At 36.4% G+C, this 72,089-nt stretch overlaps 1 protein-coding gene and 1 pseudogene across 1 annotated transcript; both read right to left on the minus strand.

The window, feature by feature from the left end:
- Window positions 1–17,214: 17,214 nt before the first annotated feature.
- LOC120090862 lies at window positions 17,215–18,774 on the minus strand (annotated as a pseudogene).
- A 573-nt stretch (window positions 18,775–19,347) lies between these two features.
- LOC120091561 (exocyst complex component SEC15A-like) lies at window positions 19,348–24,771 on the minus strand. Its single transcript, XM_039049652.1, has 2 exons — window positions 24,499–24,771; window positions 19,348–21,975 (listed from the first exon to the last, which is right to left on the minus strand). The coding sequence occupies exon 2, from the start codon at window positions 21,958–21,960 to the stop codon at window positions 19,591–19,593; it is 2,370 nt and encodes a 789-aa protein (XP_038905580.1). The 5' UTR covers window positions 21,961–21,975; window positions 24,499–24,771; the 3' UTR covers window positions 19,348–19,590.
- Between the last annotated feature and the right edge of the window lie 47,318 nt (window positions 24,772–72,089).

The raw sequence follows: 72,089 nt of genomic DNA on the forward strand, positions 1-72,089 counted from the left end.
GTAAAATATCAAATAACCATCTTACCAATAATCGACTTTTAACTAGCTCTCTAGTTTCTATTGGTACCTCTCTCCATGATCCATAATGAACTGAAAAAGATTCCCGAATGTTGGTACTAATGGCATTACTAAACCTTATTACATTGTTGCAAATCGGTTTCTCCCATATAGGGTCGATCTCGATAGGAATTCTCCCAAATTGTTGCACATATCTATCTAAATCAACATTTCAATAGTATCCGTGTCCAGCCCTATTACTCGTACAACCAGACTCTGAAGAATTATACGTCGTTAGTTTAATCAAATATTTTGTATTCAAATTACCAATTATGGATCTAAAATAAAATGTGGATCTAAAATAACCTGAATTATCTCCCATGGAGGATGATCTGCCAATTTGCTCGGCCACTAAATACTCCAAGATTGCCTCCTCATCAGTGTGACCTACTGTTGGGATATTTAGGGACGACTTTGTTTTATTTTAATTATTAAGGACGAATGGGTTTGAACATGAAATCATGCGTTAGATATAACTGATGTGTTTGCTCCCATGCATATGAGGTCATGCTTCGAAATGATGATGCGTTAATCTTAGCATGCAATGACCACGCGTTTCTATCACAAGTTTTCTTATGCTTGCACCAAATATAACACAAACGCAAGTTTCTCGGGTAATCCGAGGTCGAACACGGGGACTTGTCACTCAATAATATTTGTGAAGTGATGCGTTTGAGGCGAGGAATAAGAATAAAATTAAAGCGAAGAAAGTTTAAATGACTTATACACTAGTCCTACTCCTAGCTAAACAGATTGAGCAATAGGAGGTTTACAATGAGAATAGGTAGAAACACAACAACCAATAACACATAGTAATATTTACTATCTTAAATCCCCCGAGTAATCCCAGCTCGTTGCATTAACGCATCACACCTCTCGGTGGTCAGCTGCATGACCATATCTCTATAGTGCATGGTTGCGTTGAGCATAAAATTGTGCCTATCTCTAGGAACAATGCGAACCTTGCTTAGTGCGTTCCATCTCTTACCTTCTCAGGCAGTTAGACGCGACTATTTAACTTATAGACAAGTAATGCAACATCCCATAGACAAGCGTTGCTACAGCCTTTCATCAAGCAAAGAGGATTAACTCACTATACTCGCACAACGTACACCTCTCGATGGGTTGCTTCATGTGTCCTATCTCTAGGCTACACGATTAAGCATGCGATTGACTTTGATAAATAAATGCTGAAAATAAAATATGATAGAGATGAAGATGATGAAGAAGACAGTAATGGAGGAATTAATATTTGCATTGATCACAAAATATCTTAATATCTCAAGCTAAAATGTAATACAATACAGAGATTAGAAGGGAGATGAATGAATCTACGTCAAGGCTGTCGGTGGTGCCATGGTTGAATGGTGGAGATGTCTCTCTCGAGCTCTATCTCCAGCGAATGCTTCGATCGTCACTCGGTCTGGGTTGTGGAGATGAAGAATTCTCACTGGAAATCTCTTTCAGGCTCTCATCTGTGATCACAAACTTCTGCCTTGAGGCAAAAGCTTTAATGTCTTAAAATGAAGGTCTCAAAGGCTATTTATAAAGTTTGGACGCCGACAGCTTAATGATGAAGGTATGGCTCACTGCTGCTTTTGTCGCGGTATGGGCATTGTCACATCTCCTTATCTTGTTGATACTCTCAAGGTATGTGTTCGAGCTGAATTCAGCTGAAGTTATCAACGCATTCTACCCATCTTGCGATCTTCTATTATGGTTGTCAATCTGTGGCCGCATGCTCTATTTGTTCACCGCTTTCTCCATGCGTTAGACGCATGTGTTTACCACAACTTCCATGCATTAGACGCATGTGATTGTCGTTTGCATCGTTTTTGCGGTAGACTGGCTTCAACGCATGCGTTTGTCTGTGATTGTTAGCTTCAAACGCTTGTGTGTGATTCCTGCGATAGCTACAAATATAGACACTTTGGCACGGAATAACGCATAATATTGGGTCAATGAGGATTTAGGTGCTAATCGACGCAAAACTCAATTTTTCACAAATTCTAAGTATTATCACTACGTTTTCTACCTGTTAACCCTCATAATTCTAAATAAAAGGCTTATAATAACTGGCATTACCATTATTCCTGTGCAAACAATAATATATATATATATATTATACAATAATATGTAAGTTATGAAACTCAAACTCCTATTAGAAGATGATTCTATATCATCTTCCTCGTCATTTATGAAGTCATCATCAATTTGCTGAATTATCTGTTCTTCTATGACCATAGGATCAGTATCAACTCTACATAAACTAATATCATTCATTGATTCATCGATTGTACAAGTAATACTATTCACAACTTCTAATAACTCTGGTTGGTCATTCTCATGTTCTTCTGCTTCTGGCATGTCCCACACACGCTTATTTGGAATACTTGCACCACTTTCCAATTATTACCATATTTGGGATCGTTGATGTAAAATACTTGTTTGGCTTGACTGGAAAATATAAAATCTCGTTAACAAACCAATGACGAGTTGTATTAATTGATATATACCCAAAATCCATGTGTACTCTATTAGTCTTTTCAGGATCTGTATCGAACCAAGTACACTTAACCATAATTACACGTCTTCTCTTAGCATATTGGAAATCCAATACTTCATTGACAACACCATAGAAATTATGGAGATCTCCTCCACCTTCACATTCTGAAGGCACCATGATCTTGCTACTTTGTGTACTCCGAAAATTATCGAGCTCAATACTATGATAGCATACTCCATTAACAATGCATCCACTGTATGAGTGCACTTTGAACTTGGCCCTATCGCTAGTGAATATATATCATCAGACATATCTTCATTTTCATGCAATGAAAGAACCTGTTAATTCAGTACAATACAATAGATCTTAAAAACTAATGTCGGTAGAAATTAATTCAATTGAATTTTTACTTGTCCTTTAAACCCATACTTACATGAGATTTGAACCAATCAAGAAAGCCTCGTTGGTGTCTTCTGTATAAATCATCATGACTTTGAGCTTCATCTCCAATTAGTCTCAAATATTGTCTATAAGTAAGAGACTTGTCTCAATTTTATATTTCACCCTTTGTATTAAAATCATCAACTACAAAAGAATATTCAAAACATACTTTCGATAAGATTTTATTTCCATGCAATTGTTCAAGATATACCAATGTGCACTGCATTTCTCTTCTCTCGATAATATCCTTACTCTTGGTGCTCCTAATGGTTGCACATTTTGTCTGAACATTGAAAATTCACCACATGTCTCATCCTCTGGAAGTCTATCATCATTTATTTCATCCTAATTGAACATCGTCTCAATTCTAGTTATGTACAAAGAACAAGATACCAACGATTCATACATTATATATGTTTCTACTATAGAACCCTTATGACGTGCTTTGTTTCTTATATATTGTTTCAATGTCCGTAAGCTTCTTTCGATAGGGTACATCCAACTATAACTAACTGGACCTGCAACTTTTGTTTCATAGGGCAAATGGACTGCTAGGTGCACCATTACATCAAAAAATGTTGGTGAAAATATTTTTTTCTAACTTACAAAGTATGATTATAATGTCTCTTTGTAATCGATCCAACTCCCCTATAGATATTGTTTTTGCACATAGATCACAGAAAAATTTGCATAACTCAACGACAACAGTGGACACATCTTTTTTTAAGTATGCACGAATACCAATTGGAAGATGCGAGTTGTGAGTTTTTAGCCCCATAGCTTTCCATCTTTCTCACTCACACATCTTGATATATTTGATACAAACCCATCAGGAAATTTGATTAATTTCATCCACTTACAGAATGTAACCTTGTAATTAATAGTTAATGTGTATGTAGCGTGTGGCTTTACAACTTTATCTCCTACCTTTTGCAGGTATAGTTCTTTTCATATATTTAGATCTTCTAAATCCAAATGAGTAGTTGTACCTTAGTCTTTCCCTCAATATTTAAAAAAGTGCCTATAAAATTATCACAAATATTCTTTTCAATATGCATAACATCCAACTTATATCTCAATAAAAGTTTTGACCAATATGAAAGTTGGAAAAATATACTTTTTTTATTCCAATTTAAACTTCATTTCTATTTTTTATCATGTTTCTCTAGAAAAATTCACCTCTCATAAGATGCCTTCCTTTTCCATAAAAACTAAAGGAGGTCTACGTTCCACTTTTCCATCATATCCTTTGCTCTGCCGCCAACTGTGATCATCTGGAAGATAACGTCAATGCCCCATAAAACATTGTTTTCCTCTTAGCCTCAATGATGATGTATCCCCTTTACAAATAGGGCATGTTTGGTAACCTTCGATACTCCATATAGGTCGTCATACGCAGGGATGTCATTAATAGTTCACAATAAGCACGCATGTAGTTGAAAGTATTCGTGCACCATCATTCCATAACTCCTTTAACTCTTCGATCAATGGTTGTAAGTAAATATCAATTTCTTTTCCAGGAGATTTTGGACCGGGTATAAGAAGAGAGACAATGAAATTTGTAAAGTGGCAAATTGTAAGGAATGAGCATCAGACACAAATTTTTAAGATGAAAGCTCTTAAGATTTTGTCATATAATTATTATTTTACTATTATTACAAAACAATCCCAAACGAGTCCTTAATCAAGATTCAATTTATGATTACTAACATGAATAAATAATCTCAAACTCTAACCATAATGAATTTGAAGAATTATTGAATAAAGTTGATGACCAATTCTAGAACATAGCTTGCTTAGTAAATAAAAACACTAATTGTCATTTTAAAATATAATGTTTGACCTCTCAATAAAATAAATAAATAAATAAAAATAAGCTAATGAATCCAATTTTTGCAATTCAATAGTTATTATGTTAAGCAAATTTATAAACTAGCTATTTTAACATTCATTAATAATGACATAGAAACTAAAATTGAAATATATATGGGAACATATGAACATAGAGACAACATATACATTTATCCTCTTAATAATCATGGTAGGATTTCCCTTCACTTAAATCTCTTAAAAGGCATATGGAAAATTTTGTATGTAGGGAAAAAAAATCAACTAACTCATATTTAACAAACATTTGTATAAGATTTGCCTTGTTGGACAATCAATTAGGATCTCATGGTATCATTTTGAACCAAGGAATTGTGAAGTTCAACAAAATATAATAATAGGACTTAGGGATTTCAAGAATATGCCTAGAAAACATAGTTTCCAAGTTGTGAATCATATTGAATTTCTTATTGTGGACATTTTGAGAAAAATATCAAATATTTAGATAATTATTATATTACATTAATTATTTACAACCAGTTGTATGTGGATTCTCGTATACGTTCAATTCACAATATGAAAATTCATTCAAATTCATTCAGAATAAACAGTGGGAGGGGGAAAAATGTTACCAAAAATTGAAGCAGAGCTGACGGCGACTGGACAGAATGGACGACGAACGGAAGGGAGGACAACCGGATGACGAGCAAGGGAGATAAATCGGGCGAAGATCGAAAGGAGAAAAAGAAAAATAGAGGAAGAAGAGGCTGCACGAGGGTTTTAAACGGACTTATCTTGACGGTCATCTGGTAAACCGTCAGGAGAAATGGAAGTACCCTGACAGTCAATCAAAAATCGTCAAGGGAGTTGCAAACTTCTGACAGTCACATGCAAACCGTCAGGCTAACACCAAGTTCTGTCGACAGTGTTTTGACACAACCGTCGGCATAAATTCACAAATTCCCACCTATTTTTAATGGGTCGATGATCCTTCGCATACCATCAGATATACTCCACACCTCCCGATGGTCTTCTTACATCACCGTCGACATAACTTCCCCATTTTTCATATTTTTTTTATTGTAATAACTATCACCTAACGGTCTCTCCGTGAACCGTCGGGCTAACTCCACAAAGCCTGACAGTCACTCAAATACCACCGGGTAAACTCTACAAAGCCCGACGGTTACTTCCATACCATCAGCTTAAACAATTTCCTATAATCATTTCATTTATAATTCTTATTTTTTTAAAAATCAAACTACTCCCGATGGTTGCTCAACCTTCGAGATAAGAGAAAGATAGCACGACAATCATGATACTAGGGTTGGCAAAATTCTCCGTGGGGTCAGGTCCCCGTGCCGCTCTACCCCGATCGGGGCGAGGATTCCCCAGTTTGACCGGGAAATGAGGTCAAACCGGAGAAGAACTTTTTCTGGGCGCAACGTCTTAGGGACAGGGATGCGTATCCCCGTCCGACCCCAACCTCGATTATCCCGATCTCGATTTGATTATTTGTATTTTTATATTTTATAAATATACATTTATATATAAAAATAATTATTTATATGTATTTATAATGTATTAGACTTATAGTGTTATAGAGCCCAATAATTAAATATCTAAATTCTAAATCTAAGCCTAAAAGTCCAAGCCACAATTTTAATAAATTTTAAATAAAATCAAAATCTTAAATAAAATTTTAATTAAAAAAATGGGGAATCCCCCATTTCCCCGACGAGGAAATCCCCGCTCCCGTCCCGCGGCTTCAAATGATGGGGACGGGACGGGGATGGGGAGAATTTTCCCCCATGGGGCCGAGGACGGGGGACTCGCCCCGCCCCGGCCCGGGCCGGGCCCCCGTTGCCAACCCTACATGATATCGTCGAGATAGCTAAATATACCCGACGGTTGGTTATTAGACCATTGGGATAGATGCATTATCCCAGCGGTAGTAAAGAATCCGTCGGAATAGTATTTTATCTCGACTTCATTGTTGCACCGTCGAGGGAAGTTACATATGCAGACGCTTTTTTTTGCGTCGGGGTAATTTTCGTCGGGAATAATGAAAATTATTGTAGTGTTTGGGACCACTTAAAAGTTGACATGTGCCCTGAATTGAAATTGAAGACATAAATTGACAATTTCCAATAATGCCACTTATTTTCATCATGCCCATTGGACTGGATGAAATTAATTTGGTCCAAATGCCACTTATTTTAAGCTTGGCCCAAATACTAAATTAGACCCAAATCCAATTAAATGGGCCCAAGGTCTCAGTCTATGGACCAACCAAGCCCAAACCCACCTGATAACTCTATAAATAGTGGAGTTATCTTCATTTGTGAGAGAGTAATTCTACACTCTAGAGAGCCTAGAGAGAATTCTCTATAACCAGAAGACTCCTTGACTTCTGAAAACTAAACCACTCTTTGAAGCTCGAGTTCTGGACTTAAACTTCAAGAACATCACATGCTTCAGTTCCCCAAATCAAGCATACATGTTCCAGTGAGAGAGAATCAGTGGATCAAATACTATAAATCGAACCACGTTACATCAAATCTATATCAACACAAGTTCAACTCCACAAAACAAATTTCTCGAAAATCTCGTGTGAACAAATTGGCACACCCAGTGAGACATCTCTACCTCTCATCTCTCTCTCAATGTTCAAACAAATTAATGGCACTAAATAAAGTTGCACCCAAGATAACTGTTGCAAGCAACTTCTACTTCTATCACCCACAGTCGTTTAAAGAGGGAATCATACTCGGATATAATGTTTGTCATGATGGCGGATGTAACAGTCGAGGCGGCCATGATAGAGATGGAAAGAAAGACCAATTTCCTGATGAAAGCTATAGAGGAACAAGATCACGAAATCTCTAAGTCGAGTCAAACTCCTGTTGTCAAAGCCACTGACAAAGGGAAGTCGTGTTATAGGAAAATCTACTGCAGCAATCAAATTTTGTTGCCTCATTGTAGATCAAGCAATTGTAGGATATGATCACCAACTCCATCAGAGCTTAGTATAGAGACTCGTTTCAGACTTCTTTTATGTACTCCAAGTTGTGCACTAAGATAATTGACAACTTGAGGATGTCTTCTGGATACCAACCCCCGAAGTTCTAGCAATTCGATAGAAATGGAAACCCGAAGCAACACATTGCCCATTTTGTTGAAACATGTGAGAATGTGGGAACCAAAGGAGATCTAATAGTCAAGCAGTTTGTTTAAACTCTGAAGGGAAACAATTTTGACTAGTACACTGATCTAAAGCCTAAGGTGATCGACTGTTGAGAGCAACTTGAAAGAGAGTTCTTGAACCGCTTTTACAGCACTAGGTATACTGTTAGTATGATGGAGTTGAAAAATGCCAAACAGAGAAAGAGAGAGCTGATCATCGACTATATCAACCAATGAAGAGCTCTAAGTCTTGACTGCAAAGACAGACTCACCGAATTGTCTATTGTTAAGATACACACCCAATGCATGCACTAGGGACTCCTCTACATTCATCAGGAGAAAAAAAAAAAAAAAACCTTGGACATTTGAAAAGTTGAATCGCGCTCAAGATATGGAGCTAAGCATCGCCAATGAGGGAACTAAGGATTTCCTGGTCTCTGAAGTGAAGAAAGATAAGAAGAAAGTAAAAAGTACCGAAAAGATTACAAAGAATATCACAAAGAAATCAATGGTTGTTAATATGACCCTGCTAAAATTTTCTTCCAAAGGAAGAAAGAACAAAATTGGAAAGAGGGATTACAGAGGCGAAAAGCATTGCTTAATTCTGAAAGAAAGGCTTGAGAAGATTTGTTTGTTTCTTGATTTTAATGTTGCGAATATACTTGAGCATCTGTTGGAAAAGAAACTTATTCAGCTGTCAGAATGAAAATGTCCGGAACAAGTAGGAAAAGTTGTTGATCATAACTACTGCAAGTATCATAGGGTCACCAGCCATCCAATCGAAAAATGCTTTGTGTTGAAGGAGTTTATTCTAAGGTTGGCTCGTGAGAAGAAGATTGAGCTGGATTTGAATGAAGTAGCTCAAGAAAATCAAGTTGCAGTCACAGTAACTTCAAGTATTCCAGCATCAACTACCCTTTATGATGAAAGAGAGAGCTTGGTCCAGTTTGGGACCTCGAACTTGTAATTGTTTGGTTTCAGCAAGCTATCCCAATGACAGATTCTAAAAATAAAGATGAGCATTTTGACGATGGTGATGTCAAGGGATGGGTTCTTGTGACTTGTCAAAAGAAAAGAAAATCAAGCTCTACCCAAAAAGAGTCGCGCTCTTATCGAAGGTATAGAAGAGGGAGCAAGACTCAGAAAAAGAAGGGGAAAAAAAAGGTTGGAAGCCTAAGTTTGTTGAGGAGCAAGATGAGGACTTTTCTCAACTCAAGCGACAGGTGACACTAACAGATTTTCTTCCAAAGAACTTCTACAACGATTGTTCGAAGAAAGTACAAGAAGTCGTTGCCTGTCATGTTGTCATCACGACAGAAAGTGAGGATACTCTGTTGAGTTCATTGGAGACAGTGGAAGAATTAAAAGACTTACCATCATTCAACAAAAATGACTTGTTGTCACTTCCTCCAGCGACTAACACGACTCTCATCGACGTGCTGTTAGACTCAAATGCATCCAGTGCTCCGATGTCTATGACGTGCACATGCACCTTTTACTGTATGTCCATAGGTTTCATAGATGAAGATTTACTATTGGGATCAAAGCTTCATAATAGGCCTTTGTACATCTCAATATACGTTCGTGAATAGAAGGTTGGTCGACTTCTGATTTATAATGGATCAGCTGTCAATATAATGCCTAAGTCAATTATGAAACAATTAGGCATCCTGATGGAAGGGTTGTCAAACAACAAGTTAGTAATTCAGGGATTCAACCAAGGTAGCTAAAGGGCGGTAGGCATGATACTCTTAGAACTTATCGTCGGTAACCTAAAGGCCCACACATTGTTCTATGTCATATATTCGAAGACCGCATATGAGTTGTTATTGGATCATTCTTGGATTCACGGAAATGGAGTTATATATTCAACCCTACACCAATGTTTCAAGTTTTACCAAGATGGCATTAAGAAAGTTGAAGCAAACTCCAATTCATTATCAGAAGCCGAGTCTCACTTTGCAGACATGAAATTTTACTTGAAGAATGATGGCATCAACGAAGCAATGCCTATAGAGATCGCTTTAATAAAGGATGGAGGTAAACCCAAGCTAAGATCACAATCAGGTTCAAGGAAAGAAACAAGTGATAAGGTCTGTCTCTAACTCTAAGGAGAGTGAGGCGTCTACTAGCACTACAAAGATAACAATTTTAAAAGACGAAAAAGCTTTGAGCCCTTCAATCTTGCATTATGTCCCTTTATCTAGACATGAGAAGGATGAGTCGCCATTTGGGAATGCTCAAATGGGTTGAAGATCAATGATATCGAAATCTTAAAGGAGAATTTTGTTATACCATTCATAAAGCTAATAAAACAAGAAATCCAAAGACCAAAGGTAGACCAGAAAAAATTAAGTTTGCCTGAAAAAATGGACGAAAGATGGGTTTGCCCCTAAGGTTTACAAACTGCTAGCAAAAGCAGGTTATGATTTTGCAACTCATACTGAGTTTAAGAGCTTGAAGAACTATGAGCAGCCTGAACTTTCTCTGACCCAAAAGAAGTTTTTGCAGGAAGGACATGTTATACCTACATTGCAAAATGGACTTGGATATTAGTTACTAGAGCCAGTCCGTATAATAAAAAGGTTAAAGGGAAAGGTGGTCGATAGCAACCATATAACTGCAGAAGAGGTCGATGATACAAAAAAAATGGAAAAGGAAAAGGAAAGAAATAATTGAAGAACCTCAACCTTCAACCGCATTAAACCTTTTGTGCATGTGCTTTAGTCTTTGAAAGATTAAGCATGACGATAAAAGAGAAAGAAATTCAGTGCCCAGTGCCTAGCCTTGGTCAACACTCAGCCTTGCGAAGGTTGCCATGCCTTCAAAAGTAGAAGAGGTCATTTGTCAAACGTCAAGGGGAACACGACTATCAACCTTTGAAAGATTAAGCACGACTACAAAGAAAAATGGGAGAACGCCCCGTGTGTCAATTTTCATTTGTCTCAAACGTGAAGGTGTTGAGAGTTGCTCTGGCAAAAAATGGTCCAATAAGATAAAAAGTGAAGGAGAGATCCATAACAATGTTCCTAATGTAGCTATAAAAAAGAAAGATCTGGTATCGCACACGTTAGTTTGGTGCCACCTTAAGCATAAGGACACGAAAAGTTAATCAGGTGAGAAGCCATCTTGTGAAATGAAGGGCGACGGAGAAATTCGTAGTGTTGTTCCTTCGCAAATGAAAAGAAATCTTCCTTTCTCTCAACACAAGCGAAAGTTCGCTAAAGGTGAAAAGACGTGATGTCATCTTCAATAATCCTGAAAATGAAAACTTAGAACAGGAGGAAGGTAAAACTTCATGTCATCACATTTTCATCATCAAAAATTCGAAAAATGAAATGCCCAAAGAGGATGTGGAAGACGTCCCACGACACTTGAAGATGGTGATCAATCCACTATGGATGAACTTACAGAAGTGAACCTTGTTACATTAGAGGAATCGTGCCCAACCTTCATTAGTGTATCCTTCTCTAGTGAGAAGGGATACGAGACATGAGTTTACTCACTAAGTACAAGGACATATTCGCTTGGTCATACAAAGAGATGACGGGGCTTGATCCAAAAGTAGCAGTCCATCATCTCGAGATCAAACAAGGGTATCGACCAGTTAAACAAGTTCAGTGACACTTTCGACCAGAGCTTATTCCCAAAATTGAAGCTGAAGTTAATAAGTTGATTAAAGCAAGATTTATCCACGAAGTCAAATATACAATGTAGATGGTCTACACTCTTCTTGTTAGAAAGAAGAATGGATAGCTTTGCATCTGTGTAGACTTTCGTGATCTAAATAGTGCGTGCCCAAAAGATGATTTTCCATTGTCCATCACAGAAATCGTGGTTGATGCGACTACAGGACACAAGGTCTTATCCTTTATGGATGGGTCATCTAGATATAACCAAATACGAATGGCTCTCATAGATGAGGACATGACAACTTTTCGGACTCCAAAGGGAATATATTATTACAAGGTGATGTTCTTCGGGTTGAAGAACATCGGTGCTACGTACAACGTGCCATGCAAGAAGTGTTTGATGATATGCTACACAAACATGTCAACTGCTATGTTGACGATCTCGTGGTCAAATACAAGAAAAGACAAGATCACTTGAGGGATTTAAGAGTTGTGTTTGATCACCTACGAAAATATCAGTTGAGGTGAACCCTCTCAAGTGTGTGTTTGGCATGACCTCAAGAAAGTTTCTCGGTTTCATTATGAGACATTGAGAGATGGAAATAGACCAAACCAAGATTGATGCCAATTTATAGGGAGCCTTAAATCCTAATTGATTTAGGATTAACAAGTGAAATCTTTTTCAATTAGGAGAATCTAATTAGATCTTGAGTTAAGTTATCTTATCATTTACAAAATTGAGGAGATTTAAGATACATTTAAATAGATTTGGCCTAAAATCAGGTGCAAATGTATTTAGATCTCAAATTAAAATTTGGGACATATCCTAAGTTTTGTCCAAAATTTTATTTTAAGCTCAAATTATTAGCTTTTATCTCTATATCAAATTAAATTTGGGATAAAACTTAAAATTTTTCTTAAATTAAAATTTTGATCATATTCCAAATTTCATACTAAATTCAAAATTTTAAACTTTTATCTCCAAATCAAATTAATCGGGGATAAAACTTGAAATTTCTCTCAAATTAAAATTTTGGTCATATTCCAAATTTTATCCTAAGTTCAAATCATCCAAATTTAAGTTTTTATCCTCAAGTCAAATTAAAATGTAGATCACCCCACGTTTGTCATAAATTAAAATTTGACCATATTCCAAATTTTATCCCAAATTCTAATCAAACTTAGTACTAAATTCATAATGTGACTAACACAGCAAAAGGAATTTAAATCATGAGCATTCTACTTGACTTTTGATTCAAACTTTATCTTTTTCGAGATTCACTCACTTGTAAATGTGCACAAATCTCGAAAAGGAGGCATTTGTTGAAGAATAAATTTTGGCCTGATCACAAACTGTCACATCATTTTCTAAATTAATGACGAAATTACAAATCAACAAATTTGAGACCACTTAACAGCTGACATGTGTCTCAGATTGAAATTGAAGACATAAATTGGCAGTTTTCGATGATACCACTTGTTTTCATCATGGCCATTGGATTGGATGAAATTAATTTGGTCCAATTTGATATTATAATTTTGGGCTAAGATCCAATTGAGCCCAAAAATAGGGTTAATTTGATTCAAATGCCAAATTGGATCCAAATCAAATGGGCCCAAGGGCTCAGTCCATGAACTAACCAAGCCCAAACCCCCCTAAGGATTCTATAAATAATGAAGTTCTCTTCATTTGTGGGGATCAATTCTACATTCCAGAGAACCTAAAGATAATTCTCTACAACTAGAAGACTCCTTGACTCTTGAAGACTAAACCACCCCTTGAAACTCGAGTTTTGAAGATCCAAAAACTCTTCCAAGACTTAAACTTCAAGAACAATACGCGCTCTCCTTCTCCAAATCAAGCGCCTGCGTTCAACTGAGAGAGAATTAGAGGATCAAGTACGAGAGATCGAACCACATCGCATCAAATCTACATCAACACAAGTTCAACTCCACAAAACAAATTTATCTAGAAACCTCGTACCAACCGCGATTAGAAAAATATGGAAGATAAAAGTTTATAATATAAGTTAATCTTATAAATGATAATAATAGTGAGGTTAAAGATATCATTTTAGAATTTTTGTTTAAATGGCAATGATTATCCTATTTAACAATGCTTGGTCATATTAATTTACAATATTTTCTAACTATTTTAGTTAAATTCAAGAAGGCAAGTCTCATACTGCTTCCATGGCTTCCGCTCACTTCTTCAAAAAGAAAAGTCTCAATTTTGCCTTTAGCCTTTAAGAACAATTTCCTTGATAAATAAAAATTTGATTTTGATGCTCTTTGCTCGACCACGTTGTCCATGATTTTGAGGCAATGTGAGCAATAAACTTGTTATTACAAAATAATTTTGTACGTTCTTTTGGTTTATGTTTTAAATCAACAAGTCGTTTATAGAGTAAATATTGCAATATTTTGCAGCTGATATAACTATATTTTGCAATGTTTTAAATATATATTCAACTTTAGCAATGAATTGAGAACATCTTGTTTAATTTCTATAATTCTATGAGAAAACCTCAGCGTTAAGAGAAAAGAAAAAACTAATTGGGAGTACTTTTAAAATCATTGAAATTTGTATTAGCATACTTCCTTTCTTGGAAAGATTACCAATTATATAGAAGAATGCAACATTTTTCAAAGTTTTAATGTTGTATTGGGATTAAAGTGATGGTGTCATTTTTTGCTTCTTCTACTTCCACATTCAATGCATGATGACATAGAAAGTCGTCATTGAAAAAGAAAGCATAGTCAACAATATTGACTCTTCCAATCAATGCTTCTTGTGAATCATAAATAACATAAACTTGGATCCTTGAAGACCACAAAATATTTATTGTGCCACAATTAAGTAACACTTGATAAATTTGAACATAATCTCGAAACATATAAAACATTGAATATTTTCTCAACATTTTTACCTTTTACTAGTATCAACTTACCGTATCCAAGAATCATCTAGACTTTGTAGTTCTTTCTTCTCCTTCTTCTTTTCTTAAAAAAAAAAATCTATGTGAGTGATACAACCATTGTCTTACCGATGAGCTTGACTCTTTAAAATGAGAAACCATAAACATGACAATAATTTTTTTTTTCTTGATTGTTAATGCATTGGTGTTGGCTATATTCTTTGTTTCTACATATAATTATTTCTTCTAGGTGATGTTCGCAACCTCATTTTCTTGGATTCTTTCCTTGTTTGCTAGTTGGTTGGTCAGTATTTCCTACTTTCCTAAAGCTGTGAGTATTTATTGAGATATTCTCAATGCTTTAGGGTTGCTGTATATGGATAAGAAAAGTTATTGAAAGCAAGTTTCTACATAAGTGTATGTCTTTATACAAGATTGTGCTAAACAAACCATACTTTTCATTTGTGCTTGAGCCCTTCGAGAGGCACGTTTACCTATTAGTCAAAAGGTGTTCTCAAGACTACCTTGTCGTAAAGTAGTTTTCCATGAGAGGAATTCTCATACTTAAGGTGAGCCTAAGTCAGTATTCACTAAAATTAGGTTATTTGTTTGTTTTTCTAGACTTTTTTCATCAGATAAGTATAACATGGTAATTGTTCAACTTTCTATTAGAGAAGTATCTTTCTTAGGGCACACTGTCCCCCAAACGTAAATAATATTGCACTAAACTAGATTACCAAACTTTCACTCTACTGCTATCTTTATTGTTTGATCCACATGTCATAATTTTCTCTTGTTATAACATTGTGTACGACTTGTGTTAATCTGTGATAGTCTCCAAAACTGGTCTCCGAAACACACATTATCTTCGAACACCTCCCTGATTTCTTTTGCTTTTCTCCAAAAGCAGTCATATAAAGGCTCGGACAGAATAGTTCCAGTAAACCATAGATCTGTTCTTAAGGCTACTCTACCAGTCAAACATTCCAGCAGCCACTCCCCTGTTCGGTTTGGCAGACATAAGGATAACCCAAACTCACCAATCAAGTGCATCCAACCACTGATTAACAGCATAGGAACAGTGAAGCACAATGGTTAAATATTCATGCGTACATACCTTTACATAGATTGAAACAAGCCGTCAAGCTTTCTTCTCCAGCCTCCTCTCTTGCATATCCTGTACCTAGAAATAGTACAATCTAAATGGTGAATTTGAACTAGGGATAAGATAACACTCTTCTCGTTAAATAAATCTCCAACAGCTAGAAGAGCAATGTTTATGAGTTACAGCCAACAGACAACAAACCCTCCTTCTAAATGCAAAACCAGAATAACTTTGAAATGCAAGGAAACCATGAGTACAAAGCTATAGGAAGGTTTGAAAAAGAAAAAAAAAATGTATAACCACCTATGACAATTATACATCTTCCTACTAAAATGGCTTGCCTTCCTATCATAAGCACAACTAGACGTATCGTGTGTGCGTGTGTGTGAACAGAATTTATTTTCTTGAACAGGGTAGACTGCATATGTTCCTCCATAGAGAAATGATCGATAAATAATGTTGCTTCTCACCAGAGAGGATTCTGCATTTAGAAGAAATTTATAAGTAACATAAATTCAAGGTTTGGTAAGTGAATATACCTTGCCATTCACACTTCACAGTTCCTTCTTTGCCATACTCGAGACATGAGGAATGAAGATTAAGAACAAAACCCAGTAATATCATTCTAGCCATAAAGTACAGATTGGAGACAATTCACTTGTTAAAAATGAACATCTGTATCCAAAAAATGTATGCTTACAAAAGATATTTATATATAATATATATATATAACAAACCAAGCTTCACAACCCGGAACAAAGAATGAACAAAGTCCTACAATGAACAATCCTAAGAACAAACTGCAATCCAAAAAGAATGAAATCCAAATCCAACTGATAATTACAAAACGTCTAATTCACAGGCACCCATAAAAGAGGCATCAAACCTCAATACCTCTCATACTTCCGCCTAATATTTCTCAACCCCTCTAAAGAATTTATGCTTGGGAAAAAGCCTTGAGCTTAAAAAACCAACTTGATAAGCATCGTTTGAGAAATTTAATTAGCGGCAAATGAAAGTAGGCCAATAGGCTGCAAGAATAACGCCAACAAAGTACACATCTATACATCAAAATTTAATTAGCTCAAATCATTTTGAGCTCCGAAGGGTTTGACATCCAGTAGTGCAATTTCTATATGCAGAGTATTCAAATTCCTAGTAAATGTTGAAAACATCATGATAAAGATAACATTAGGGAAAATTATAAAATGAAAGAGATTTGCTCTTATCCAAAAAAGAAAGAGATTTGCAGTGAAGGAAATGAAACTATGAAAGGAAGATAGGCGAAGCAGATAACTCATTGTGATCATTGAAACTTTATCATACAAGGAACTACTCTAAACAATTCTCCCAAAAGTCAATAAAATGACCTGTACCATGCCATCACTAGTGAAGTACTGCCTTGCATACATGTAAAGTACGGGAAATTTCCATTTTCTAAGTTGCTCAAAATATAGAACCATCAAACTCTACTATAATACAACCTTTTTAAGATGGAGAAAGATTAATAAGATAAAAGGGATTTCAGCAACACGTGTCAAAGACAAAAACATATTTTCTTAAAGCTTATTTGATAAGCCAACTAAAAGGGATAACCAATATTTAGCAGTGATTCACATATGCCTACATGACGCATTTTCTTCCTGTCTTAAGAATATGATTACATACACATCTCAATATGACGCCAAATGAGGTTATGCAGCAAAAGGATCATGTGAAGGGCCAATGCTGAACTAGTCGTTGAAGATCATCCATCACCTTCCGCTCACGTTTTGCTTTTTCTCATTAGTTATACATTGCAAGGGCTCTTTTATCTTAAGCACTGTAAACTTGGTTTTCTTTTCTAATACGGATTGCATTCATTCTCTAATGCCTGCTACCACTCATCGCATAGCCAATGGTCTCAAAGGTCAGAATTTCCTCAGCTGAAAGACCCACTTAACCATGCCGTAGAGTACGCTTCCCCTGCTGAACATACCGTGCAATGGCATTGCCTTCTCCAGGCCTAAGAGCACCACCATGGATAATATGGCCCTCGGATCTTGGCAGTGGCATTGGTCCAACTGGCATCTCATTATCAAATGCAGATTTCTTTTGTGCCTCCAACATTTCCTCGATCTTTAGAGCTTCAGCAGCATTAATCTCGGACCATTGATTTACTCTTATCATCAATGTCTTCGGAACCAGAATTCTCCTCAGATGAACAACTCTTACTCTCCGTTTCTGGCTGTCTTTTTCTCTTGCTCCTGGATTTCGTTGAAGTCGAAGAGCTCCTCCACTTCCTCACTTTTTCGTCTTCACTTTCCTCACTCTCATCTGAACCACTGTACCTCCTCTTCCTACTCTTCTTGGACCTTTTTTTACGACTCCTTTTTTTCGACTTGACATGGTCACTGACATCAGAATCATCTGTCTCGCTTTCTTCACCGTCCTCTGTATCACCATACCTACTCTTCTTCTTCTTACTACTCTTGATATTCTTATGTTTTCTGCTCCTCCTACTCGTTGATTTATTTCTTCTCCTCTGACTTTCTTCCTCTGATTCACTTTCACTTTCACTCTCGGTATCACTGCCCGACTCCGAATCACTAAGAGACGATTTTCTACTTCTACACCTGGAACCTGTACTCTTCAATTTCCTCCTTTTCAATTTTGTATCAGATAATTCAGAACCAGAATCAGAGTCGGAATTCTTAGTTTTATCAGATACATATTTATCTCCATGTTGCATTTTCTCGTTCAAGCCACTTTTATCTCCACCGTGATCGTCGCCGCCATATTTCTCCAAAATCTCATCATCTTTCTCCTCATACTCTTCATTACCATTCCTCGATGGGCTAGGAGTCACTCTCCAAATACAATTTTCAATGTCTTCCGGAGCTTCTGCCTCTTCAGCCTCCGATTCTCCTCATAATTCAACCTCTTCAACTCCTCATTCAAATCCGACTCATCAGACGCTCTCCCATTCCTATCCAGATATGCCTGCCCTCCGGCACGCCCAAATCTCTTGGGTAGACCATTTTGGTCTCCATAAACCCTAGGGCTGCGTCTAACGTCCGGGCAGCCAGGCGAGACATATCAACGACGATGATTGTACCGATGATTGTTAAGTCATGGCTTCGAACTTTTTACTTATTCTAAGAAGAGATAATAGCTTCAAACTTTTTTCCTTGTATGCGATATTATATTCTTAAAAGAAAAATGTTTTCTTTATATTTAGGTGATAGTATTAATAAGAGTTTATTTCTAACCAGGTTGGAAATCAAATACTATGATTAAGAAAATTGTTCAAGTTTATCAACTTAATTGAAAGAAATCTATGTGGTGTATAGATAATGATATATAAGAAAAAAAAAAAATTAGGTTAGTCTTTTGTCATTTATTTTATGACCTGGATCTTCCCCTCACTTTATCAAAAAATGATTTAGTTTTGAATAGCAAAAAAATTTAAAACTTGTTCTAAAATTACATAAATCTTAAAATCCAAGTTGACTATAATCATCTTAAATTATGTTTTCTTGGGTTACATGCATGTTTCCTAAGTTGTATTTATCTATGTTCGATCAAATTGAAATAAACCTTGTTTTTTATTTGAATAATTTAGGTCAAGCTAATTTTTTTTCTCTGTTTCTTACAATGGACTCACAAACATGTTTCTAGTGTATAAAGCCATGATGTTTCAATATATATATATATATACACAAAGTCATGAAAATCAACAATGATGCAACAAAGGGGACTGACCAAAAATCTTTTCCCTTTTAGTTACATTGCATTTTTAAGCACAAAGAAGAACCAACTATGTGGCTTTATTGCCTAAAATTAAGGCAACAAATAAAATAATATAGATCATCCAAATAAATAGCTACTGTACATGTATTATTCAATAAGTAATGGAGAAAAACAAATCTTCAAGCCTCAGTTAAAATCTTTCAGTCTTCTCTTCAGCATATCCATTGATTTCTTGCGTGTGTTTTGCTTTGTATTTCTACTAGAAAGGCTCCCAAATATCCCATCAGGAGAGTCCCTGAACTTCTCACATATACTAGCCACTTTCTTATAATCCAACATGTTGTAATTCTTCTGTCTTATCACTGGATTCATGAAGTTCTCCGGCTGACTGCTCTGCAAAAGGTTGATTAGTTGTCGGGCTTCGATTAAGCAGCTTCGGAAACTTCCTCCTCCGTAGATTTCACTCAATCCCGTGCTGTGAAATCTCTCGTCTGCAAAAGCTTCCAGCATTTTCAGATCATTGTTGATGCTCATGACTGCATTCGCATTAAACCTTTTGACACTGTCGCTAAGAAAAGCTGAAACTATAGAGTAGGAGATATGATCGAGAGCGCCACTCCCAACCTTGTACAAAGCTTCCATCGGTAAAATCTGTTGTGCAGTGGACATTATTGTGTCGAGATAAATGAGGACTTCATTTATATAATCATTTGCATTTGCAGTAACCTCCTCAGAAGTCCAACCAATATTCTCTGTAAGAGCCATAAACTCGTCTAACTTGTTGTTCACCAAAGTCAACAACGCAATATAAGCTGCATCCCTTGATGTTTTAAGAACGACTTTCGCAGCAAAACCGCTTTGTGGCCTCTCGACTGATCGAAGAGGCATTCCACACAACTGACCTGCATGCCTGATGAAATAGTCACACGCTCTTTCCAAAACGGTAATATTCGCAGCAATTTGCATTGCTTGAGAAACACCAATGGATGCACCATGGATAATATTGAGTATTGCTTCATTTAAAACATCAATTAAGAGCCTGTCCAAATATTTCTTCACAACCTCAAAAAGATTAGAATGTACACTGTAGGTCAAGTAATCGACACACCCTTTAATGAAGGACCTCACAATGCGGCAGACATCAGGAACGGTAGAAGAAAATGGTGCTATAAATGGGAATGCAGGTATTATCTCAGAAGTCTGGAGATTAAAAGCGAGAACGTTGTTTTCATAATCACTATCTTTTTTCAGAACCATCTGCTCATAGGAGTCATTAGCTAGGACATCCACTATTTGTTGCCGACACTCTTCCAAAAGAAGTTCGTGGTATTTGTCCCGGCTTTTGTTCAAAGTCTCGAGAACCGGCCCAACTTCATATCCATATTGTCTAAAAGTAGATGCCAGAAGAGTAACGTAATCCTTCACCAGGAGAAGGTGAGTTGCAGAATCCATGAGGGAAAATTGTACCTCAAGAACTGATGTCACCTTGCTAACAGCAGTTTCCAACATTGCTTCAACCTGTTCAGCTGATAATAGCCCTTCGGCAGTCCTCATGACATGATCCTCCACTATGAAATATCCCGCAATTTGAGCTAAATAGGTCTGATACGATTCGATAAAGGGCTGAGAAGAAGAAATCTGTAAGTCGGAATTAAGCTGCAACATTCGATTTCTGTAGTAATATTCACGAAATTGCTCTTTGATCCCAAGACATGTATGAATGTGATATGCTCGATAAAGAGGTACAAGGTCAAACTTTAGAATGGAGTCCTCATCAATATCTCCAACATCTAAAGTATATGCAAAATCTCCTAGCCCAGAAATGTTCTGTTCCTCAGCCTTCCTCTGACGTTCTAACATTTCTTCATCTCTTTGGCGAGCAGTTGCTGCATAGCCTATAGCTGTTTGCCCAATAACCTTAGCAGAACTCCTTACATGAACGAGCCATTCATTAAATTGGGTGGACACTTTCTTCTCAATATGAGATTTGATCACAGGAATTCTTGTCTCAATGATCATTTTTAGGGTCTTGACAGAAATGTTATGCAGATAATTCTTCTCAATCAGATCAACAGTTTTCAATGCAGGGTAAAAGTGGCCTTTAGAAATATGATCATTGCACTTGACACAAAGATCAACCACCTGAACACAAATCTGGGACATTTTGATCGCTTCAGTCACATTTTGTTTAATTGAATAACATTCAAGAAGCTCTTCAAGTCGAATCAAAAGCACACTCCCAACCTCTTGCAATTTAAAATTATCAGTTGATAGTTCGGCCTTCAGCTCTTCAGCATCAACCAAAACCCCACGAAGTTCATCAACTGCACGAATAAATTCCTCATAGTGGATCTTGCACAACTCTTCAATTTCAATTTCCTTCTTCTTTACAACGTTCTTCAACTGATGAAGGAGAGTTTCTGGACGGCCCATTTCAAATGCATGTCTAACAATTGGACCAAGGTCCTCGCCATTCCCAATTAATGTTGCAAGGACTAAGTCTTCGGCCGTTTCCCCATTCTCTGCAGCAGCTCTCCTCTTTGGTTTCCCCTCCATTATTAAGATCAAACTCTACAAAAATGTAAAATACATATTAACATAAAATCCCACGCGCTATATAAATATCAAGATTGTCATATGCTGCTCAAAAAAATTCTACAAATGGTGCAGTATTCATGTTCAAGCAGTATCAAATTACAAAATCGACGCCATCATACTTGGCACTCTAGCTAGTCCAGTTCAATTCACAACAAAATATGTAGAGAACACCTTTACGCAAAGTATCCAAGCATGATTTTACTATGACATCTCGTCCACAATAACATACTAGAAACCTTGTGGTAATTCTTCCTATTCCTTTTCCCTTTTTCTTCTTTTGTTTTGGTGAGGGTGGGGGGATTTCATGTTTATTCTTAGCTTATAAAGTCAATTTATAACTGGAAACACCCAAAAAGACCATCAAGCAAAGCACCCAAACTTTGAAGTGAATAAAATGGAACTTTAACTTCTTCACTCACACCTCATTCTCAGTTTTAACACAAAACCCAAATGAACCCATCCTACTCAAAAAGAAGGTAAGAAGGAGAAAAAATGGACTCCTTATCTACAAATAAACTCAAAGAAAATATCATCTAGCCCACAACGTAGTGACACTTGGTACCAAAGAACTCACTACTAGTCTCTATACTCTATTGGGGAGTTTGAACCCTGACCATTTATACTCAAGAAATCAAAACAACTCATGCTGGCCCTTAAACATTTATATTCGAGGCCCCGATATCACACTTCTCATTCCGTTGGCCCTTGATCATTTACACACAAGGCCCTAATGCATATCATTTTTACATTAGCGTATCAGACTTCATCCATTTATACTCAAGGCTCCAACACCACAAGTGACATATCAGCCCCTGACCATATTACCCAACGCCCAAAATATTCACCTGGGATCCTTCCTTTTCTATCTGGGTTCCTAACTCTTGCACCAGTATCCTTTCACATTACAATTAACAATTAAGACTACAACATGATTTCTAAAATTCGTGAAAGTGCATTCACAACATTTATCTATAACACACAACCTTCAACAATAACTATGGTTAACATGTTTCCCATTAAGCTACATCTCCTACTCCTGTCCAAAGATAGCTCCCAAACATGTCAACTAGATAGATCAATAACGCCCACATGATTACCAGCATGCTAACATTTCAATTCATGTTAATCAAGGGAGACCACATAATTTACGGCATGTTATTAACTCAATTCAATTCAGACAACGATGCCCATAAAATTTCCGGCTCAATAATTAGCTCAAATCAAGTCATCGATAATGTCTACAATTTTCCAACATGTTTTTATCTAAAAAATATGACCAAAATATAATCAACACATCAAATCAATAAATATCACGGTTCAAGAAATCAGAGAACAAGTCACAAGAATCAAATCAATTATCAACATCAATGATGCAGCACTACTCAGTTATTACATAGCCCCCCAAGTAAGAATGACCTACAGTAGCACAGTAATAAATGCTCCTAAAATTGAATTGAACCAATAAACAATAAGAAATTTCAGATCTGATTTCCACGAGGCATGGACTTCATATCTGATTTCTTGAAATCTAACCAACGCAAAACAATGAAAGAGGAAAAGTGAGTCTTTTTTTACACTCTCAAAATCTTATTACTTTTTCCTATTTCTAAACTCCATTTAATCTCCTACAAGAGTATGCATAATCTAAGAGGGAGAGAATTTATTTTCCAACTTGAAGCAAAATTTAATTGGAAAAAAAAAAAAAAATTGTCCAAAATTGTGTTGACCTTAAAAAAATAAGAAGTTCAATCTATCCGGTTTATCAAGCCAAAACCAAAATTGTAATTATCTCGAAATCTAACCAACACCAAACAATTTTAAATAACTCAAATTAACAGGCTCAGAGTAGAACTTCAAGGGGACAATTCAAGGAAAATGAGCTAATCTGGAAATGTGGAGCATTACAATCCACATTATAATAAAGTAAGTAACAAGGGAAGGAAACATAGGGAAGGTGCTAAAACATAATCCCTCAGTTACAAAAAATCAATTCAGTGCACCATAACTAACATTGATGCACACTTGGAAAGTTAAGCAACCAAGAACAATCAGAGCAGTGCAGTTAAATTTTGAAATATATTACAAATTGTGTGATTCTTAGAGGAAAAATATAGGGAACAGGAAGGATTAAGAAAGTACTGAAACTTGTGGAAAATAAAACAAAGTTAAAGCGATTATTTATATAAACACCTTCACAAGAGTACAAAAAGCCTTAGGAAAAAATTCTTAGAATATGAGAGTGACTTGACAACAGATGATATCAACAATGGGATGGGGGTGAATTCATTCTAGGTCGAAATCCCCAATCAGAGACAAAATTTCCCATTTAATCGTAATAAAATCCTAAGATTTTACTTTCACAACCTAAAATTATTCGTTTGCAACCAAAACCCATATCGGAAATTGCACAGAAGACCTAAATGCAGACATTTAAAGGGAAATTCATGGAAGCATTTACTCAGTCCATTTCAGGAAAGGAATTTCCAGTGGACATACCTTCAGAGGAGGATCTGATCAAACATAGGGATATAGAGACTGAGAGATTGAGAGATTGGCATCATAATATAAACACTAATGTGAAGATTCTCCTCTAGCCAAACGCTTCCTCAGATTTCTCTTCCGCTTCGTCCCTCTGATCAATTTTAGGGAAATTGTTTCAGAATGTGAAATTTGAGTATAAAGAATTCTTGAAGAACAATGGAGAAATAGTTTGAAGAGAAATGGAGAATGAAGATAGCTTGATCTCGGAAACGGGAACTCGACTGCTTCAGAGCTAAAATAAAAGAAAAAAGAAAATCAATTTTTTTTACTCTATATTTAGGAAGTTAATTTCTTCTCTTTTTTTTTCCCCTCAAATTCCACCTCAAACTCAAATTTAAATAAATCTTGCAATTTTTACCGTGTCATAAAATATGATCTCTTTTTCTTTTTCTTTTTTTTTTTTTTTCCTTTTTAAGTTTTGCCACAAGTTGTTCAATAGTTATTGATCGATTTATCCACCATAGTCATTTAGAAGTTATTCAATAGTTTTACTATAGCTAAATTTTTGTGAACATTTTTGTAAGTTTTGTCATAAGCTAAATTTTTGGGTGATCGATTGTCCGTCCACCCAGCACCACTTACACGTATGTTATGCTCGCTTTGCCTCTAACTTGCCCCATCGCACACGTGTCCAACAACACCCTTCGCGCTCATGAAATATAGGTCAAGAATTCATTATGTATCATATGCATTCTATGGATTATAAAACACACACATATATAGTAGAAGATTAATAGGATTTCAGAGAATTATAAAGCATATATATAGTAGAAAATTATTAGAATTTAAGAGAAAATGATATTAAAGCTAAATTTTTGTGAAAATTTGTAAGTTTTGTCAAAAGTTGTTCAATAATGATTGATCAATCAATTCCACCAAAATAGTCATTCATAAGTTATTCAATAGTCTTATTGTAAGCTAAATTTTTGTGACATTGTTAATTTTTTCCGTAAGCTAAACTTTTGGGTGATCAATCGCCTACCCACCCAGTGTCACAGTCATAACTTTTCAACCATGCGGCGCCATGATCTTCTCTCGAAACATGGCCAACCTAAAGGCTAACTCTAGCCAATACATTCTTTTTCTTAAGTCATCTTTACTCTTTCAGACCTTAGGCGAGGTTCTTTTCCTCCTCGTCTAAGCTTATTTAATCTCTTGCATCACGACTTGCATCCAACATTCATTCAACTAGTCAAACATGTGAGCATCCTTTCACTCATCGACGACGTTATCTTAACTAAGTGTTCTCAACTCGCCGCTTCCAACTTAGCTTGTTCTCGGCAAAGTGCATCACCCCTTCATACATTCCAACATATTTCTTTCATTTAGTTCTCGACCAGTCCGTCAACCTACTTCTCACATCGAGTCGGGACCTTACTGGGATGAGTCTTGACCTATCACGAGATCAATACTTAATCAAAACTCACTTGAAGCTTCATGCTTTATCTCGAGTCATGCCAATCGAGCTAAGTTTTGCTTCTAATCGAACCAAGACCAACTTTTCAACGCTCACTGAGTGCCCATCGATATTCAATAATGTCATCCTAAACCTGACATAAAGCTCCACTTCGTATATGAGCACGTTTATCAAGAATCGACTCTCATGTCGTTTGCATTTATCGAACCAACGAGACAATCATCAATTCGAGCATCATCGAGGCATGATGACACTTGCAACCATACCATGACATTTGAGATACCGTGTCGGAATCTAGGCATATATACCAACCTTCAACCTTCCCGAGAAGGCGTAATATCGGCACACCCGTGCCACCCAACACTATCCTTGAGTTACTGATCCTCACAGAAAATTGCCAGAGACACTCATCTCGCGACACTCACTCACGTCATGACACATTCATATGTAACGTGATAGCTCACTTAGGCATTAGGACCCAAAGGTAGTGAAGAGCCAATACCATGCCTCCCCCTTATAGTAAATTCTAAACATTTCTTCTTCTTTCTGACTTACATGTTAAAAGTGGCAAACGATCACTCGACTTCATGGAGCGCCTGTTTCAACTCCGATTCTTACGAAATCTATCAGACTTGCATCACTTACTTTAACGCACTTAACTCTATAGTGGTTCATCCAAACTCATGACAAAATCTCATTTTTGGGGTAACAACCTATGACCTGACCTAGTCCTCAAAAAGCGCGTTGTTGACCTTTAAATGCCATGAACTCTTCTTATTCACTTCTACCTTCTCTTAGCGTTTAGATGTACTTCATCTTGTATCGTCTCCCTCGATCATATTGTAGCCCAATCTCATGGCCCTTTCTTTATCCCGTGTCAACGTGCTTGCTTATACGCATCGAGGTGCTTACTTATCTGTGTCAACATGCTTGCTTGAGTATGTCAAGGTGCTTTCATGTGCATAGACGTGCTTTCTCTTCTACGTGTCAATGTGCTTACTCAATACATGTTGACGTGTCTACTTAATGTATGTCGATGTGTTTGCTTATGCATGTCGAAATGCTTGCTTCAGGCATGTCAACGTGCCTACTTGCACCAATTAAGCTTGATCAAATGTCTCAACCTACATTCTTATTGTAGGGTTGAGACACCCTCCCCTACTTAATCTCGTCATATTCCTCGATGATGTTATTCTTCTATAAACTGGCTAACTGACTCTGCTTTCCGTTTTCAGCATTACAAACAAACACCAACTTGGTACAATGCTTATGAGACTATCCCCTCTCATGGACTTACTTACGCCCTTCTCGTGGACTTTTCTCGAAACATCTCATTAAGACACTAGACTACACTTGGAAACTCTTGCCCTCACTTAAGTGCACTTCGTTTCAACTTTTATGTTCTCTAAACAAATGAAAAACTGAATTTTATGTTGAGACAGTCAACTCTTTTTCCTCTACTCTTTTTGAAAGATGAGTCAACTTTCGTTACGAGGCCACCTGCTGTCGCAAATGAGATGCAAGGTCGGTTCAAACTAAAACTCACTACACGCTTTTTCTTTCTTTGCTCACTTGGTTTGCCAGACTAACATTCCTTCACACGAGCTATTTCTGGCTGCTTTTTTTTTTCTTTTGTGAAGCCAACCATCTATCTCTCATGGACTGGCTTAAGGGACACACGTGTTCACACCTTTCAGAGCACTCGTATAGGGCAAGCAACCCATGTCTTCAAGTTACTTCCTTTTTTTATGACTCTTACTTAGCCATAATGTCCTCTCTTGGGACGTTTCTCTTTCTTCAATTTTTGCATTTTTGTTGATGTTGTCTCTCTGACTCTCAGCTTTTCTGCTTGTAACCACTAACATTTTTGCTTTGATGGCAATGACCCATTTGAAGGCACCCTACCTGGTTCACCTTCTATTTATTTCTTTTTCTTTTGCTTAATGCTTTATTAGCACTTCTTGGCCATGGCTCAACCGCTTGCTCTTTTCTCTTAAATGGCTTAGATGTCATCTTGCATCACTCAGGCTTTTACTTTGATCGTCTTAATCTTTGCTTACAATGTTCCAAAAGAGTCAACACTGACACTACCAATGGTAGCCCACTAGTTTTTCACTATGTTTCTTCTTAACTTGAGTAAACATCATCTAGGCCTTTCTCTACCTTGAAAGTGACTATCTAAACTTTCTTGAAGGGGATAAGGTCTAAGTCTCATCCAATCCATCTCCCTTAGCTTTTCTTCTTCCGCAAACAACAACTAACATACTTGAACACGCAAATTTTGGCTTATTAAGGAATCAATGCAAGTGAATGTCACTCCCAAGACTTCTTTTCATAACTTTGCTTTACCACTTTCTAATAGCTTTCTTGGCATGTGAACTCAAGGTGAGCAGACGTAGATAGATTCTTTTTCTTTTCTACCGTTGCCCCACATAACGTTCATCAATGTCTTGCCACTTTACTTTCTCTTCTAGCACTCAGTCTTTGACCACTTCACTTACACGAGTCATTAACATGCAACTTTCTCTCTTAACATCACACTTCGCATTTGTCTTTTCATGATATGCTCCATTGCACTTTTTAGGAACACTGTGAACTTTGCCTTTTGAACTTTTGTATCCAGGATGGAATACGGAACCGCAAAACTTTTAGGCAACAGAGCAGTTCTTGCTTTCTAACGGGTTTGATTCCTTTCTACTAAATAACCTACTTTTGGCACTCATTGAGACTCAAAGAGTCAAGCTTCAACCCTTTCCTCTTCCTCTAATATGGACTAACACAACTGCCCTGCCAAATTGGCATTTTTGATACACTTGTGAATCTGGGTTATTTTTTAGGTTTGACTCAAAACTCACAGTGTGGCTTTGATACCAATTGTCACAGTCGTAACTTTTCAAACGTGCGGTTTCATTGTCTTCTCACGAAACATGGCCAACCTAAAGGCTAACCCTAGCCAATCCATTCTTTTTCTCGAGTCATTTTTACTCTATCGAACCTTAGGCAAGGTTCTTTTTCTCCTCGACTTAGCTTATTTTATCTCTTGCATCACAACATGCATCCAACATCCGTTCGACTAGTCGTACACGTGAGCATCCTTTCACTCATCGACGATGTTGTCTTAACTAAGTGTTCTCAACTCGATGCTTGCAACTTAGCTTGTTCTCGACAATGTACATTGCCTCTTTGTACATTCCAACATCTTTCTTTCATCTTAGTTCTCGATCATTCGATCAGTGGTAGCACCGAAAATGTGCTATCTTCCTCTTCTTAATTCAATTGTCATTACTGTATTTAATGAAGGAAATCTAAACATAGAGATCCAGTGAGTGGATGCAGATCGTTCCAAATTTCATTGTTAAAGAACTCAAACAATTACAGTTTAAACGAAAAGGATTATGCATATACTATAAATTACAACATGCTTCTTTAAAAGAACAGACAAGGGATAAAGCATGCAAACCTTTGAAGAACCTTTCTTCAATTATACCTTGATCGTTCAATAACTGGTTTAACAGCACAAACTCAAACACAACGATCAGAACTCGATCTCAACGAATGACTAGATGAACCTCGATCACAATCGAGTTTAACTTGATCCTCGAACCTCGAACGGAACTAGAACACAACCACAAGAGTTACCTTGATATTCTCGATGTGAGAATCTAAGAGTTATGGGCTCTATATGACTTTGGATAGAGGAAAGAATGAGGTAGACGATCGAGTAAGTGGGAGATGGATGAAGTCTATCGTATAAACTAGATACTCGATCGTTTAGTAAGAAGAAGCCTATCGTATAGAATTTTCTACTCGATCGTGTAGTACCGAGTAACTATCGTATAGTAAACTCAATACTTGATCGTTTAGGTTGTGAGACACTATTATTTAGTAAAATACTTTTACTCGATAGATAATTCTCTTGTCAAACGACACAAAATGAATCATCATTTGATTTTGAAAAACCATTTTTCTTTTATCTCACAGTCACCATAAAACTTCCATTAACCTCCCACTCAAATCGGTTATTAAAGAAAAAGAATAATTAATTATCATATAATTAATATGTTATAAATAAATATAATAACCAACTTATCATATTATATTTATAACCTATAGTTTTAATATTTCATCATATGAAACATATAAACCATAGTTCTTTTTCGTATTTAACATAAATCATATTTATATTAATTCCTCCAATTAATGTATCTAATACATCATATCAATTATATTACATATAATTAAATTAATTGAATTATATCACATATAATTAAATTTTCTCTTGTTAATTTGAACACTTCAAATTAACCTAAAATTTGATTCTCAATTTGAACTCATTGAGCTACCAAGGGGACCTTATGAACCTGTAGCTTGAAGCTTCAATGGTACGTGAATAACTGACTAAACTCTTTAGTCACGAGATCCACCATCTGTTAACTCTTAGTCACTCCACTAAAGACCGAAAATTGCACTCTTCGCATTACAGATATATTTCTGTGTCCATTGGATATAACCAATCAATAGTGCGATGACCCTTCACAAATCGCTCGTAAGTACAGCTAGGCCAATTTATCGTTTTGCCCCTATAGTTACATCTCACTCCTTAAGTACCACTGATTCCTCTAATGAATAATAAGTCATAGTCTTACTATGACTAAGTCCTCTCTTCCCAAGAGAGGGTGTGGCCACTATGTTCAAGACCCGGAATCAGCCCTTAACGGAGAAATTTATCTACTAACCCCTACTTCAGGGAAGGAGTGAATTTCGTCTTGTGTAGCTGAGTTCCCAGCTTCCATATTAGATGAATCCCCAAAATGGTAGGTTTGAATCGGCGACCTAGCCACTCGTACCCATACAAATCAAAGGATCGCCCTCAATGGCAGGAGTTCCTAACTCACTCAAGATTGAGGTCATGTTACCTATGGTTATCCTAGTGAAGTGAAGTCCCTTAGTGGGAAAGCGATCAGAGATTAAGAATTAAAGAAAATGACACAAACAATGGGGTCATCGCATCCTTGCAAAATCAAATGACTGCGATGATGAATTTAATACAAGGCATCGCAATTAATAATACGGGAGCGAAGAAAGGGTAGGTCAGCGCAATCACTCACACGACTGCAATTTGTGTCATTTGCGGTGATGCTCATCCGATGGAGGAATGCCCAACAAACCCACAGTCAGTATGCTTCATGAGAGATAATCCCTATTCCAATACATATAACCCCAGGTGGTGAAACCACCCAAATTTTACGTGGAAAAATCAACAACAAAGCTTTCAACCTGTGGCACAAAAGGGAGGGCCACCTGGATTTTTCTCGCAAAACAATGGTCCAGCGCAAAGCCAAGCTAGCAGCTCAAAACCACCACAATCTTCGTCCTTAGAGAGCTTGTTGAAGCAGTATATTGAGAAAAACGAATCAGTGCTTCAGAACCAAGCAACATCCATTAGAAATCTCAAAATTCAAATGGGACAAATTGCGGGCGAGCTGAAAAATAGACCGCAAGGAGCATTGCCGAGCTCAACTGAGCTCCCTCATAATGCTGGGGGTAACGGGAAGGAACAATGCTTAGCAGTCTCCTTGCTAAGTGACGACGACTGCGAAAGTAGGGGAGAAGCGCATTGTGACCAACTTGAATACGATGATAACCAAAGACCTGTTGACCTATAGATTGAAGAAGCCTGAGAAAACAGACCTTAAAGTTGCGTCCACCCTTAAGCCTCTAGATCTTGAGACAGAAGAAGTCCAACCACCAGTGACTCCACAAAGATTGAAAGAGGAACAAATTGAGGAAGAAAATATCGCAATAGTGGCTGCAGCGCAAAATGCTATGATCCCATCTAAAATGGGCGACCCAGGAATCTTCACGATCCCATGCTCTATCGAAGGGACCTTCAGTGGCCAAGCACTATGCGGTCTTAGGGCAAGTATAAACATAATACCGCTATCAATCTTCAAACAATTGAATGCCGGCACACTTACGCCCACAAAGGAAACTCTCCTACTTGCGAACAGATCTCGAATACAACCTGAAGGGGAGTTGAAAAATGTCGCAATCTCAATCGATAAATTCATCCTGTCGGTAGACTTCTTCATTTTGGATTATAAAGCGGACGAAGATGCACCCATCATATTGGGACATCCATTCCTTTCAACCGGTCGTACTCAAATTGATGTGCGCAAAGGGGAAATTATAATGAGCATTCATAGGGAAAAACTCCGGATTAAGGCAGTAGAGATCCTAGAGGACAAAGAAAAGAGAGAAAAGTCATCATGGACGTGAAGAAACCAACAGGAAATAAGTGGTCCCTGCTTTATCAAATGATCGCAACCTATCAGGGATGCAAGTTTTAGGAAGCATCAACTCTTCAATTCTTGTCCACTACTTGGAATTTTTCACTATATCTTTTCAATTCTGATCTATCTTTATTTTACTATTACTATCTTTATTTGTTCAAAAAAAAAAAAAAAATGGGAGATTGCGATGACGAATTTTTTTTTATTTAAAATAATTTGACCCTCTCTTTGTTTTTCTTGCAACGATTAAGGCACAGGATTGCGGAGATGTTTCAAGAAGAAGCAAATGATCTCACTCCATCATCGCAATCCATAGAACATAGATCGCCGCAAGGATGGATGCGTCAATACACAATGCGAGCGACAGCATAAAATTTGGGGGTGTACTCTTCCTTATCTTTATTTCAAATTTTGCGCTATCATATTGCATTTTAGTCTTCAAAGTTTTATAACTGCATCCTCTTTAATCACCGCAATCATTTGACATAGGAAAATTTAGTGAGTTACCGCATTCTTTTTCTTTGCCAAGTATGATTTCAATGATGAAAAATATGCTTCTATTTCTTTCGTATACACTAGAGTCAACTTAGTCTTAAGATAGTCACCTCGTGAAATATTTCTAGAAGTTAGGGGTTTGCTAGCTTTCTTTCAAACTCTCTTTACAATGAATTCTAGAATATCACATGACTTATTTTAATCTTTTGGCAATGAGGACATTGCCGCATTTTAAATTTGGGGGTGAGGTATTTATTCTGACCTTTCTATTTTCTCCAAACAAAAAAAAATTGAGAATAACAACTCCACTGTCAACGCAATGGAAAACCAATGTTGATAAGAGTTAAGTTGTGAAAGGCACTTACCCGTAGTTAGATGTCCACATGACACACATGGGGGCAAGCCAAAACGAAAGTAAATTACCAGGATCAACGCATAAATAAATGACCGCAACTCCATTGCCAAATAGATATGAGTTTAGTCTGAGAAAGAGTGCATTGCTCGTAGTTGGATGTTCGCATGACATACGTGGAGGCAAGCCAAAATGAAGGCAAGGCACTCGGATCAGTGCAAGGTCAGAAAAAAATATATATATCAATGAAGAAATTTTTGTATGTAAGGACAAAATCATTTGACACCCCGGTAGAAAATTTTTCTTTTTTTGAAATAAGTCATGCGATGTTCCGGAATTTACTAAAGTCCTTTTGAAAGGTAAGCTTGCAATCCCTAGGTTTTAGAAATATTTTAATAAGAGGCTTGAATAAGACTTAAGGAAATTCTAGTTTATAGGATTTGAATTAAGTATCCTTGAGAAGTCTAGGAAAAGAACTATGCGGTGGACTTGCTAAAGGAATCTTTAGCTTATGCTTAAGGACAAGAATTGTTTAAATTTGGGGGTGTGATAATGGGAAGAAATGCACGTTATCATAGTGCTAAGTTCTTAAACAATGTTGGATTGCGTTGATGAAATATGTTAAATTGCGTCCATTAAGCATAAATTCTATAATATTACGGTCGCATGCGTTCAACGCATTAGAACAGCCGATCTTTGTATTTTTGTGCAAAATATGTGTTAACACAATGCAAGATTGCAATCATAGGAAATCATTAGTCGAGCGCAACTTCACCGCAAGGCTTTGAGTTGATCGTGCTCGCAAACATTCGCCCGAGAAGGATCACCGCAACTTGGTCAGCACATGGTGGGCGCATTCGGGTGAAAGGATAATTAAGAGCGATGGGACAGAAAGCTGATGACAGAAATTAAGTTGACAGTCGATAACGGTCATAAAGTACATTTAGCTTTATCGGTGACAATTATGCGGCGCATCAGTCAAGAATTAAAGCTGTCCCATTTGTACAACCAGGAGATAGAAGTTGCCTTTCACCATGGATACTCTATAAATACCAAGTGCATTCTTTAGAAAAGGGGTTCACCGTTTTTACAACAAGTTGATCAGTCCGCACGTCTTTGTTCTTAGTTTTCTTTCATTTTTAGGCGAACACGAGGGAGAAAGTTGTGCCGGTAGATTGTTCCGGTAAGCTTGGGAGAGCGTCGGAAGCTCCAAGGACAGAGAGAGGGCCGACGCCTGTGGAAGCGGGAACATCTTTAGATCTGAGCACTATTTGTTCTGTCTCTTATACACATCTAGATGTGTATAAGAGACAGAGAAGGATCACCGCAACTTGGTCAGCACATGGTGGGCGCATTCGGGTGAAAGGATAATTAAGAGCGATGGGACAGAAAGCTGATGACAGAAATTACGTTGACAGTCGATAACCTGTCTCTTATACACATCTAGATGTGTATAAGAGACAGATCTAGACTTGGGAAGGTCAGGTTAGAATCTAGGCTCGGGAGAGCCAGATTAGAACACATAAACAAGAGATAGGCACTTAGGGATGAGCACCTGTCTCTTATACACATCTAGATGTGTATAAGAGACAGGATCTAGACTTGAGAAGGTCAGGTTAGAATCTAGGCTCGGGAGAGCCAGATTAGAACACATAAACAAGAGATAGGCGCTTAGGAATGAGCATTATTTGTTATCAACGCATCACATACATCCTAGAGATAGGATATGATTATTTGTGGTCACCTTGCTTTCATGCATTTTGCATCATCGCATAGGATAAGAGTAGAGACTTAGGGATGAGCTTTATGGACATTTTGCATTCAACACATGCGTCCTAGATTTAGGAGCATCGCATTTACATTGGAAAAGGACTTGATGTGCATGGTTGTAACATGATCGCATAGTCTAACGCATTCCCGAGTAATGCTAGCTAAAGATCTTCTCAACCCGTTCATCACATACTCATTGCATCTATCAATGCAACTGTTTTTTCTCAACTTTGCCGCATTTGTTTATTTCTTTTTTCATCAACGCAAACAACAAACCCAACTCTTTATTTATTTATCCGATTACCGCAAAGTTCTTCATAAAATTACCAACGCAAATTGTTTTCACAAGTCCCTATGTTCAACCTGGACTTACCAGGAAACTCAGAGGAATTTACACTTGGATTCCGCTGGGGAAACTTGAGTGCACAACGCAATTCCATCAACGCATAGCATTCATATTTTTACTTCATAAATACAAGTGGTCAGTTCCCTCGCGGTTGAATCCACTGCAGCTTGCCACCCAAAGTTTGGTGACCTTAGGAAGAAGCTTAGGTTAAACTTATTTTGATGTACACACTTTTGGAAGGAGTCAGAGACTTGTGAAACTTATTCTATTTTGCGACACATGTTATTTTGGTCATCTTATTTTCGTTGGACATATGTTTGTTTGTTTAGGAATTATGATTAAGACTTGCACTATTTAATTGCATGGATGTGTTTATACCAAGTCGTTGCATATTCAGGTTTAAGTAGGTTCACTTAAGTTAGGCAGCAAGTGTCGGCACCTAGATTGATAACTGCTGCCATCATATCCTCTTCTTTTTTCATAGGGTAAACTGGGAGGGGGTGTGACACGAGGAATTGCAATGCTGAGATGAAGCATTGTAACGCTGCTCATCCGAGCCCAAAAACACGTGCGCACGAGGATTGATTTGTCGGAGATGGTCGATTCAACCGGTTTTGGCTTCCTTGGGTGTGGTTCAACTCATATTTGGCTGGTTCAGCCACTTTTAAAGCATTTGAGGGGCGATTTGAGTGGTTCGAGCGGTCTAGAGGATTCCTCAAACTATTTTTGGTTTTTGTTTTTAATAAATTAGTTTATTGCTTGCTTAGGATGCCAAAGTTAGTCCATATCAGTGTTGTTTGAATATTTTATGCATATGATGTATGTTATGTTTAAATTAAACATGTATGTGCATAATGTATGCCATCTAGATTTAAGATCACACCATAGGAAAGCATGTTTCATGTATTGATATATGTAATAATTTGGTTATAATGTATATAGTATGCATGAGTAGGGTTTCATAAGATTAATATAATTGTTATATTAATGTGTGGAATGTTTAAGTTTATGTTATAGTATGTCTATAATTTTATAAGAGTTATAAAATGAATTAGACATTTAAAATCTATAACAAAGATAAGATGCATGCTCACTTAGATTTAATAACAACTTGTTTTAATAGTTAAAATAGGTTGTTATCTTATAAAACACAGTTACAAACTCAATCGGTTTATAATCATGTCTAAGGCTAGAGGTACTTAAGTTGACGGTTTACGTAACACCTTCTACTTGGGGATTTTATCCGAATTACTGAGCGTTATTAACCGGTTTTATTAGCATGCGTAAGTGGTGCGAGGTAATAAAATGGTTTTATCACTTAGACGTCGTAGGTTAAAATCCAAATATAAATGTTATACTTGCATAAACTACATAGTCTTAGGATGTTTTTTTAGCCAAAATATACCTAAGTACAAAAGATATCCACATAATTAGAACACTTCAATGGGAGATTAATAATATATACAATATATTATTTTTAGCTCTCACGTCCCTAAAAGTTCACATCGTGAGATCTATGCTCGGCTTCATGTCGTTTTTACCACGAATGCTCTATTCAGAAAGTGTTTGCATGGGTCAATATCAAGGTAAATAGGGGAGGTAGTTCATAGTAAGTGGGTGCATGAAATGTGTCAACATATCCTATGGTCTCTTCCATTAGTTTGAACTGTGAGATTCCTATGTTGTGCTCGTTTTTAGGCGACACTAACTAGTCATTTTTACGATAATCCCCTCGGAGCGTTGTAACATAGGATTCGGCACAACCCAAACTTCATAAATGAATAAGGGTTTCTTAATTTCGGTATGAACATTATCTTCCTATGTGGAACAATATTCATACTGTTCTATGAAATTTGAAAATAGAGGGTCACACTTACAAGAGTTACTAAGTGTTAGTAAGTTCTTGACCGAAAACGATAACTAAATGATTATAAGAATAAGAGTTATTCTGGATAGTATTTGATCAGGAATGTCTTACTTTGGCGAATGAGTATTTGATTGACCCTCTTTAGCATCTATTATGACTCACTAAAGTATCATTGCAAATAAATAAAGAAATATGGGTTATTTATTACTTTTGCTAAAATTGGATTTAAATGCAATTTACTCATAGAATTTGTTTATGTTTCAACATGTCAAGCTCGATTTTATAACTCTTAGCCTCCGATAAATTCAATGGAGAGGGTTATTCAAATTGGAAGTCGAACATAAACACAATACTAGTAGTTGATGTCTGAGATTCATTTTAATGGAGGAACGTTCTCCCTTTCCTAATCCTAATGCAGCCTGAAATGTTCGAGATATCTATGACATATGGGTCCGAGCTAATAAAAAAGCGAGAGCCTATATTTTAGCAAGCATATCTTATGTGCTTACAAAAAAGCATGAAATCATGGTCACTGCGAGAGAGATCATGGAGTCATTGCAAGGGATGTTTGGATAGCCATCCTCATCAGCACGACACGATGTTATTAAATATGCTTATAATTCACGTACGAAGGAAGGGACCTCTGTTAGAGAACATGTCCTAGACATGATGGTCCACTTCAATATAGCGGAGACGGGGCTGCCATAGACGAGAAGAGCCAAGTTAGTATGATAATGGAATCTCTTTCGAAGAGTTTTCTAACCTTTCGTACAAATGATGTAATGAATAAGATTGATTACAACTTGACAACTCTCCTCAATGAACTCCAAACTTATCAATCTTTAATGAAAAGTAAAGAAGGGGAAGCAAATGTTGTTTCCCAAAGGAAATTTCATAAGAGTGTTTCATCTAGTACAAAACTCTCTAAAAAGAAGTTTGGATCTTTAAAGGATAAGAGTATCCAAATGAAGAAGAATGGAAAAGGGAAGAAACGGTCTCCTGCTACAAAAAGTAAGACGAAAGTTGCAAAAGGAAAATGTTTCCATTGCAACGTCCATGAGCATTGGAAGCGCAATTGTCCTAAGTATCTTGCAAAAAAGAAAGCTGAAAAGGTAAATCAAGGTAAATGCGATTTACTTGTAATAGAAACATGTTTAGTGGAAAGTTCTCACTTAATTTGGATAATGGATTCAAGTGTCGCTAATCATATTTGTTCGCCAATCATATTTGCACTTTCTTACAGGAAAATAGGTCCTAAAAATAGCTATCAGAAAATGAAATGACTTTCACGGTGAGAACAGGTGAAATCATTTCAGCAGAAGCAGTGGGAGACGTCAAGTTATTTCTTGGAAATTCTTATATTTTACTAGAAAATGTATATTTTGTACCTAAAATGGAAAGGAACTTAATCTCTGTATCTTGTTTGCTAGAACATATGTATAAAATCACTTTTGATATAAATGAAGTGTTCATTAGTTCAAAAGGTGTTCAAATATGTACAGCTAAACTTGAAAATAACTTGTATGTGTTAAAACCAACTGAGGCAAAAGCAATTTTAAATATAGAGATGTTTAAAATGGCAGATACTCAAAATAAGAAGAGAAATATTTCTCTTAACGCCTATCTTTGGCACTTAAGACTTAATCATATAAATATTAATAGGATTGAGAGATTGGTAAAGAATGGTCATCTAAATCAGTTAGAAGACAGATCTTTACCTCCATATGAATCATGTCTTGAGAGAAAAATGACTAAAAAGATCTTTTTTTAGAAAAGGGTCTTAGAGCCAAAGAACTTCTAGAACTTATACATTCAGACCTTTGTGGTTCAATGAATGTTAAAGCTCGGGGAGGATCGGAATATTATGTCAGTATCTTTGATGATTATTCCAAATATGGCTATGTTTACCTAATGCATCATAAGTCTGAGACTCTTGAAAAGTTCATAGAATATAAGACTGAGGTTGAGAACCTATTAGATAAAAGGATAAAAACACTTCGATCTAATCGAGGTGATGAGTATATGGATTACAATTCTAGAACTATTTAGTAGAACATGGAATTCAATCCCAACTCGCAGCACCTAGTACACCATAGCAAAATGGTGTAGCAGCAACTGAAAGGAGAAATCAAACTTTGTTAGACATGGTTCGTTCAATGATGAGTTATGCCCATTTGCCTCAGTCCTTTTGGGGGTATGCAATATAAGTTGTTGTACATATATTGAACATGGTTCCCTAAAAAAGTGTTTCAGAAACACTGTACGAGTTATAGAGAGGATGTAAAGGTAGTTTACGTCACTTCAAGATTTGGGGATGTTCAACACACGTGTTTGTACAAAACCCTAAGAAGTTGTAACGACGTTAAAAAATATGTATATTTGTAGAATACCCTAAAGAAACAAAATGTGGTCTATTTTATGATCCTCAAGAAGATAAGGTGTTTTTTTACGACAAATGCCACATTCTTAGAAGAGGATCACATAAGAAATCATCAACTTCGCAGTAAACTAGTATTAGATATAACGTCCAAAGAATCTACAGATAAATCAACAAGGGTTGTTGATCAAGCTTGTCCTTCAACAAGAGTCGTTGCTCCATCACATCTTTCTCATAAGATGAGAATGCCTCGACGTAGTAGGAGGACTGTTCAACAACCTGACTGCTATATGGGTTTAATAGAAACTCATGTCATCATACCTGATGATGGCTTAGAGGATCCATTAACCTTTAAACAGACAATGGAAGATGTAGATAGAGATCAATAGATAGAAGCCATGGACCTAAAAATGGAGTCGATTTACTTCAATTCGTTCTGGAAACTTGTAGATCAACCAGATGGGGTAAAACCTATTGGTTGCAAGTGAATCTACAAGAGAAAACGAGACCAAACTGGTAAGGTGCAAACCTACAAAACCATGCTCGTGGAAAAAGATTTTACCCAAAGAGAAGGGGTAGACTATGAAGAAACATTCTCTTCTGTTGCCATGATTAAATCCATTAGAATACTTTTATCCATTGTTGTCACACCCCCTCCCAGATTACCCTCTTAATTCATAAAAGAATATGACAACAGTAGTTACCAACCCTTTTGTGGCACTTACTGCCTAACTGACCTGTTTAACCTGCTTAAGAAACCCTGGAATAATATATTTAACATTCCGGTACTAGCAGAACTTAAAACATTTATATTAACCTCAGGGCTCCATACACAACATACTTACAATATATATACAGAAACAAGTTTTAGTAGGTCCAACACTCGTCCCTAGTCCCTAATATGAAGACACATGTGTACAAATATCTACAGAGCAAACACCTAAACTTCCTCTTCCAACAGAGTCTTTAAGTGGCAGAGCAGCAGTACAGTTAACCTCTAGGGAGATGACCACCATCTAAGGAAGAGGAAAACATTTAAAACGAGTGAGCTACTAGCCCAATGAGTGACTAATAAATCTTAAACATCATGCTTTTAAACAACTACCAAGTAAACACATATGTAAAACTTTCGAACATACCATAGCTTAAAATATAGCTTAACATAATCCTTAGTTGAGAGAAACCCTTTTTCTCAATCCCTCAATGTCAAACCTTAGTTGGTGTGGAGTATTCTCAACACAACCAACGTCGAATCTACTTACATGCACATGGTTACAACTAAGTACCGTCATACCTTAGGTACTACTGCCCAGATACCTTCTCATTATCCTTTAGTATCGGGTTCTAATAATCATCATAAACTCATACTTTGAAAGCATAGCATCATAAATCATATGCTTAAATATTTTTATTATAAAGCATCAACTTCCAATGCATGCTTCTTGTAAAATAAGTATAGAAATACTTAAGTCATGCTTTATAAACTTCTTAAAACTAGCATGTGTTAATGGCTTCATGGAATATAATTTGCTTGGAAATCATTTTAAACATTCTTTTAACATAAGCAAGCATGAGCATAAACAGTTAAGTAAAACATGTGTTACTAAAACATTTGGAAAGCATTAATTTTGTCACTCATAGCCTTGGGCATTCCTTCTAGGGTTGATAAGCCCTTCCTATTGATGTTAACCCTGTGGACATGAATAACATGTTGAGCTAATGCCTTTAATCTTTTTGTGAGACTAACTCACCTAAATGAACTTAACATTCAACTTAAAACATCAATTTCCCTTTCAATGCATACCTTCTTATGCGTCCAACACTTAGAAAAATCTTGAATAACTATGCGCCCAACCAGCCGCACATCAACGCATAGCCAGTGCCCCTTTGCGCCCACTGCTTTAACGAACACCTTTACAGCTCAACGCATTCCCTTGTACAAAGCCCAGCGCATGCCTACGCTCAACCAGCTCCTCGTACATGCTTGCAGCCTATCTAGGTCGACGTTCAAAGGAGCCACAGATCTAGTAGATGCTAAGGTCTAGTTAGATATGCTTGAGAAGTGCTTTAACGTGATGAGATGCCATGCATTGAGCAAGGGCATCTCATGCGACCATCACTTAACCACATAGCATTCCCATCATGCCCCCAAACATCCTCAATGAAACATGGTTGCTGCACTCATAGGAAACACATCGAGGCTTCCAATGCAAGGCTATTATACTTAGCCAAAATTTTCCTTACAAAGTGCCTCATTGTCTTACTACCCAAGGGTTTTAATGCTCAACACTTAGAACATTTTTCCTTTTTTTCCCTCTTCAAGCTTTTCCCTACAAAAATATTATTTATACTTAATCTTGATTAACATGTTAATTAACTTATTTAAGGAGAGAAAATAGGGTTTAGAGTTTACAATTTTTGCTTTCTATATTTATGAAATATGGAAAATGGATGTCAAGACAAATTTTTTGAATGGTCATCTTGATGAAAGTATTTACATGTCTTAACCATAAGAGTTTATTGAATAGGGTCAGGAGCAAAAGGTTTGCAAACGATCCATTTATGGATTAAAACAGGCATCTTGATCCTGAAATATAAGGTTTGAAATTGCGATCAAATATTATGGCTTTGAACAAAATGTTGACAAATCTTGTGTTTACAAGAAGATAGTCAACAAGACTGTAGCTTTCTTGGTCCTTTATGTTGATGATATCTTACTCATTGGGAATGAGACAAGATTCCATGCTGACGTAAAGAGATGGCTAGCATCGCAATTTCAAATAAAAGATTTGGGAGATGCACAATATGTTCTTGGAATCTAAATTGTTCGAAGTCGCAAAAACAGAATGTCAGCACTATCTCAAGCATCTTATATTTATAAAATATTGTCAAGATATAACATGCAAAATTCCAAAAAGGGTATGCTACCTTTTAGATATGAAATTCATTTATCTAAGGAACGGTGTCCTAAGACACCTTAAGAAGTTGACGAAATGAAAAGAATTCCTTATGCATCAACAGTTGAGAGATTGATATACGCTATGTTATGTACATATCCCGACACATGTTTTGCAGTTGGAACCGTCAGCAGGTTTCAGTCCAACCCTGGACATAGCCATTGGATTACATTTAAGAACATCCTCAAGTTTCTTCGAAGAACGAGGGACTATATGCTCGTGTATGGTCCTAAGGATCTGATCCTTACGGGATACAATGATTCTAATTTTCAAACTAATGTAGATTCTAAGAAATCTACTTCAGGATCAGTATTCATTCTCAACGAAGGAGCAATAGTGTGGAAAAGCATCAAACAGAGCTTTATTATTGATTCCACGATGGAGGCTGAATATGTAGCTACATGTGAAGCAACTAAAGAAGCAGTATGGCTCAGAAAATTCCTGATAGATTTGGAAGTCGTTCCAAATATACATCTGCTCATCACCTTGTTTTGTGATAATAGCGTAGCAGTTGCTAACTCAAGGGAACCTAGGAGCCACAAACGAGGAAAACACATCGAATGAAAACACCATCTCATCAGGGAGATAGTACACAAAGGAGATATGATAGTCACAAAAATAGCCTCTGAAGATAATCTTGCTTATCCATTTATGAAGGCCCTCATGGCTAAAGTGTTCGAGGGTCACCTGGTCGAACTAGGACTATGAGTTTCATAAATTTAAGGCAAGTGGGAGAATGTCAAAGGTATATAGATGCCCTAGTTTATTGTATTTTCTCTTTTCTCAACACTGTATATTTGTATATATTTGTACCCCAATGGAGTTTTAGTCTAAGTGGGAGATTGTTGGGATTATCATACAACCCGCAGTTTGTAATCATGGAAACATATTCTATTTATCAATAAAATTATTATTGAAGAATTTATTCAATAAAAGTATTATTGAAATTGCATTATGTTATAAAATCCAAGAAATGAATTCATGGCTATAGTATTAATATTGTAACTTTATGTAGAGACATAAAAGAGGATCAAGTTATAGTATATAGCAAAAAAGGGTCTATAAGTATATGGATGAGATTGGATACCTCATTCTAGGGACACCATGGATGCCACCTACTTTATATACTGTTACAAACGATGCCACCTACACTATGGATGAGTGGGGGCATCCTATACAAAAGAGTTTTGCATAAAACTGGACCATGAAATAGTCACTTTTTCTTATAACGACCGTTTACTGTTAAAATAGACTTTTTCAATTCGATGACCTGTTGGGAATGGCCTAAACTCGCAGTTCGTAAACGTTGTTAACATATTCTATCTATCAATAAAAATGTTGTTGAGTTTTTTATTCAATTAATTACTATTGATATTGCATCCTTGCATAGTATTTCCACCACACAATCCTTGCAAGAGAATAGTAGAGAAGTCCTTAGTGGTAGTCTACTTGAAGATTGAAGCTCATTCATGTGGAACTCAGCTGGACTTGATGAGGATACTTCAAAGGTATTGTGCTCAGCAAACCCTTTTCTGTAATGGTTACTTTGAAGCATGTTTTAAACTCAAATTAAGTATGATTAGAGTGCTTATTGATTCTGTTTTTCTTCCGTTACACGTTAATATACTCTAACATGATCTAGTGTAACTCGATCTTAATCCAAACTAACTATAAACTCCTGTTTATTTAGGATTATCCTTTGATCTGAATAGGTGAGAGTAATTCAACAACACTGCTCAACAAGCCTTCCATTTTGGGGATAAGACCGAATAGATAGTTGGGAACATAGTCCTGCAAAATGAAATTTTGACCTAACTGTAAATACGAATGACCTGTGAAGGATTGACTTATTGATCATGGTTAAATCAAGTGGACAGAAATATATCTACAGTGAGGAGAGTGCAATCATCGAGCTATAGTGGTATGTCTCGGTGGTTAACAAATATTGATTAATTTAAGTTAACGAGTTTAACCAATTAATCTCAAATCGTTGAAGCTCATGATCTGTAGGTTCATAAGGTCCCTCTACTAGCTTGTAAAAGATTAAACATTGGATTAGAAAATTGAGCGAATTTGAAGTGTCCAAGTTCGCAATTAGGGTTTGAATTTGAAATGTTCAAATTGAATTTAGGGTTTGAATAATTATATTTTATATAACTAAACGCTTAAGTTTATCGAAATTAAACAAAATTGGAGAGTTTAAAATATAAATATTGATTACATGAATAAGGATTCATGTTTGAATTAGGTGTTTTATCAATTTAATATTTGATATTAAATTATTATTTAATTAATTAAATATGTTTAATTAATTATTTATTTAGATAAATCAATTTTAATTTACAAAATTCAATTTTAATATTGAATTTTAGTTTTTTTTATCTAATTTAATTTTAAAGTAAAATTAATTAGATTAAAATTCTAATTAAAAGTTGTTTTTAATTTGAAAGTGGGTTTACCCCAAAATTAAAATTGGTCTAGTGGATTAAACCATAATCCAACACATAGACCACTTAGTTAGTGCATTTTGAAGTGTCAATTAGCTGAAAGACTGAGTATTTGCATGCTTGAACTTGTTAAATACTTCAATTTTCAGAAATTGGAGTAGACTTGCATGCTGAATTTTTGAAAATTCTAAAGTTTTTGAAACTCTCTCAAGCCCTATCCAATCCCTTATCCAATTCTTCTTAATTCTGAGTTTCCACCACTCAATCCAAGCTTGAGGATAATAGAGAAGATCCTCTTGGTGGTCTACTAAGGATTTGGAGATCCAGTTTCGTGTAAAGAGCAAGGATTAAGAGGGAATCTACAGAGGTATACATTCTAGAAACCCTTGTTTCAAAAAACCATTTTTATCATGCTTTGAACTAAAATGAAGTGCAATTAGATTGTTTAATGATTATGTTAACTTCTGTATTTTGCATTTTTACTCTATTAAAGGAATCACTCCCATTCAGCCCCCAACCAAATTTCTTCCCATTTTCTCTCTTTCACTTGTAATTTTTTTCTATTCCTCCCCTCTTCTCATGTAATTAATGAAGACTCACCGGGTTCTTCTCTTCTTCATCTCCATGGGAAGGTAAGACCTAGTTTCTAGTTTAGGGGATTTAGAGATTTGAACTCAATGTAATTTTTTGGAGTTTTGTTTGAATGCAATTTTTTATATCTTGGCTACGAGTTTCTTTCTATTTGATTTTGTTTTATGATTGTATTTTCTCTTGATTGTCTGAAAAATTACTTGGGAATTTACAATTGATTGCTTGAGATTATCTAGTAATATGTGAGATGTAAATATAAGTTAATTGCTAAGAAGCAAAAGATTTGATAGGCTTGTAATTGGTTGTCTATAATTAAGAGTATTGTACCTATTGACCTAGGGAAAACTATATTGAATGTTTAATTAGACAATAGAAATTAAATATTCATCCTAGCATAAGCCCTAGAGCGTAATGCGATTAGGAAAATATGTTTAATATGGATTCATTTGAGTATAATCGGCTAATTTGGTAATTAGGATCGTTGGTTGGGTTCCCAACCAATTGGGCTAGGCATAGTTAAGAAGCTAAAGTTATATTAGAAAAAAAAATCAATGATCAAGACTACATTAAGTCCTTCCTATCCTCTAAGCTACAATGTCTTTATTGGTTGGATTTCTACCCTTTTATGTTTCTTGCATTTTATTTCTTAACATTTCAAATTATCCAATNTTATCATTTTAGCTAAAAATGAGTTTCGAGGAACTAATATTTCATGCTTTCCTGTGGTTTGACCCTGGACTTTCTGTTTATGCTACTAGTTAGTAAAAATAGTCAATTCGGTGATTTATAAATATTATTTGATTGTTGGAGAGAGGTTTACAATGGCCATTCATCGGTTCTTTAGTCAACCCACTTTTCACATCGAGTTGAGACGTTACCAGAATGAATCATGACCTATATAGGGCCAGTACTACTTAATTAAGCTCAGTTTAAGCTTCCTACTTCATCTCGAGTTAGGAACTAGTTTAATTCACCAACTGAGCTAAGTTTTGCTTCTAACCGAGCCAAGACCAATTTTCCAACGCTCATCGAGTGCCTATCGGTATTCAATAATGCCATCTCAAACCTTAGAATGACATAAAGCTCCATTTCGCATATGGATACGTTTATTGAGAACTGACTCTCGGATCTTTTGCATTTATTGGGACTAGCGAGATAATCATCAATCCGAGTATCATCGTTGTCAATTTTTATGCCTTAAAACTCGTAAATAGTAAATGTTATTAATTGACTATCATTAATAAAGAGTTATAGATTTTAATTCAATAAATGTTATTGTTTGTGATGTTTGTCTATTTTTTCTTAATAACCTTAAATCCAATAAACTAACATCTAAGTCTTCCTTATGAGCCTTGAACAGTATGTGGAGACATACAAGGATCAATGTTCAAGATACAGCTTGAAGGGTATATTTTATAAGGATAAGGTTGGGTACCTTATCTTGGTAACACTATGGATATGATCCACTTTGTATTTGATACAAATGCAATGATCCAACACGATCGTGTAGTTGACATGCGAGTGGAGGTATCCTATGCAATGAGTTTACATACGAAATAGTAACCATTAGATGTAACACCGTTTAGTTAGGTTCTCATTTCAATAGGATGACTTAGGCAACTTAGTTTTAATCCTAAGTATATTACGAACTCCTGTTCATGAGGGATTGTCCTTTGATTTGTATAGGTGAGAGTAGCCAGTTCGCCGACCTAATTGCCTACCATTTTGGGGACAAGACCGAGTGGGGAGCTGAGAACATAATAATACAAGATGGAATTCACTTCTTCCCGTCTTAAGGGTAAGTAGATGAGTATTCCTTAAGTGGTGTCTCCGGGATTTGAATAAAAGGCCCTACCCTTTTATTGGCCTAAGAGGGGTTTTTGTTTATTGGTTAGACTATAAACAGGTTGTTCATTAGAGGAGTACTGGTACTTAAAGAATCAGAGATAACCCAAGGATAAAACAGTAATTTGACCTAGTTGAAATTACGAACACTCTTGAAAGACTAACTTTCTGTTATTGGTCTATATTCATGGACACAAAAATATATATGTAGTGAGAAGAGTGCAGCTTTGGGTCTTTAGTGGAATGTACCCACAGTTAACGAATATTGATTACCTTGGTTAATGAGTTTAGCCAATTAATCTCATATCGTTGGAGCTTATGATCTACAGGTCCATCAAGTCCACTTATTAGCTCACTAGAGAATATTTAAAAGGAATGATTTGAATTGTTCAAATTAATTTGAGGAAACCATATATTAATGTGATTAATATATAATTGATTATAGATATGATCACAAATTAAAAAGTAACATTTGAAAAGGATTCAATTAATTAATTCAAGATAATTAGATTCACAAAGAATTAATTAATAGAGAGGTATTGCACATGTATATACGATGTTTATGATAATTAAATATATATACGTTAAATTGGATCTAATGTATAAATAGTTGTTTAATTAATGTGCAAATTAAAATAAATAAGTATTATTTAATTAATTTGGCTAATTAATTAAATAAATGTTATTTAATTAATTAATTGTGGAAAAGTGAAATAGGAAAAGGATTAGGAAAAGGGTTTCATCCTTCTCTATATAAAGACCTCCCTATGACCTCTTTGGGAGATACTGAGACAACAATGACAATACACAACATACAAGTTTTATTGTGCAAAATTATCCCTAAGCCACAAAGAGAATCCTCTCTACTCTCTAAAACCCTTTTCTCCTCCCTCTCTCCCAATAGTTGGATACCACCTATCCCTCTATTGGAATCCTAGAGAATAACGAGATTACTCTGTGATAATGTTCGAGATTGTTCAACAAATCGTTCGTAAACAAGATCGTTGGAGGAACTGTTTGTTGGAACTTAAAAGAGGATTGTTCGTGAAGCTTGGGAATCTACAAAGATAAGAATGGTTCTAATCTTTTTCCCTAAAGCATGTTATATTACATGTTTATATTCCGTTTTAGTATACTGAATTTGTTTATGTAAAAATCGAATTGCGGGATGTAAGGTGTTCTCTCACAACGCTTCCGCTAGGGGTTTCGATTCCTTCAATTGGTATCAGAGATAATTTCTTGCATCCACATTCTTCGCATTTTTTGAAACCCAATAATTGTAAAGGTGGGTTTAATATTCTGCATCTGGAATGCTTGAATATCGGTTTGCAAGATTGGGTGTTTTCGATTTTGGCACTAGATTACTTTTAATTTGATTAAAATATAAAGGCCCATTTTATTTTTTTTGGATGATTTAATTCTTGCTTCGAGTCTGTAAGTTCGTTTTAATCGAAAGAGTAATGGTTGCTGAAGAGATCGGGAAGAAACGGAAGTGTTCGAGGAAAGTTTGGAGCCAAAAACGATGTGAACAACAACATTTTGTCGCTCAGCATCGTGATGCTGCTATCACAACATTGCAATGTTGAAAGACAGATGCAACACAAAGCAGTCGTAGCGTTGCAACGCTCCGAGTTTCAACGGAGTGCTGGCGACGCGTGCGAGGACGATTCGACTATAGCTATTTTGACTTATTCCCTTTGTATTATTTAATTAATATTAATTCATTAAATTAATATAATAATTAATATTAATTCATCAAATTAATATAATAATTATATTAATTCACTAAATTAATATAATAGCATTAGGGTGCCAAAATCGGTCCAATTTTTGTTGTTTAAATTAATTTAATTATGCATTGGATGGATGTTTAAATTAATCTTTGAATTCATATTATATATTGTATGTCATATAGATTAAAAAATACCCACCTTAAGATAATCATGTACATGCAAAATAAATAAATATAAAGAGTTATATTTTATAGATGCATGATTAAATTACATGCATCATGATATAAGTGTTATGTTAGTGATGTATGATTAGCCTATACATATCCATGCATCATACTATATATTAAAATTGTTGTAATAAATAGTGGAATGATGTATGTGAATGCTTGTTTTTCTTGAATGATTTATATAAGTGTTATATTTATCAGATGAAAATTGAATTTGTATTGAGCATGACATTGTTGTATTTAATTGATGTCATTAGATACAAAATTTATAGTTTGAATAAAGCATTAAAATATAAGAGATAGATTAAAATCTATAATCGAAAGTTGCATGCAAACATATGTCCAAATTATTTTAAATAGTTTAAAATTGATCAACCTAGACTTATATTTTCTCTAATGGGATTATGAATATACTAATCTTTTTTAATTTATTTTAATAGGTATAAAATGAATCTAATTAAAAGATTAAATTTATAAAATAATTTCCCATAAGGGACCTTTGTCTAAGGAAGGTTTTGTTTATGAGAGGGTACTTAAGTTGACGAAAACGGAACACCTCCACTTGGGAAATGACCTGGAAGATAAATTGAGCAAATATTTTATAAGCATGCAATAAATGATTGAATTTATTAAAAAATAATAAATAAAATCAGGTATTATTAAATTATTCAATATAATTGTTATATTAGCAAATTTAAAGGGACTTAGATAAATTCATTAGCCGGATTTTAACTAAGTATGATAAAATCCTAAAAATATTAGAATAATTTAGTGGAAGGATATTGGTATATGTGATGTATGAAATTTCAGCTCTCACGTCCCTAAGACGTCACATCGTGAGATTTGTGGTCGTCTTCATGTCGGGAGCGCGACCTCGTTCGGATCAAGAATCGATATCGTTAATTAGACTCCAAACCGAAACAAAAGAAAATTTATAATACCAGACTACTTCTATTACTACAAAGACGTAGTAATAGTGGTAAGTCCGAGTCAATCCGTAGAGAAGCGCGATTGGTTTCATTAAGTTAATTTTCTAACTAGAGCAATAAATTGGGGGTTTTGATGTGGGAGGGATAACATGCGTGAAAATAAAATAAAAGTGCAATGGATATATGAAACGGTAATGTGTTCATTTAGTTCTCGGATCAAGTAACCATTCATTGTAAATTAAATCATTGTTTTCAGCCAACATATAATATATTCGAATTATGCATGCATAGCTACTCAATCGATGCGAATTAACTAATCTCTATAAGCCCGAAAATTAATTAATCTGAACCAATCGAGCATCCTAATTCGTAATTAAGGTTGGAAAGTCGTGCCCTGACTAACTTACATGCTTCTAGATACAATTGGGTCCTCTGCGACCATAAAGAACTAGAAACACATGCATTAAGATTCAGGATTCAACTATATTGATTGAGTGTCAGGAAAGTCGTATTTAAATAATCAATTTGTTCTTTAAATCTAGATTAAACGTGCGATACAAAGATTCATGGTCAGCTTAATAAAAAACCTAAGCATGCTTATCTAATCTGTGCTACAAGGGTGAATTCAAAGCGGGGACGATACAAAAATGCCTGCGAGATTGAATTTAACTAACAAAGACGTGCATTCATGATAGGGGCATCAATCCACACATAAAAGCAAATCTAAATTAAATAAGATTTAAAAAAAACATAAGTCTAAATTAAAGCATAAAATTAGACAGAAAACTCGTCAAGATACAAAGAATGTTCGATCCAAGAACTAAACAAAAGATTACCTCATCGATTCATAGACAAACCGAACCGATGGGATACAATCTAATACAAATTCATAATAAAAATAACCTAAAGATACTAAAAATTGAAAGGAATAGAAGAAGAAGGAAGTCTGACTTCAGCCTCCATGCTTCAGCACCAAGAATCGGCTTATACACCCCCCTTACCCCCCCCCCCCCCCCAAAAAAAAATAAGCATATTTTGACCTAGGCCCAATGAGAGGTATTTATAGGACTCATCGCAGCGCGTTCACTCGCTCGTCCGCTCCGCTCCATGTGCGTCAAAGATCGTAGCATTGCAACACTAGGCATTTTGTCCACAAGCGTTAGGTTGGAGCATTGAGATGCGTTAAGACGCTGGCGTTGATTCAACCTCGAAGCGTCGCGATGCTTAGGATAGCGTTGCAACGTTGTGTCCACTGCCAGAAACTTGCTACTCGATGCTCGACAACTCGATACTCAATCCTCGATCACTCGATAGCATTTCCTTGATTACTTGACAGCCTCTTACTCGATGGTACTCGATGGTGCTCAATGGTTGCCTTAAACTTGGTGGAACTCGATGGCATTTTGGTCTTTTCAACTCCTTTGAAGCCCAGATGTTCAAATTAACTTCAAATTGCTTCAAATTAACCCTGTTCTTCACCAAATGATTAATTCTACCTCTTGATTACTCATTACCTACAAAATAGGGAAATAAACACATAAAAACCACTAACGAGCCGAATTAAGCTAGGAATATTAGCTCTTTTTTGGAGCTAACAAATACCCCCAACTTAATTCTTGCTCGTTTCGAGCAAGGTAGAAACACACAATCAAGTATAAAATAACTAAAAACATGCTAGCTTAATTTGCAACGTTATTACTCCAGTCTCAACAATCGAATCGAATGAAATTTGTAATCAAGAACGAAAATCAATTAGGATCAATCAATGAAGCACAAATTTAAAAATGATTATTAATCTATTCATGCATGAATGGGCCTAGAGTTTTGCTAGTTAAGCTTGCACAGACCGGAAAAGTTTTAAAAGGTTCTCATCCCATTTTTCCCTACATTAGTTCGGTTATCAACCTCAGAAATACCAACTTGCATAAACAGGGCAACAATAAGACAAGGATGCCTAAACTCTCACACACAAAACATAAAGGGCATTTATTTTACCTAGCGGGCTAGCTTTCACACTCCACCATCAGGAACCTATCACTCTTTTCTCGTGGGCTCTAACTAGACACGGTGGAGGTAGCTCTTTTCACCTCTATCCATTCACACACACACACTATTTTTTTTGTAGGCAAACCAGTTATGCCTCATTTTTTTTATTTTTCTATATTATTTTTCATAATTGCAACTAATTTGCTTTTCTTTATATTTTTCTTTCTCTTTTCTTTTTATTCACAGTAGGCCCTATTTTATCCACTTTGTCTAGTTTTGCTCTAAAAAAAGCATAGTTACTCCTAAGTCAAAGGTGGACCTTTCGGGGTGACAACAGAAGTACAAACCAGATACCCCAATTCTAAGCATGTAAGGCTTTAATTTCGCAAAAGCAATGACTTAAAGATGCAAGTGACAATAAATTTTTTTAAATTTGGGTTAAAAATCATGATCATACTTTCCCAACGTTCCTTCATGCAAATTTTATTACAAGAAAAGTGTGTCATAAACTATCATAATAACAACAGAGCAAACAACAAGCAAGGCAATCAAGCACATAACATCCTACCCAACGGGTACCCCACCTCCAACTTAAAAATATATATTGTCCCCAATGTATCTCAAGTAAAGCTCAAAAAGAATAAAAGAAAGGGATCAGAAAACCTCCTCTGAAAATATAATCATGCAAAGGATGGTGGTGGTCGGGCTTGCCTTTCAAAAAGATGCTCCCCTCCTTTCTAGGTCGTCCCTACAAAACAAAATAAACAAAAAACCTAATCTAGAAAACAAATAAAGAAAGTAGTAAATTCTATCACCTGACTCCCTCCAGGAAGGGAATTTTTCTAATATCGGTTGCTCAATGTGACCTGCCCCCTGTCAAGGCACAAAGAAATTCTCATATCTCTTTGGTCCCTTCTTGGATGAGTCAATATAGCCCGGTAAGGCTATAAGGCTCTTCATCTTTTGAAGAGAATCAGACAAGTCAAATTTGGGATTTTTAATTTTGTTTGAAAAAAAAAGGAAAAAAATCAAAAGACTCAAGGACTGACTCAACTGAAAATAAATACTTTGACTCAACTGACTCGACTGACTCTTGAGAACAAGAAGAAAAAAACTAAAAAATATACGATATACCAGACGGCAGAATAGGGCAAGATTTTTCAACCTCTAACTCCATCACCTAGAAATCAGTGGGTTTAGGCTCAGATTTTCCATAGTCCTCGCAAACTGGTTCTAAACATGGCATGCTATCCTCTAACTCATCCTCAATGTCGACATAGATTACCTCATTGTCGCACGCCTCGGTGATGTCATAAGATGTGTGTAGTTGGGGTTCATATCCTCTTTCAACTGAATCAGAAGATTAAGTGACTGAGTCTCTCAAAATCTGAAGATTAGTTCCAACCTTAGTCTGAAGACTAAATCTCTCCTGGAGGTCGCGGATCTCCTGCTTAAAAACGCTATTGTTAATAGTAAGTTGTCTAATCACATCTTCTAATGACATACTGATAATGGGCAAAAATGCACGTTATTACAACGCAAAGATATAAAACAATGTAGGATTGCGATGGTAAAAATATGTAAAATCATGTCCAAAAGCATTAAGTTAAGAACATTGTGATCACATGCGCCCATCGCATTAAAGCAGCTAATTTATGTATTTTGTGCAGGAAAATGCATTGGTGCAAGGTAGAATTGCGATCCAAGGAATTCAGCATTCGAGCGCGTTAGAAGATTGCGACCGCAAAGATATGCGATCGTATGCGTTCGCGAAAATCTGCTCAAGAAGGTGGCCGCATAGAGACGGCGCATCAAGGTGAAAGATTAATAAATCATGATGAGACAGAAAGCTGATGATGGTCGATTCCCAATTTAGTTGACAAGCCGTTAACGACACACTGTAGTAAGTACATTCAACTTTTCGGTGACCATTAATCAGTGCATTAGATAGAGATTTAATGACATCTAATCATTGCAATCATTTGAGAGAAAAGCCCTTCACCCTGAAGCTCTATAAATACTGAAGGCCACCTTTGTTAAAAGAAGTTCAGAATTTTGGAGTTTCCATCTGCCATATACATAGAAGATAGATCATAGATATCCGTAATCTGTGATTCATATACTTAGAAGGCGGAGGTAGCGAAGAGTGAAGACACCAAAAGATCGTTCCTAGTCAGCTCAAGAGACTGCTGGGAAACGCTGAGAATAGAGAGAAGGCCGACTCTTGCGAAAGCAAGAACATTCTTTTGGGCAGAGTAGAGTAAAACACAGTGTAAAAGCCTCGGGAAGCAAGACATTGCTACCAGGCTCCCTATCCTTACTTACCATTGTCATTCTATATTCTAATTTCATTTATAAAATGGAATTTGCATCTATACATTTGTTCACTCTCTTTACATTATGCATGAGTAACTAAACTTCCGAATGGGTTGAGAAGCACTTAGCTAGCATGACCTAAGATCTTCATTTTATGCGGTCATCTTGTCTTATGTATGTGTCCATCACTCTTTAGAGATACTTGAAAGAGTAGTCTAAAGAAAGAACCTAGACTTGAGAGAGTTAGGTTAGAATCTAGGCTTGAGAAAGTCAGATTAGAACTGCATAAGCAAGAGATAAAAATTAGAGATAAGTTTTGTTTGCTATCATGCATCGCATGCACCCTAGAAATAGGATATGATATTATGCGGTCGCCTTGTGTATATGTGTGTCATTCATCATTGCATAGACAAGAATAGAGGCTTAGACATAAGTCCTATAGACATTATCGTATATATCGCGTGCGTCCTAAAATTAGAAACTATAGCATTTGCATTGAGAGATGACATGTTGTTGTATGTGTGTAGCATGATCGCATAACTTGAACGCAATCTTAGAAGTGTCAGCTAAATCCCTTCTCAACTCGTTCCCCGCATACTCATTGTAACTTTCGCTGTTATTAACTCTTTTCTCAATTCTACCGCATAAGATTTATGCTTTAAACAAACATACCAACCAAATTATTGTTTTGTTTGTCACGCAAAGGAATCTAAAATTACCGTCGCATATAGTCTCAGTAGTCCCTATGTTCGACCCTGGGCTTACCAGGCAACCTAGTAGGATTTATACTTGGATTTTACTAGGAAAACTTGCATGTGCAACGCATACATCACCATCGCAATATACATCATTATTTCATCATATTCACAACGCATCACATACTTGAATCGATGGTGTCAGCATGCATCGTCATGTCGGATGTGGCAGGGTATGGATCATAGTGGAACTGGTCCAATCTTAGGTTTCCATAGTCATAAGACTCCTTCTATGTGGGCCCTTGGAAATCGTCATCCATATCACTAAGATACCCTTCCATGGAGTAGTCTCATGGTATAGGGCTCCACTGCAGGCTTGGGCATGCTTGCTTAAGGTGATCAGTCCTACATGCTTGCACTTGCTGCGGGTTACCTGTAACCAACTAACAAACTAAAGAAGTCAACTCAGCAAGTTGACCTGAAGGTCATGAACCTCGTCATTAAGCCTAGATGCCCCACTCGATTGTTTCCATCCTTGTTGCTAATATTTGTCCATGCTTAAAACACTGACACAAAAAGGAAAACAAATAAAAAGTAAAAGAATACTCTAACTAGAAATTTAACTAATGAAATATCAATGGCTTCCCCGGTAACAGCGCCATTTTTATTCGGATCGAGAATTGATGCCATTAATTTGACTCCAAACCGAAACAAAATAAAATTTATAAATATCGAACTACTTCTATTACTACAAAGACGTAGTAATAGTGGTAAGTTCGAGTCGATCTGCAGAGAAGCGCAATTGGTTTCGTTAAGTTAATTTTCTAACTAGAGCGACAAATGGGGAGTTTGATGTGGAAGGGATAACATGCGTTTAATTAAAATAAAAGTGCAATGGATATATGAAACGGTAATGGGTTCATTTAGTTCTCGGATCAAGTAACCATTTATTGTAAATTAAATCATTGTTTTCAGCCAACATATCATATATTGGAATTATGCATGCATAGCTACTCAATCGATGTGAATTAACTAATTTCTATAAGCCCGAAAATCAATTAATCCGAACCGATCGAGCCCTAACTAATCTACATGCTCCTAGATGCAATTGGGTCCTAGTGGCCACAAAGAACTAGAAACACATGCATTAAGATTCGGGATTCAATTATGTTGATTAAGTGCTAGGAAAGTCATGTTCAAATAATCAATTTGTTCCTTAAATCTAGATTAAACGTGTGATGCAAAGATTCATGGACAAACTAATAAAAAAAGCTAAGCATGCTTATTTAATCTGTGCTACAAGAGTGAATTCAAAGCATGGACGATACAAGGATGCGTGTGAGATTGAACTTAACTAGCAAAGGCGTGCATTCGTGATAGGGGCGTCAATCCACATATAAAAGCAAATCTAAATTAAACAAGATTTAAGAAGAATATAATTCTGAATTAAAGCATAAAATTAGACAAAAAAAAAAACTCATCAAGATACCAAGAATGTTCGATCCAAGAACTAAACAAAAGATTACCTCATCGATTGATAGACAAATCGATGGGATACAATCCAATACAAATCCATAATCCCAAAAAAATAAAAACTAACCTAAAGATACTAAAAATTGAAGGGAATAGAAGAAGAAGGAAGTCTGACTTCAGCCTTCATGCTTCAGCTCCAAGAGTCAGCCTATACCCCCAAAAATTCAACATATGTTGACCTAGGCCCGAGGGGAGGTATTTATAAGATTCATCACAGCACACTTACTCGCGCGCACGCTCTGCTCCATGTTCGTCAAAGATCGTAGCATTGCAACGCTGATGGACAACATTGCAATGTTGGGTATTCTATCCACAAGCATTAGGTTGGAGCGATGAGATGCGTTGGGACGCTGGCGTTGATTCGACCTCAGAGTGACACGACAGATAGCGTTGTAACGCTGCTTTCACTGCCAAAAACTTGCTACTCGATCCTCGATCTCTCGATAGCATTTCCTTGATTACTTGACAACCTTTTACTCGATGGTACTCGATGGTGCTCGATGGTTACCTCAAACTCGGTGGAACTTGATGGCATTTTGGTCTTTTCAACTTCTTTGAAGCTCGGATGTTCAAATTAACTCCAAATTGCTTCAAATTAATCCCATTCTTCAGTAATGTTTAATTCTACCTCTTGATTGCTCGTTTCCTACAAAATAGGGAAATAAACACATAAAATCCACTAACGAGCCCGAATTAAACTAGGAATATTAGCTCTTTTTGAGAACTAACAGCCTCCCTTCTGAAAGTTTTTGCATGGGTCAATAACACAGTGAATAGGGAAAGTGCTCATAGTAAGTGGGAGAGGGATGCGTGTGAACGTATCCTATGGTCTTCTCCATTAGGTTGCACCGTGAGATTCCTATAGTTTGCCTGCGTGTTGTCCTAGAGTGACCATCCTTTCCGAGGGTCTAATCATAGAGGTCAGAATAATGCAAACTCCAGCAATGGATAGGGTTTCTTAGGTTAATCTTCAATAGTTATCTTTCCCTTCGGTAACCTGCTAAAACATACCTTTAAGGTCTGAAAATGGAAGGGTCACACGTATGGGATGAATTAAGTTAGTTGATGAATCCTTGAATGAAACAATGGTAGCTAAAAACTATAGGAATAAGAGTTATTCTGGTGTTAGTGATTGGCTGAGATTGTCTTAATTCAGGGGAGGAGTAGCTGATCACCCTTCGGTGGCTATTGCTCTAAACCTCTGAAGTATCATTGCAAAAACGAAAATCAATAGTTTAATTAGGGTTCTATGATTATATATGTTTTTGCTAAATTGATTGGATTATTAAGTAATGGGTTATGACAAATATAACTTGTTGGGGTTGATGCCCTAAAGTCTCGTGTCTTGTAGTTTGTAAACAATATGTATGAACGCTTGTGTTGTTAATATATGATATTTACTTCACATCTTGTATTTTGCTCATTTACTTTTTTTATTTGCTTTACCACAAACCAATAAACATAAAATCCTTGGTTATCTGTATGTGACTCAAGCATGTATATGGTGACATACAAGTGGATCATGTCTTGAGTGATAACCAAAATGGTATGTAGTATATGGATAAAGGAGGGAAACCTTATCCTGGTAACGCTATGGACGCGACCCACTTTGTGGAATGGTCATAAGTGTTGTGACTTGTCACAGATGGTTTGATCCTGATCATTCGTGTTGGGAAAATGCGAGTGGGAGCGTCTTATACAAAGAGTTTGTATAAGACCTGACCACGAAGTGTTAACATCTCGTTATATAACACCGTTCATGATAGAGACTTCACTTCACTAGGATGACCATAGGTAACATGAACTCAATCCTGAGTGAGTTGAGAGCTTCTGCCATTGAGGACGGTCCTTTGATTTGTATGTGTGCGAGTGGTCAGGTCGCCGATTCAAACCTACCATTTTGAGGATTCGTCTGATTTGGGAGCAGAAACTCAGCTACACAAGATGGAATTCACTCCTCCCCCAAGGTAATGATAAGTAGATAAATAGCTCCCTTAAGAGCTGATTTTGGGGCTTGAATGATGTGGTGCCACACACCTTCTCTTGGCCCGAGAGGTGTTCACACATAATTGGACTATGTTGTATTGTTCATTAGAGGAATCAGTGGTACTTAAGGAGTGAAATGTAACTATAGGGGCATAACGGTAAATTGGCATAGCTATACTTACGAGCATCTGTGAAGGGTCATCGTACTCATGATTGATTATATTCGATGAACATAGAAATATATCTGTGGTAAAAAGAGTTCAGCTGTTGGTCTTTAGTGGAATGCCTGAATATTAACGAATGGTGGATCTCGTGGCTAAAGAGTTTAGTCAGCTATTCATGTACCGTTGAAGCTTCGAGCCACAGGTCCATTAGGTCCCCTGGGTAGCTTGGATAAATTCGAGAACCAGTATTTGGGTTAATTTGAAATGTTCAAATTGACAAGAGGAAGTTTGATTATATATGATATAATTGGACTGGTTAATTATATATGATATAATTGGCTAAATCTATGAGATACATTATTTTAGAGGAAATTAGATATAAATATGATTTATATCAAGTAGAGGAGAAAATACCATAGTAGATATGTGATATCAAACTATAGGATAAAAATATAATATGATTATATTTATTAATTAATTAGTTGGTTAATTATAAGATAATTACACCAAATTTCACGTTCGGACATGGGTTAGTGGACAACATCGGTTATGGTAACCGATGAGTTAAAATGAAAAAAGTTTTCATTTTTGAATCGTTCAATCGATCATCCGTCAATCGCCTAAAAGATTTCGTGAAGCGCACATTGGTGAAAGAAAACGATCGCTCGAGAGACTATACAATAGATCTTCTCCGCCTAAACGATTATCCTTCGCGCGCCTAAACGATCGCACACTCTCGCCTACACGATCGGATAGCTTCTCTAAACGATCGTATAGTGTGCCGATTTAAACAATCGTATACCTTTTCCTAAATGATTGTTCAGTAAATCCTACACGATCATGTAGCTCCTCCTAAACGATAAGCATTTCTGCTATGCGATAGCGTTGTTTTCTCTCCCACTTGCTTATCGCCTACACGATTCGTATTTCCTCCATTACCAAATTCACCAAAGCCCACCCTTTGGGTTTTCACTCTGAGAATACTCGGGGCTCATTAGTGGTGGTGTCATCCCCGTTGCGATCGTGAGTTCGCATTGTTCGTGCTGCTGCGGTCGATGTTTTTCGTCGGGCGTTGGTAGAACACTTGGAGGGTTCCGCTGCATTGGAGTTCCGAAGATTGAAGATTTTCTTCAACTTGTATGGAACTCTTTCCCTTATTATTTTTTATTAGTAGCATGTCATTAATTAGTCTTTGTTTGCATAACTGTATGTGTTGAATGTATATATTTGTATTTTGGTCACTGTGAGATCGGAACAATCCGAACGCGCTCGTGGAGCTCTTAGATATGAGATCCTTCAATTGGTATCAGAGAAAGGTTCTAATACTCTGATTTCATCTGTTGCAACGAAATGAGATTTACATTCATGGTGGGTGCATTTCTACACTGATTTAATGGTTAAATTTTCTGTGGATGTGCAGATTAATGAATGTTTTCGGGATGATTAGCCTCGGTTTGATTTAGATCCTTTTACATTTGCGATTGTTTGTAAAGGCCCCTGCGTTTTTGGGCATTAATAATCGTTGTCGAGTCTGTATTCAAAATTTGTTTGAAGTTTTGAGTCGTTTTTCGAAGTTCTGGGCAAGCGTTGCAACTCTTCGAGGAAGGAGGCGATCTAGGGTTGTTCGCATCATGCAGAAGATTTTCTACGCGATCGCTGTTGATTGCATCGTAAAGATGATGGATTACGCAATTTCTGATGAACGCATCGGTTAAACGATGGGGAATGCGATCAAGAGTTATCACATCGGGTTGACGATCGAGTACGCGATCGCTGAGTATTGCGTCGTGTAGACGATGAGATGCTCGTAGATCACTTAACGTGTGGGCACGCTAGACGATCATTTAGGTCAGCAAGCTTCATCACTTAGTAACTGACTAAATGATCGCTTAGCATCGCAAGGTAAATCATTTACCTGGTTGCACGCATCGTGTAGACGATGAGATTCTCGCGTATCGTTTATAGCACGCGCGCTAGACAATTGTTTAGGTCAGCAAGCTTCATCGNGCGTATCGTTTATAGCACGCGCGCTAGACAATTGTTTAGGTCAGCAAGCTTCATCGTTTAGTAACTGACTAAACGAACGCTTAGCATCGTAAGGTAAATCATTTACCTGGTTGAACGCATCGTTTAGACGATGAGACGCTTGCATATCGTTTAAAATGCGCACACTAGACAATCATTTAGGTCAGCAAGCTTCATCGCTTAGTAACTGACTAAACGATCGCTTAGTAATGCAAGGTAAATCGTTTACCTATCATCGCACTACACGATCGCATGGACGATCAGGCTTCGCAGCCTCGTCATCATCTACGCGATTGTTTACTTATACTTCTATCGTCTAGTGCGCATTGAACGATCATCTAGCTACAGAGTTTGCTACATGATGAAGACCTCCTGGCGGTTCAAGACCTGGTTTGCTTGTGAACCAGTTTGCTCGATGAAAATGTAATAGATAGGATTTTTTCATTCCGATTTTTGTAAAGGCTCATCCCGGTCTATTAATCCTTTTATTATTACATGCAATGTATGTCTTTATATGTCATATGGTATGCACATGTAGTAAATCCCACCTTAGGTTATGCAATGTTCATGCATCATCTCTTTATTGTAATTGTTATAATTTAGAGAAACATGATTTAATTATCTAAGAGCATGCTCATGCATCATATATATAAGAGTTATATTTTTGCATGCATAAAAAGTATTGACATGCATCATCTTTATATTATAAATGTTATAGTATAAAGGTGAATGATAGCATGTTTGCCTGGTTGTTATGCGTTATATAAAAGTTATATATAGTAATAACCGGACATTGCATGAAGCATGACACATAGGTTATTCTATAAATGTTATAAATGCCTCATTGTGTGCAATGTTTTTAGTCGTTTCTTTTTAAAAGTTAAAGAGAAATTAGAACTAAAAGAAATAAGAAAGATATGCATGCTCACTTAGGTTTAATTCATGGTTTTAAAATGTTTAAAACTTGGAACACATAGACCTAAGGTCACAGTTCTAATACGATTAGCAACCCTAAGACTTTAATCTTTTAATCAGTTTAATAAGATTAAATTGGCTAATAAAAGGTTAAAGTGTAGAAAATCTATCTATAAGGGAACTTTGTCTGAGGCGGGTTCTGTCTAGGCTGGGGTACTTAGACTAAAATCAGTAGCCTGATTGTGTAGGTTAATGAACCCCTAAGTAGAACATTCAGTTGGAGGTACTTGGGGCATAAGATGCTTCACTTAAACCTTTCACGTTTCTCCTACATAGTCCACACCGTGAGATCTATCCTCAACCTCGCGGCACCTTTGGCGTGTCCCCCCAACGGATGGTGTTTGGGTAGGTCAATATCAAGGTAGATGGAGAGAGTGTTCATAGTAAGTGGAGTGCGGTCAACATATTCCTTGGTCTCCCTCGTTAGGTTGAATAATGTTACTATGCACCGCCTCGAGGCACCTTGGGAGTGTCCCCCGAAAGGATGGAAGTTTTGTACGTTTCTTTATTTGATCTCCTGTAGAGGATAAGGTAAGTTAGTCTCTTGTTCTAATCCACTTTTTCCTACAGTGAGCTCATTAGGGCGGGACTCTGGCACCGAAAGCGAGGGATTACACTTACGCGGAACAACTAAAAGTTAACGATTCTGGACCGAAAAATGATGGCTGTTAGGTTCAGTTCCAAGAGTTGGTTCTGCCTAATGGTTGAGATGTCTCATCCCAATGAAGGGACAACTGATCACCCCACCGGTGGCGTTTGTCCTGCATCACTGGGGCATCATTGCAAAATAGAAGTCTATAACTTAGGGTACTTGAAACTGTTTTGCAAAATTGATTGGTTTAAAAGTGGTTTAGCAAATTCTAATAAAGTATTGTTCATATTTTCAGCAACATTTTAAAATGGCAATAGCCACGTTGGCTTTGTTAAGCACCGAAAAATTTACTGGCGATGATTATGCAACATGGAAACATATGATCACGACGATCCTAATCATCGAGGATCTCATGTTCGCTCTCAAGAAGGCGTGTCCTTCTATTCCAGCTTTGAATGCTGCTCGAAATGTTTGGGAGGCTTACGAGCAATGGACAAGGGCGAATAAGAAGGCCCGAGCCTACATCTTGGCAAGTCTTTCTGAAGTCTTGGCAAAGAAACATGAGCCTATGGTCTCAGCGCGTGAGATCATGGAGTCCTTGCGGGGGATGTTTGGACAACCAACTGAACAGCTTATGCATGAAGCTCTTAAATACATATTCAACTCCAAAATGGAAGAAGGCACCTCGAAGAGTGCAAAATGACACTCATGGTTGGAACGGGAGACACCATTTCAACTCGTGCGGTGTGAGCTGCTAAGTTGTTTTTTGGAAGTAGATTTTTGTTTTTAGAATATTTATACATTGTTCCAAAAATAAAGAGGAACCTTGTTTCTATTTCCTGTTTAATTAAACAATCATACTCTGTTTCTTTTAATTCAAATGAAGCATTCATTATGAAAAATGGTGTGACTATTTGTTCAGCTAAACTAAAAGACAACTTATATGTGTTAAGACCAACTAAATCAAAAGCACTTTTGAATCATGAGATGTTTAAAGCTATTAATACTCAAACAAAAAGGCGAAGAATTTCTCCAAGTAACAATGATACGTATCTTTGGCATTTGAGATTAGGCCACATAAATCTCAATAGGATTGGGAGATTGGTAAAGAATGGAATTCTAAGCAAGTTACAAGATGATTCATTACCTCCATGTGAATCTTGTCTTGAAGGAAAAATGACTAAAAGACCTTTTAGTGGAAAATGTTATAGAGCCAAAGAACTCTTAGAGCTCATACATTCGAATCTTTGTGGTCCAATGAATGTAAAGCCTAGAGGAGGGTACGAAACTTCATATCTTTCATAGATGATTATTCAAAGTATGGTTACTTATGATGGAACACGAGATATACGCAGTGGAAAAAGGACCTAATTACACTTTAATTGCTTATAATTAAAATGAAATTAACATGCAAATTAATGAAAAAAATAATAAATAAAAGGGATGGAATACAACCTTTGTAGATCCCAAAAAATGCTTTTCCTCATTGAATCTCGACCCGAACTCTTTCCGACCACCATTAGAGTTGACCTACTATCCTCTAGACTCAGAACCGGGTTGTGGGACCCGATGGATGAAGAAGACCGAGAGAGAGAAAAAGAAGAAAAATAAGAATGAATTTGGGTTTGGGTTTTTATTTTTCAGCCCAATTTTGAAAACTAAAATTAGCAAAAATGTCAAAAGTTTTTAATCCAAAATTGAAAACCCAATTTATAGAAAAAAGTCATGCAACAATTGCATGAAACAAATCCATAAAAACCCAACACCTAGAATCTACTATCTAAGTGGGCTTAATGTCTCCACTATAAGCCAACACCTAACCCACTATTTTATTAGTAGAATTATCCAACAAAAGTTTGGATTTTTCCACTAACTTTAGTCAAATGGCAAAATAGTCATTTTGTCAAAGTCAAACTTTGACCAAAAAGTCAACATTTTGACTTTTTATGATTTTTTTTCGTGTTGACTAATTTTGACCTCCCGAGCATGAATTTGCATTCATTTTCTCGAAATTCAAATCACATTTGAATATAAGGTCGGTCAAAGTTTGACTTTTCAAAGTCAAAAGTCAACTCTTTGACTTTTTACATCTTTGACCATTTCCGTTATTTCCGAGCTTCCTATTCTTGATATTTAAATCACATTTAAAATATTAAGGCTGTATTCTCTAAACTGAAAAACCCGACCACTATATCACATATACTTGTCGGTTTCTCTCTCTTTACCTAATTCGAACAATTCGAATCATTCTATCATAATGTTCTAAGTTTATTCCATATGAGCTAGTAGAGGAACCTAATGGACCTATAGATCCTGGGCTCCAATGATCCGAGATTAGCTTACTAAACTCTTTAGACGGAGCTAATCAACATTCGTTAACTCACGGGTCATTCCACTATAGTCCCGTAGTTGCACTCCCCTCACTATAGATATATTTGTGTCCATATGATATAACCATGATTAGTAAGCAAATCCTTCACAGGTTGTTCGTAATCTCGGCTGGTCATAAAAACTGTTTTACCCCCAAGACTACATCTTAATTCTTAAGTTCCACTGATCCTCTAATGAACAATTGGTTTAAGGTCCAACCTATAAACCGAACCCTCTCAGGCCAAGGAGAGAGTGTGGCCCCTTGTTCAAGACCTAGATTCAATACTAAAGGGAACAACCTATCTACTATTCCTATAACGGGTAGGAGTGAATTTCATTTTGCACCCTATGTTCCCAGCTATCTACCTGATCTTACCCCTAAAATGGGAGGCTTATTAGGCAAGCGATAATGAGTTGCCCTCACCTGTGCAGATCTAAGGATAATTCTGAGTGAACAGGAATTCATAGTTAGCTCAAGATTAAGATTAAGTTACCTAGGTCATCAGTTAACGAAATAGTCAATTTTATATATATAACGGCATTTAGAACGTAAAAAGTGACTATTTCATGGTTCAGTATTATGCAAACTCATTGCATAGGATGCCCTCACTCACATATCTCTATATGAACGATTCAGGATCACATCGTGTGTATTAACTACAAAGTGGGTCGTATCCATAGTGTCCCCAGAATAAGGCACCCAACCTCATTCATATACTATAGACCATTTTGGCTATATATTTGAACTTGATCCACATTTATGTCACTACATAAAGTTCAAACTACATTAAATAGTCTCAGGACCTTATTTTATTGGATTCAAGATTACAATTTCAATAACAACTTTATTGGAAAATAAAACAGAATATGTTTATTAATTTACAAACTACGAGTTTTAGGACATAAAATCCAACAACTTATACCTAATGAAACATAAGTCTGAAGCTTTTGAAAAGTTCAAAGAGTATAAGGCTAAAGTTGAAAACCTATTAGGTAAAACAATTAAAACACTTTAATCTGATCGAGGTAGAGAGTACATGGATTTAGAATTCTAGGACTATATGATAGAACATAGAATTTAATCCCAACTGTCAGCGTCTGGTACACCTCAACAAAATGGTATATCAAAAAAGAGAAATAAAATCTTATTAGATATGGTTTATTCTATGATGAGTTATGCTCAATTGCCTAACTCGTTTTGGGGGTATATAGTAGAGACTGCAGTTTACATCTTGAACAATGTTCCCTCAAAGAATTTTTTTGAAACACCTTTCGAGTTATGGAAGGGGGTGTAAACCAAGTTTACATTACTTCAAAATTTAGGGTTGTCCTACACATGTGTTAGTGAAAAATTCTAAGAAGTTGGAACCTCATTCAAGATTATGCCAATTTGTTGGTTACCCTAAGGAAACAAGAGGTGGTTTGTTCTTGACCCTTAAGAAAATAAGGTGTTTATATCGACAAACACTAGGTTTTTAAGGAAGACTACATAAGAGATCATAAACCATGAAGCAAAATAGTATTAAGTGAAGCTATTGAAGAATCAATAAGGGTTGTTGATACAGTTGGTTCTTTATCATGAATTAATAAAGAAGCCAACACTTCAAGTCAGTCTCGTCTTTCTCAATCATTGAGAGTGCCTCGACGCAGTGGAATGGTCTTGATACAACCTGAGCGTTACTTGGGTTTAATTGAAACTCAGGTTATCATACCATATGATGGTGTTGAGGATTCATTGTCCTATAAACAGGCAATGAATGATGTAGATAAGGACTTGGAAATGGAGTTTATCTACTCCAATTCAGTATGGGATCTTGTAGATCCACTAAATGGGTAAAACCCATAGGGTGCAAATGAATCTATAAAAGAAAGAGAGATATAGTTGGAAAGGTGCAGACCTTCAAAGCTAGACTTGTAGCAAAGGATTATACCCAGAGAGAAAGGGTTGACTATGAGGAAACTCTTTCCCCTATTGCTATGCTTAAGTCTATAAGAATTCTTTTGTCCGTAGCCACATATTATTGAAGGAAATCCCAACAAAGGATCTTCATGAGCAGCGGAAGTGGATCGTTCCAAATTCTATTCGAATGAACACAAAAAATTACAATCTTAAACAGAAACTAACAGATTATGCATCAATAGAAATTATAGCATGCTACAAGAGATTCAAGGAATAGAGTATGCGTACCTTTGAAGAACCATTCTTCAAGAATCCCTCGATCAGTCTCCAATGCACCCAAAGATGCACTCGAATGCAACGACCAGAATACCAATAACACGAACATCTTGATGCTCCTCAAACCCAATCGAGTCCAACTCGATTCACGAACAGAGTAAGGACATCACCACAAGTGTTACCTTGGTATTCTCAGTGTGAGAATCTAGGAGTTGTGGGCTCTGTATGATCTTGGATTGAGGAAGAAAGGAGGTCTACGATCGAGTAAGTGGGAGATATGAACACTGTCTATCGCGTAGACAATGTACTTGATTGTTTAGTAAACGTAAGCCTATCGCATAGACTTTGCTACTCAATCATGTACCAACGATCAAAGGTCAACAATCGTATTGTCAACTCTTAAACGATCGTTTAGTCTCTCAACGGCTATCGCTTAGTAAAATCAATTTTAACTTGATAGCCCATTTTCGTGAGAATTATCCGAAATGATTAACTACTAAATTTTGGAAAACAATTTTCTTTTTATCTCACAGTTACCATAAAACTTCTAATTACCTCCCACTCAATCGGTTATTAGAGAAAAAGAAATAATTATCATATAATAAAAATATTATAAATAAATATGATAACTAACTTATCATATTATATTTATAGCTTATAATTTTAATATTTCATCATATGAAACATATAAACCATAGTTCTTTTTCTATTTTATGGTACTTAATATAAATCATATTTATATTAATTCCTCCAATTAATGTATCTAATACGTCACATCAGTTATACCATATATAATTGAATTTTCTCTTGTTAATTTGAACACTTCAAACAAACCCAAAATCTAATTTTCAACTTGAACTCATTGAGCTACCGAGGGGACCTTATGGACTTGTAGCTTGAAGCTCTAATGGTACGTGAATAACTGACTAAACTCTTTAGTCACGAGATCCACCATTCATTAACTGTCAAGCACTCCACTAAAGACCGACAACTGTACTCTTCTCACTACAGATATATTTCTGTGTCCATATAACCAATCAACCGTGATATAACCCTTCACAAATCGCTCGTAAATACAGCTGGGCCAATTTACCGTTTGCCCCTGTAATTACATCTAACTCCTTAGTACCACTGATTTCTCTAATGAACAATAAATCATAGTCCTACTATGACTGAGTCCTCTCTTCCAAATAGAGGGTGTGGCCACTATGTTCAAGACCGGGAATCAACCCTTAAGGGAGCAATTTATCTACTTACCCCTGCTTCAGGGAAGGAGTGAATTTCGTCTTGACTGAGTTTTCAGCTTCTCAATTAGACAAATCCTCAAAAAGGTAGGCTTGTTGAGTTGGCAATCAGGCCACTCTCACCCATACTAATCAAAGGACCGCCCTCATAGGCATGAGTTTCCAAAACACTCAGGATTAAGGTCCTGTCACCTATGGTCATTTTAGTGAAATGTAAGTCTCAATTATCAATGGCGTTATATAAAGAGATGAATCATCTCGTGGTCCGGTCTTATACAAACTCTTTGTATAGGACACTCCCTTTCGCATGTCTTCACATGAATGGTCAGAATCAGACCATTTGTAGCACTTCACAACACTTGTAAATATCTACAAAGTGGGTCGTATCCATGGTGTCACCAGGATTGTTGGGATTTGTGTCCTAATTCTCCTGGAGTTTCGTTGTTTGTAATTATATACATTGTTTTATGAATAAAATAACTATTATTTCATTCTAGCATTTACTCATATCAAATAAACAAAGCTCCATGGTTATCTTATGTAAACTTTAGCATGTATATGTGATATACAAGTTGATCACACCTTAAGTGATAACCTAAATAGGTATATAGTATAATAATTAAGGTAGGATACCTGATCTTGGTGACACTACGGATACGGCCCACTTTGTAGAGGTTTGTAAGTGTTGTAAACTACTATAGATAGTAGATCCTGACCATTCATGTAGAAACATGCGAGCAAGGGTGCTCTATACAAAGAGTTTATATAAGTCCAGACCACGAGATGACTAGACTTTGTATATAACGCCATTGATACTGGAGACTTACATCTCACCTAAACAACCATAGGTGACACGACCTCAATCCTGAGTGTTTTGGGAACTTCTGCCTTTGAGGGCGGTCCTTTGATTAGTATGGGTGAGAGTGGCCAGATTGCCAACTTCACATGCCTATCTTTTTGGGGACTTATCTGATTTGGGAGCTGGGAACTCAATACACAAGATGGAATTCACTCCTTCCCGGAAGCAGGGATAAGTAGAGAGAATTACATTAAGAGTCATGGAATAGAAAAACAGTTATGGTTTATATGTTTCATGAGATGAAACATTAAAACTATAAGTTATAAATATAGTATGATAAGTTGGTTATCATTTATATTTATAACAATATTAATTATTGGATAATTATCTCTTTTTCTCTAATAACCAATTGAGTGGGAGTTTATTGGTAGTTTCATGGTAACCACAAGATAAAAGAAAAAATGTTTTCCTAATTTTAGTAATGTTGAGAAAGACAAAAATTTTAGATTTCCAATCTCGGAAAAATCTCACGGAGAGTTGTCAAGTAAATTAGATCTATTAAGCGACAACTTGGGTTAGCTAAACATCCGTGGAGTGTTAGTAGGCGATAGCCACTCAGCTAAGCGATGAACTAAACGATCGCATAGCTTTTGCTAGACAATCGCTTAGCTTTTCCTAAATGATTGGGCATCGACCTATACGATAGGTTCTTTCATCTCCCACTTGCTTAATTGTTTACATGATTTTGGTTTCCTCCTGTTTTCTTCCTCAAACTAAGTCCACAAGAAGCCCACCCTCTGGATTCTCGCATTGAGAATACCAAGGTAATCTTCTTGGTGGTGTCATACTCAACTCGACACTATCAAGGTTTTGTGGAGGTCGTTCGTGGTGTTCGAGGTGTTTGTGACCTTGGTGATTGCTTAGTTCGAGTGTTCGGTGTTCGTGCAGTGTAGCGGTCATGTTGGACGAGCGTTCATGTGTTGCTGTGATCGAGCGTTCATGATCAGGGAGCTTGAAGATGAGTCTACAAAAGTGTGTTACTCTTGTCCTTAATCTGTTGTAAAACATGCTGTAATTTCTGTATTTTGCATAATCGTATGTTTCTATTTGAGATTATAATTGTAAAGTTCATATATGATTTTAATTTGGAATTATCCTTCCGCTGCTCATGAAAATCCTCATATTCGATTTCCTTCAATTGGTATTAAAGCTAGATTAGTCTGATATTCCAAATTTCAATTCTGTTTTGAACTTCTTTTACAGTCGTGGTGGGTTTTCTGCATTTATGTTTAATTGTTAAATGCATTTGTGGATGGAGTTGATGAATTTTTTCGGGTTTAATTACCTTTGTTTAAAGCTTTCTTCAATTACAAAGTGTTAATTTGTAAGGACCCCTGTATTTTTGGGCGTAATTCACTTGCAATCAAGTCTGTAATTCAAAGAGTTTGAGTTAGTTGAGTCGTTCGTGATGAAGTTTCGAAGCATGGAGATGTGGTTCTCAACGAGAAAGAAGACGAAGAGTTTGTCGTATCATGTAGCCTAAGGTAAATGATTGTTGGGATTTATCTAAGCAAACGTGTAGATTTTTCTATATGATCACTTAGTATTTACGAAACGATCATTTAGCTAATGTTAAACAATGGGGTAAATCATTTACTCTATCGCGTAGCGTTGGTTGCTTGATTGCGTAGGTGCTGAAGGTAGACGATCGTAGTAGAAGCATGTGATGTTCATCGTTATGAAAAGGCGCGCGCTAGACGATCGTGTAGTTAGCAAGCCTCATCACTTAGTTACTACCTACACAATCGCATGGTATACGATAGAAGGCGCTCGCTAAGCGATCGTGTAGGCGATGGTGCTTTGTCGCATCGTAATCGTTTAGACGATCGCGTAAGGTTGGCATTGTGCGGAACGTGCACGACGATCGTGTACCCTGGGCTTTATTGCTTAGTAAAAGATACACGATCCTTGCTAAACGATTGTTTAGCTCTGGGAGCATTGGTAAACGATAGAGCGAAGTATTTGTTCTATCATGTAGACAATCGCAGAGAGTTTAGTACACGATGGTTGGAGACGCGTTACTTCGCCCGAACGGTTCAAGACCTGGTTCGCCTGTTTGAACTGGAAACNTCGCCCGAACGGTTCAAGACCTGGTTCGCCTGTTTGAACTGGAAACTCCTTGGTTTTGTACTAGTTGGCTTTATTTTTTGTGCATTTAAGGCAATTTAACTCGGTTCATCAACATTTTTTAATTATACATGTGATGTATGATGTTTATATGGCAAAGTGTTTGACATATAGTTTAAAAACCCACCTTAGGTTGTGCAATTATTCATGCATCATGTATTATAAATGTTATAATCTACCATGCATCATGAAATATAAGAGTTATGTTTTGTATGCAGTGAGCATTATCATGCATCATCTTTTTATTATAAATGTTATAGTCTAAGGGTGAATGAAAGCATGTTATGCTTGTTTCATTGTTGTTTTGTACAAGTGTTATATAAACGAAGTAGCAATGAATAAATAATGCATTAAGCATGACACTTAGGTTGTTTATAATCGTTATGAATGTCTTGCATGTGTTAGCTTAGCATTGTGGTCTTGGTTGTTTCCGTTTATAAGTGTTATAAAGGAAATTAGAACTAAAATCGATAAGAAAGAGTTGCATATGGACTTAGGGTGAACTCAAGTTTTTTAAAAGGGTTTTAAAATTTGATTGATATAGACCAAAGTTCAAATGGTTCTAAAGAGTTTAGTAACCTAGATTAATCTTTTAAAATTGGTTTAAAAGGATTAAATTGATTGGCATAAAATATTAAATTTGTTTTAAATCTATCTATAAGGGACCTTTTATCTAAGGCGGGTTCTGTCTAGGCTAGGGTTCTTAAGTTGACGGAAAGGTAACACCTCTACCTAGGAACCTACCTGGAAAGGTGAATTAGATGGATTTTCAACAAGCATGCGACAATTTAATTAAAAACTTCGTTAAAGAGTTTACTGGATGTTGATGAAAAGTTGTTAACTATTTAAGGT

Source organism: Benincasa hispida, chromosome 11 (assembly GCF_009727055.1).
Source record: "Benincasa hispida cultivar B227 chromosome 11, ASM972705v1, whole genome shotgun sequence".
Lineage (NCBI taxonomy): Eukaryota > Viridiplantae > Streptophyta > Magnoliopsida > Cucurbitales > Cucurbitaceae > Benincasa > Benincasa hispida.

What these genes read in the sequence shown, in the direction of transcription:
- LOC120091561 (XM_039049652.1), bottom strand. Translation starts at nt 21,960, where the DNA reads ATGGAGGGGAAACCAAAGAGGAGAGCTGCTGCAGAGAATGGGGAAACG.